The 63,936-nt window shown below is 38.3% G+C and overlaps 2 long non-coding RNA genes across 2 annotated transcripts; both read right to left on the reverse strand.

Annotated features, from left to right (window-relative positions):
* Positions 1 to 6,680: 6,680 nt before the first annotated feature.
* LOC139083693 (uncharacterized) lies at positions 6,681 to 11,350 on the reverse strand. Its single transcript, XR_011540606.1, has 3 exons — positions 11,190 to 11,350; positions 9,965 to 10,159; positions 6,681 to 6,988 (listed from the first exon to the last, which is right to left on the reverse strand). It is a non-coding gene; the product is annotated as an uncharacterized lncRNA (long non-coding RNA).
* A 451-nt stretch (positions 11,351 to 11,801) lies between these two features.
* LOC139083694 (uncharacterized) lies at positions 11,802 to 48,199 on the reverse strand. Its single transcript, XR_011540607.1, has 4 exons — positions 48,002 to 48,199; positions 18,295 to 18,407; positions 12,723 to 12,786; positions 11,802 to 11,890 (listed from the first exon to the last, which is right to left on the reverse strand). It is a non-coding gene; the product is annotated as an uncharacterized lncRNA (long non-coding RNA).
* Positions 48,200 to 63,936: the final 15,737 nt, after the last annotated feature.

The following is a 63,936-nucleotide window of genomic DNA, read 5'->3' on the forward strand; positions in this document are numbered from 1 at the left end:
TGTCACAGCAACTTTGGAGGAAGTCATAACGAATGGGAAGCTGAAATGGGGGTGACCTGAAGAGATAATTTAACAGTGACTACAGTGACTCCTGCTGGGAAGTTGATGTCAAATTTCAGGCAAATATGTGAACTCTTGTGAAGCTCCATATGTTTTCTTTTTCATAAACTTTTTTATTTTACAATAATTTTACAGAAAAATCTCAATAATAGGACAAAGAATTTCCATATACCCTGCATCCAGTTTCCTCTATTGATGGCATCTTATGTTACTATGATATATTTGTCATAATTAATATACCAATAGGAAACACTCGTCATAATTAATTAACCAATATTGACACATCGTTGTTAACTAAACTCAATACTTTATCAGATTTCATTAGTTTTCCCTTAATGGTCTTTTTCTGTTCCAGGATCTTATCCAACATATCACATTACATTTGTCATCATTGTTTCCTTAGGTTCCTCTAGACTATTACAGTGTCTCAGACTTTTTTTTATTTCGATGATCCTGACAATTTTGAAGAGTACATATTGGGTATTTTGTAGAATATATCTCAGTTTGGGTTTGTCTGATGTTTTTCTCATAGTTAGACTGGAATTATAGGTTTGGGGGAGGAAGATCACAGGCGAAGTGTCATTTTCAATGCAACATATCCAGAGAACATACTATTAACATCACTTATCACCTATTGACGGCAGCCTTGGTTGCTTGCAGTTTTTGGCAGTTATGAACAAAACTGTTAAAAATGTTATAAACATTTTCATGTGGATTTTTACGTGGACAGAAGTTTTCCAATCAGTTGAGTAAATACCTGGGAGCATAATTGCTAGGTCACATGGTAAGTCTGTGTTCAACCTTATAAGAACTGCTAAACTGTCTTCCAAAGTGGTTTTACCATTTTGCTTTCCTGAATAAGAGTACTCGTTGCACTGCGTCCTCAGCAGCAATTGATATTACCAATTTCTAGAAGATTTTAGCCATTCTAATAGAAGTGTAGTGGATTTTGTTGTTTGGATTTGTTCTTGACTCTGTCTTAAGATCAAAAAGAGAGTACATCTAAACAGAGATTTTAGACGTCACCAAATTATTACCTACAGTTTATTTTTAAATCAGACAAAAACCAAAACATCCACATAACACAGCACATTCACGACCAGCATTTCTCTAACAGACACTGCCCATATAAAGAATCCTACTCTCCCACTGCCAACTTCCCAACCTCTCTCTCTCCCGCAAATCTTCCAGCTCACTAGGACTTCTAATCTATTGACCCTATCCATTTTTCTTCTGTTCCTCACATCCTGCATGTTCTCATTTCTTTCCATAAGAAGCTTAGATTCCAGATCCATCATTATAATCATTCTCTTTTATCCTTCAGCCTCTTTGCCCCTCTCTTCCTTCTTTTTATTCCCCTGGTAAATTCCCACCTCAGTTAAATTCTGCTCTCCTACTGTCTCCCACCTGCCCCCAAGCAGCTGAATTAGGCTGGAGAAATCACAAGCACTGCTGACTGGTCTCACTTTAAGTGGATCCTAGTGCTTAGCAGCAGTCCCATTACATCTCCTTCATCAATCTACTCTTCTTCTCCCTCTAGCCTTCTTCTCTCTCCTCAAATTTCCAATACCTCTTTTCCTATCCTCATCCTCAGCTGATGGCATTGCCTTTTATCTCATTGAGAAAAGAGGAGCCATTAAAAAGAACTTCCACATGTTTTCACCACCAACTGTACAAATTGGCCTATATCTCCACCAACACCCATGCTGGCTTCCATCCTCTGAGATCAGTGAACTCTCTGAGCTCCTATCTAGTGCCAAATCCTCCACCTGTGCATTAGATTCCATCCATCCATCCACACTTATTTAAGCAGTTAGCTCCTGAAGTTTTACCCTCTCTTATCCCTGTTATCAATTTTTATCTTTAATATCATTTTCCTTATCAACAATGCTAGAAAAGCTTCCATCTTGGAAAAAAAAAAAAACACAAACCTGTACCCACATTCCCTCCAACTACTGCCTGATCTCTGCTGCCACTTACAACAGAGCTCCTCCAAATGTTTGTCTATACTCACTCCTCTTTCACCTTCTCCGTTGGGCCTACCCGAGTCCACCTCATGCCCTCTTGTCATGTTCACCAACCACATCCACCTTGACCAACCCAGTGGTCACTTCTCGGCGCCCGTTTACCTGACCCATCCACAGCCTTTAGCCAGAGGTCTGCTCCTTCCTCCATGAAAGTCATGAAAGGCCTTCTTCACTTGGCTCCTGGGACCTTATTCTCTCTTGGTTTCCTCCAACTTCGATACTCTAGTTACCATTGAATAATTAAATTGATGCAGTAAATGATTATTCCACTGCTTTGAAAAGTTAAATAAACTGTTTCTTGAAATACCTGACCTCCCACTAGTAAATTTGTACTCAGAGATTTCTTCAAGTCACAAAAACCAAAAATTGTATTTTATTATTTTACTCCTAAGAAAAAATTCAGGTAATCTGAAATGCAAATCAATTATATGTTCCCAAGTTAAAAAACACAAACAGGGTCTGGCCCCATGGCCGAGTGGTTAAGTTCTCGTGCTCCGCTGCAGGTGGCCCAGTGTTTCGCTGGTTCGAATCCTGGGCACAGACATGGCACTGCTCATCAAACCACGCTGAGGCCGCATCCCACATGCCACAGCTAGAAGGACCCACAACGAAGAATATACAACTATGTACCGGGGGAGAAAAAGGAAAAAAAATAAAATAAAATCTTTTAAAAAAACCACCACAAACGAAAAACAACTTTTTCTGCAGAAAAGCCAGGGTTTACAAAAAGTTACCTTTTGCTAGAAACTCAGCTTCATTGGATTCACAAGCCTTCTATTCAACTAGAAACTCCACAATGAATTTCTCAAAGACTTGCTTTGAGGACCAGAAAACATAATCTTACTTATGAGCTCATCATTTCAACATATATCCTTCCTTATAAGGTGGGAGAAGTTTTAGCTAGCGTTTTGTCCAACTTTTGTTAGAGACATTGTCAGAGAATTTGAGTAATACACGCAGACAACACGCAAGATTGAAATATTTTAATTCTATCACTATTCAAGTTAAACCACAATTTTCATACTATTCAAATAATTTTTAATTGTTGTAAATAACTATTGTAGATATCTTTTCACTATTGTTGTTTGGGTTGTTATTTTTTTAATTTTTTCAATACTCAAATAAAATGGTCAGCTCCTGGAAAAGAGGTGGAGATAGTCATAAAATAATTTTCTGTAGCAGATAAGAGAGGACATACATTAGCAAAGGTACATCAATGCAAAGAAATTTAATTACCACTGAAGTCATGAGAATTAATTTATGATGCTATAAAGATAATCAAATGTTAAGGGATAACTTTTACATATTTACTTGTGATAATTATATTATATATAATATGTATACATATATATAAATTGAAGTAAATTACAGTTATTAAGTGATTCACAGACTCTAATAATGTAAGTCTATGAAAGCTTTCAATTAAACAACTTATTTTATTCAAAAGTGGTCTTTGTATCCTACAGAACTTTATCAATTTCTTCTGGGGGTTTTTCCTCTTACACGAGATCGGCCACACACATACTACACAAAACCAAAATTTGTGAAACAAACTTCTCTAAGGAGGTGTTCTTGTTTTATTGACTACAAAATCCCTTTTAATTTATCAAGGACTTATAAAAGAGAAAGAGCATAGAGGGAGAAGAAGGGCAGCTCAGGTCCCCTGCCACTGCATTACTAACCGTAAGATCATCCGAAGACATTATTTCTCCCTTTCTAAAATCTGGATGATAATATTGGCCATACAGATCTATTCCCAGGAGTATAGTGAGAATCAAAGAGAATCATGTCGCTAAAAGTGCTTTATAAATTATAAGTCAAGAATTTCTGCAAGTAAAGTATTACTATTATGATTAAGATATCAAACAATTTACTCACCAAAATTCCTCATAGAGAAAAACCATTCAATTAGAGAAGGGTAAGTTTTGAATGGATTATTATTCAAATGACCTTGTATCAATTGTTTCTTAATTTAAAAAAAGAAAATGGAAATTCAGTCTCTTGAGCTCTGTGTCACTGCTCTGTATTGGTATTAGCGTTAGTTTTTAATACTACTTGTGCTGTATTGTGTGATAAGGTATTAGAAATGCAATGAAGAGTTCAGGGGCTCTGGAGTCTCTAGATCCCTTCTCCTATTACAGGACTTTGGTGTCTATTCTACCTACTATCAAATTCTTTAGGGGTGGGGACCATGTCTTGTACCTATAAGCATGTATTTATTATAGCAAAAACATACTTTCAAGCTCAGCAGGAGCACAATAAATAAAAGTTCAATTTCCAGATAGAACAGAGTAGAAGGTAAGAGCTGTGAAATATCAGGCGTTTCAAGGTCAAGACTCAGCTCTGTTAGTTATTAAAGTACATGACCTTGATAAGTAACTTCACCTCTCTGATGCTCAGTTTTCTCATCTGTTAAATGAAGGAAACGGAATAGAGTCCCTCCAGAACCTGCAACCTCTAATTTTCTATAAACTTTTATTCTCATTTATTTTAGCTACCCACTTATCCTTTCTTTATGTTACGTCTGCTGAGGAACACACCAGCCTTGCATGATATCATCTGTGACATTTAATCTAACAAACTTCCTAGCCCTGACTTGGGCACAGTTTTATCTAGAAATACAACTCTATGCTAATTGTTCCTCCCTGAGCTTCAGAAACATGCAAGCTGTTATTTTGGAAATGTGATCTGTGGTTTTTGCAAGGGAGAAACATTCAGGGAAAAAATCAACTATTAGCACTTGAGATTTAATAAGGGAAATTTTACTTTTAAGTCAATAGTGTTTAAATCTTACCCTATTGGAATTATAATGTATCTTGTCGCTTAGGATGGTATCTACATTCACAAAAACAACATTTGGCTTTGAAGTGAAACCAAGGATCTAAATAGTGCCATATGTCACAGTTGCAATTCCATGGCAGCCATTTTTAATCAGTTGCTTCCAGAACTCTCTCTTGTTATGGGGCAGAGAAAAGAATTTTAAATAAATGATGGCATTGCACAGACGTATACAGTGCAATGTGGTTTGTAGAATTGCCAATACATCAAAATACTTCTTATTTTTAAAATCCTTTGGAACATATTTTTCTTCATAAAAATGAACCATTAAGTCACAGCAAATACCGAATGTCTAAATTTCCATTACTGAATTTGTATTTGAAATAGAAGCACTCTTCTCTTTCAATAGAATCTGTAAAATAAGCATTAACATTAGAAAAATAAAGGTCAATTTTATCTTTTACTACTTTTTAAATTTAAATTCTGATCAACTAAGTTTCAAATCCATAAGGTCTTGGCCTAATCCTTTTGCTTAGAATCCTCTAAATACCTAGCAATTACTGGGCAAAAAATAGTTAAATAATCAAACTTACATTTCTCATGACACTCTTTGGAAAATAAAAGTTAACCTGGTGAAGTAGACCTCATCATCTTACTATGCCTCCCACGTTTCCCCCCATTTTCCATCCTTATTTTATATGGAAAAATAGATAGGAAGGAGCTTTTTTTAGACACGATTTCCACACTTTGATGTATTAAAGAGGAATACAGCATAACAACTTTGTAGACAACCTCCTCACACATCTCTTTCTACTGTCCATATACACAAACACACAATCACAGACAGACACATCCATTGTTCGTTCTCTCTGTTTCCCAATATTCTTTTGATTTCAATCCCCATTCTCTAAAATTAAAAAACAATCTCTTTCAAGCGTAAGAGATTTAATTAGTGCCTCCTGAGATAATTCACCGAAAAAAAAAGAAAACTGAAAAAGGACACAAAGCAGTGCTGGTTATCATGGAAATACAGGCATTGGCAGCTTCTGTCCCTTCTCTTAATTTCCACCACAGAAGAACCAGTCCTATCGTCCACATGTCAGATTAGGAGTGCATCTTCCTATTTAGCTTCACATTCTATTTTTCTACCTTTTCATCTTCCTTATAAAAATAATTCCCTTCTCAATCTTTCTTGCTTATGAGTGACAGGTAAGGAAAGAAAGATGGATGTGAAGTCAACCAATATGGGGACAGAAGAAATGTTCTTAGCCGTAACCTCACAAGCATTATTGTCTCTGGGATATAGCGCCCATTTCCTTGAAAACCCATTTTTGATTTTTAAAATGTGGCTCCTTTAAACACATTTATCAGTGTATATAGTAAGTATTTATCTTCTTAACATAGGATTCATTTCTATTATTCCAAGGAAAACCTTTTCTATAGTTTGCTGATCTATGCAATTAGACTGAAGGAGAAAGTGGTGATAATAAGAGATAAATAAATAAACAAAATCACTGATATTGTGCCTTCACCGGCTAACTCTTGTCCTGTTTTCTCAGTTTAAGCTATATCTCTTCCTCTCCATCATTCTTCACATGAGGGTCCACGTCTCCTCAGCGCAGAATCTCAACAGCTCTCCTTCCTCCAGCCTAACAGCTATGCCACCAGAGCCAAGTTCTTACAAATTTCCATTGGAAGTTTGATTCCTTAAGACTGCAATCTCCATTCCTTCCGAAGTGAGAATAAATTAATGAGAAAAGTTTTATTTTAGCATGCTAATAACATAAACGCTCTCTCCTGTCAGGTAACCATAGTGTATTTTGTCAGCATCTTCCTGGAGATAATGGTCTCACTTGCGTTGTTTGACCCAGAGGAGTGGCTAGATATAAGGAAAATTTCAGGTTCCTCGACAGTAAAGTTGGGGAAAGCAGAATCTTCCCCGTGGTATTGTTTTAAGTCTCCAATCTTTCATTTTAAGTAAAGTCATATTGAAACCCAGAACATTTCAACTGTTGCACATGTTGGTCTACTTACCAATAGAGTCAGCATCATCTCAGAAAAAGGAACCGGATGCTTCTCCCTGTTCATCCAGAGCATTTATGAGGCCAAAAGTTTTCAGACAGCTGTATAAAAAAGAGTAAAAATTGTATTTTCCAAGTTAGAAGGACCTAACTCCATCCATCTCATAGAAACAGTATCTAGAAAAATGTTGAGTTCTTTCTTAAACATCTTTATCAACTGTCCATTTAGTTTATCCTTGAATACATCCACTGACAGGAAACTTAAAACAACCTTAAGTAACCTATTTCTGCTGTGAATAGCTCGATCTGGGCGTGGAGGGGGGAGTGATAGCTATAGCGCAGACCTCTAACATGCCTTCCACTGGAATAAAAGTAAAGGTTTTTATAATTAGTAAGGTGATAAAATAATTATTATACCATGCTAATTGAAGGTGCACCCTGAGTCTCTTTGGCTTGTCTACAACAAGGAGAAAGTTATAACAGAATTACCAAAATCATTGGATCTGGGAATATGGCAGCTGATTTTAAAGTATGACCAATGGGACCCCAGGAAAATGCTTGAATAGTAATTTGGAGAGTCTGCTCTGCTGGGAGCTGTATTAACATCTCAGGAGCAAAGACGCTAGAATGCATGTGCGCTGTTTTTGCGATTCCACAATGGAGGGCAAGACTCAAGGTTTTGATCCTACGACTCAGCAAGAGAAAAGTGCATAATGACAAAAGAACTACACAATGCAAGTGATAAAACAATCTTAATTGTGGAGAAGTTGAGTTACAGTGAGAATTTCTTGAGGGGAATATTTTGGCTTCACATAAAATACACTTATTTCATTAAATTGTTTTATTGAAGTAAAAAGTTAGGATTGAGTCTCTCTCTTCTTACTTGTCAATAGACAATAAACTAAGTTAAAATTCAAATGGACCTATTATTCAAGTTACTGCTTGGAGAGTATGGATCGAGTAGTATCTAGTTCAAGTGGTTCCAGGGGACTTTTTAATATTTCAAAAATGTCTAGCCAAAACTTCTCTCTAATAATATTGAATATTTTTAGCTGATTTTATATTCAATTAATGCTGATTAGAAGTTCTGATTTGCTCTTATGAATCTTTGATGTAAAACAGAAATATGAACTAATTATTACTGCTTAAAAATCTGCTTCTTTGCTAGAAAAAATCTTTGATTACTTGATAATCTATGGAGAAAAAGTGACTAATTAAATATAACCTAAATAGATAAAAGCTTGAGGACCCTGACGTAGCCTTAGGATAAAACCTAGGAGTGAATTCATGAATCAGAAATCACTAGATGTCTTAAAAATAATAATAGGAAGATATTTAGGACAGGATAGCTTGGAACTGGATCAAAAATACTCAAACATAGTATCACCTATTAAACTCTCTTACTCCCTTTTTCTTCCCTTCCTTCTCTCTCTTCCCTTCCTCTCTCTCTCTCTCATATACACACACGCACACACCGACTCAGACATACACATGGATAAACGCACACATAGACTGGTAATTTCACTACAGATGGAGCCACTTTCCCGGCACTGGCCTCCTACTCACCAACAGCTCCCCTTAGACACTCCCCAAGCAGGAAGTTCCACCATAACAGGTAAGTCAAACCCTAGCTCAGTCTCCTGTTACCTCAGCACTGTTGTTGTGGCTGGAAACTGTGTTGGCAGACTATATCCTCAATAGATGAAAAGAGGAATTACACCCAGAAGCGCAGGAGCTTCAACAAACGTCTTCCACCAGGAAGGTGGTACTCAACGTCCCCAGCACTGAACAGGCCAGAGTTAACCACTTCAACGACGTAACTGGTAACAAGTAATACATTTCGGGAGACACAGAAAGTTTAAATCCAAACTTCTGTTTAAATTCAACAAAACATCCATGGAATTCACTGACAGGAAGGGTGAGTTAAATGTCTGATTAAGTGTTAAAAAAAGAAAAAACTTCAACTCTAATATGTAAAACACATAAAAACAGCATTCATTAGTATATACTTATTTCAGAAGTTCAACTTTATAACCACATTTATTTACTAAAAAGTCAAACAACAGGGGCCGGCCCAGTGGCGCACAGCGGTTAAGCGCGCATGTTCCGCTTCAGCGGCCAGGGGTTCACCAGCCCGGATTCCGGGTGCAGTCATGGCATTGCTTGTCAAGCCATGCTGTGGTGGGCATCCCACATATAAAATAGAGGAATATGGGCACGGATGTTAGCTCAGGGCCAGTCTTACTCAGCAAAAAGAGGAGGATTGGCAGCAGTTAGCTCAGGGCTAATCTTCCTCAAAAAAAAAAAAAGTCAAAACAAAAATTCAAGTTAACATGATGTTAAGCTCCAATGTTAAAATTTGATATAATAACATTTTTGTGTGAGCATTTTTATTATACTCTTTTTAAAAGTTCAATTTTATTAAGAAAAAATGCAAATATTTATGGAAATTTATGATGCATCTCTACAGAATACTGTTTGAAAATCATTGATTTAATTATTTAAGATATTATAATAACCTGACCACAAGAATGGAGAATTTTTAATACCATTTCCCCCAGTCACAATAACTGATAATTTAAAAATAAATCACATAGCTTTCCTTCCAGTTTGGGATTAGTCCTATGTGTATAGTCAAAACATATACCCATAAAGATTTCTTGAAGACTGGGCAAGAGTAGTTAACGCTCATCAAAACATACTAAAAGAATGGGAGAAGTGAACTCAGCTAAAATAACTGCTCTATAGTAGAGGTGTCGCATTGCTTCCCCGCATTCTACACCACTGTCCCTCATGGTTGAGATCAAAGCTCCAGCTGCCTAAGAGATTAGGTGTAGCCAGGTGGAAAAGATGAGTTAGATCAATGATGTTATATTTCTTGGGAAATTGAACTATAAAACATGGAAAGAGCCTACCACTTATCATAGAAGCATGAAGAACGTATAAAAATCTAAGTCTCTTGCTTGGGCCAGAGTCCATTACAAGCCTTTTGGAAGCCAGTTGTTAATAAAACAAAAATGGTCCTATGGAATACTGAGCACTGGTAATGGCGCTACACTGGGTTGAAATTTCACAAACCTGTGCAAATGAATCCTGAATTTCTCCATGAAATCCGGTGCTATTACAGTCATTGTTCCTGGATTTCCTTGAGATTTCCTCTGTCAGTTCATATGAATCCTTGTAATGAATCCCATACTTGAGGTAGCTTGAATAGGTTTATGTTTCTTGCAAGAAAAAGCGCCTGATTCATGGAGTATCATCTCTATTATGCTCCTTTATAAAGAAATATCAAAGTGGAGAGTCATTTGCTTTTAAGAATTTAAATGTTTGCATAAAATAAATGTCTACTCTGCTTCTAAAAATAAAAATTCATCCCATCTCACATCTTAAATATTTGCCAATCTATATATGGCCCAATTCTACTATTTTGAGAAGAGCAAACAACTCTAAATAAAGGGTTTCACAAATAACCAAGCCAGAATTATCCAGTCCAAGAGTCTAGAGGTCATATAAAAACAGTGAAAAAAATATCATATAAATCTCTGAGTTCATGGATTTATATTATTTTTCTATAAAATATCTAAAAGACATACTGTATAAAAGTCAAACCAAGATGCTTCAGGAAAATATACACACAGATCTTGCTCCCTTTGGAAAAAAGAAAACATCTGACTTCTCGAAATATTTTGTTAAAATAAAATATTCCAGTAAAAATACATTCGGCTCTCTGGACATTGAATCCTACATTATTTAGCATTAAAACCAAGTGCTAGTCAATTCATACATGATTATATGGTAGAGCTAGAGAATCTCCATGAAACGCGCCTGATCTCTCAGAAAATATATTTCATGTCTGGGTTATAGAATTTTAGTGTACACTGTTCATAATGATTTCTAGTAAGCCTAATTGGGTTTGCTATACTTCAAAATATTAATATCTCACCACAATGTAGATGTATTCTATTACTAACTATGCAATTACTTTGTGGCATTTTAGCTCAATGGCAAGTGTCATATAGTTACGAAAAAATGTAAAATATGGAACACATCAACTTATTTAAAAATTTTTTTTGAGTTCTTACTAAGTACAGGACACGTGTGTGTGTGTGTGTGTGTGTGTGTATTATATGTATATATATATAAACCTGTGGTGACATCAAGAACAATCCAGAAATATAGAAAATAGTTGCTTTGAAGAATCCCATGAAGGCCCAATTTCAGTCCTTGTGTAGCTGTGATAAGTTCACCAAAGCTAGGAAAGTTCGACATAATAAACAGACAGCCTTGAAAGTATTTTCTCTACCTCTGGGAATCCTAATACTTGGTCCTGAAGGTTTGCACCGATTTGTTGACAAATCATCCTCATGCCGCCCATCCTGCCCCCTCTCTTGCATATGTGGCTTTCCCCTCCGGTCTCCCCAGTTACAGTCGTGTTATCGCCTCCTCTTGTGGCTAAAGTATGGGTAAGACAGCTTTCTGGGGGAGAAGGAAAACTGGATTTGAATCAGAAATTCCATTTTTTTAAGAAAAAGCTAATGAAACAACTGATGTTCTCAGAATAGGCTTCCTTGTGGTTACATTGACATCAGTGAAAAAGGAATTTTATTCCTTTTAATGTGGCATATATTTGGGGGGCTCAATATCTTACTTCTGCAAGTTATCTTGAAACCAATTTCAGAATCTCTGAATGGCAGAAACATGTATTTTGTGTTTTGTTCAGATTTACTTAACATGAGGTATATTTTATAGAAGGTGAAATAAACATATAAATACATTGTTTTCAAACATAAGAACGAAAATGATGGAAGAAAAATAAGAGAATATGTGAAGCCTGGACTGGTTGTAAGTATTAAATGGCACCAATGCAAACTGCTGTAAATAACTGTATTGTACCCATATAAAATTCTAGTACTTACCCCTCTAAGACCGGAGCAATCGTGAAAGCTGGCCCCCAAGGAATGCTCCATCAATTTCATGAACCTGAGGACCTGATGTAAATCTAGACTTTTAGAGTGAAAAACCATTAATTTAACCAAATTAACCTCTTTGCATAAATAACTAGTCTTACTCAACCACCTTAGGTTCATGGTGATCAACACCAAGAAGACCCAAAAGATAAAAACAGGGAAAGATTTAGGGTACCAAGCAGTGTTTAGAGATAAAAATCTAACCATCAAATGAAGAAGCAACTGGGGTCAGTTGTCTCGCCTGACCGAAAGATAAAGGGGCATTAAAGCTAGGGTCAAAACAGTGCCAAGTAATCAGATTGTCTAAGGTTTTGTTGTTGTTCTTTTTACATCCTGAACAGCCTTCAAGGCTCCAGCATCAACCCCACCCCTTCACAAAGCTGCCCCTATTTCATTTCACAGTGATCTTGCCTTTCTTTGAATTTTTACAGCACTTCATAGCCTATGCCACACAATCAGGACATAAATGTGTAACATTCTAGATTATACTCAATTTCCTTCAAATCTGTTAGTTGTGATCTTCGCAGTTCTCTGTGGGCAGGGTCGTACTTCATCCTTTTTTTGTATTCCATACTATTCAGATGGCAAGACACAGCCTCTGCTTTTTGTTAATTGAAAGTATTTTCCTAACTAAATTCTTGAAATTTGTAAATTACTTCTAATCACAGTCAGAGGGGGGAAAAAACTGATTTGCCCAATTTTTTTTTAATCCCCCAAATAATTCCCTTAGTAGGAGAACCTAGGCTTCCAGGATCTATGTGGTAGAAAATTAAGACTAGAACAATTATTAAATGTTATTTACTCATGCATCAATTCCACTGACAGGAGAATGGTAGAAGTGGGTGCATAAGTCAGGCAACAAGAAGTACCTCATCCTTAATGCAGAACAGGAAATCGCAGCAACTCTTCTCCAAACGCCCCAGGGTCTTTTTCCTATAAAAAGAAACATTTCAATAGACATTACCTAAAATGGGAATTTTTAAAGTATTATATATTTTTTTCTTTTTTGTGGAGTTAGAGAGAAGCAGACCATTTTTTAATATTCTTTCTCTCTACTTGAAAGCCTTTCTCAGTGGTAGGTCATTGCAAAGTTGTGTCTCAATTAAATTCATCCTATAAAGTTTACATATCACAGTGTGTAGTATATAGTTTGTATGCCTAGCTAACAGCAAAGTTTCAAATCATTTCTACATGAAAAATCATTCCTCTACCTTCCCCTCAAGAGACAGGGCAAGTTCACAGCCATTTGACTGCAGAATGATTTTGCCTTCAGACTGAAGAGAGAATCTTATATCAGATCATACTGTAATATATGCCTGCCCGTTAAAAAAACTTGAAATTTGGTAGATTACTGAGCTGCTAAGGAAGAATAACTGAAGATAACGTAGGTTTATCCGCAGCTACCTTGTGTTATGAAAGCAAAATTTGTTCACAGGTTATTTAAAATAATGTAATGTGCTCCCTCTTTTAGAAATTATAAACAATGCATTTTCAAGAACAATTTTAGAAAAGCTATTTCTCCAACATTTATTTCTTGTCATTCTCTCACAGTTCTTGACAAAATCAATAACATGCAAATTTTTAAAAACCCCAACCAAATATTTCCAGACCTAGGTTGAAAAACAGTTTGATTTTTGATTCACATTTTTATGAATATGTATATATATATATGTTTTCTAACCCCAGTTCCTAACTACAGGTTCATAGTGAATATAGCAGTTATCATTTCATATTAATTCTCACCTGCCTATTTCCAATTGCATTATGGTTTCCAAAAAAGGGATAAAATGCCCCAAGTTGCATCCAACTCAGGTAAAGTTCATAAGCTGTCTCTTCATTAAACCCACTTATATCAGCTCCAATCTGGGGAAAAATTTTTGTGACTTCAAAATATATCACTTACAAAGTTTCACATAAAACTAACACTGAAATATTTCAGGTTATGCTATTTTTAATAACAAACATGTTTAAGACGGCAAAAATATCATTTTCAGCCTATGGAATCTGAAAGTGTTAAAATGCTCTTTGAGAAGAGCATATGGAATAAAATAGTGAACAGTCCTTCTTGTCCAGCTTTCATGAAAAGAAAACTATGGGCTACATCATGGTATAAGCTAGGAGTCTTTTGGGTAATCCAATATACCTAAAAATGCTTTTTTTCCCCAAAGTGCAGTGCTATAAATTTCCTGTCTCAATATAAGAATTTAAAGACACAGAACATTTAGCTAATATAAGAGCCTTGGCTAAGCCCTCAGGCTGGAACAAAAGGCCAAGTGTTATTTCCCTGACATGCTCTCCTTTTTATCATATAAAATTGAGGCTACTTTGCTTTCTGACATCTAATGAAGGTCTCTCTCAGTCTTCAACTTGCTTTATTCCAGAGCCCCTCTTGCTCTCTCAGAAATATAATCTTTAACCCCAAAACTTCAATTGATGTCAAAGTTTGTAAGCTAAAAGTCATGCAGAAATAAAGCATGGAGTCAGAAGACATATCACTTGTAATAAAAACGTTAGTTTCCCAAATCACGGAGGTCGTAATCTACACTCTCTTAAAACTATAAGATCTTCCGTGGAAAAAGACCAAGTCATACTCCCTTCCTCTCTGAGACTGAAGCTGCTTATAAGTTTTGCCTCTGTTAGTTTCTGGTCCAGACAAAACTTGAAGCTATATTTCATTTTCAATATTTATTTAGCAATTCTTTGAAGGTACCTAATCCATCACTTGAACGACAAATGCAATTCTCACCAAATTTGGAAGTTTAGGACAATTTCATTTGCAGCTTTCCAAAATAAGACAAATATTGCTCTGTATTTTTTCTTGTAAAAAAGTCATTGTGGTATGGGGAATCCGCTACAATAAAACTGTTGAATTTGTTAACACAGCAGCAAATTCTTTAATAGCTAAATTTTTTCTTTATCACTAGGGCTCAGATAAGAGGAAATATTTTACTTGTGTTTTGAGTATTTTGCTGGTTTAATTTCACTTCCTCCTTTCATAGAAGGTGGAGACACCTCCGAGTGAACTTTCTATCCCCTTTCAAATTGCCTATCCCTTCTTTTTTCCCCATTTATCTGTAAAGCTCATAAAAATAGGTTGTAGAAAAGTTGTGGATGGAGTAAGCACAGAGGTGAATGACAAAGGAAATAAACTTGTCCAGTTTTACGACGATTAAGTACGTAAAATAAAGGGAAAACAATAATAATTAAGAAATATGTGGTATTCTTGAGATATGCGTAGGGTGAGGGCAATTCTACAGTGGTTAAATGAAGTGTATTATTTATAACATCCTGAAAACTACTTGAGTGCATTTCACCTTCATAGAAGTAGATTTTGCACCTCCAGATAATATTGTTTGAGATATAGGCTTTAATGTAATTGATTGTTTAATTTTAAAATTTATATATGGAATTCCAAAGAGATTAAATTCTAGCATTCCAGTGATTGACATATGCATATCTCTCCGATGTGAAAAGTTATCACCCAACCAATAGCTAGTATAGTTCTTGCTCGGAACAAATGTCAAACGACTCCAAAGAAATGCCTCCTTTCTTGTATCATTCTGGAAAGCACTGGAGAAAATATAAGAAAAACTTTCTTCAGTATTATTCTAAAAAGGTCCTTTTTTTCCCCCAAGGAAACACATGATCTAAGTAAGTATGTGAACAATTATATAAGCAAGTATATGAAGAGTTCCCAGTCTCATTTAATTCAAATATTTTATCACAGGCATAAATCTGTGTAAACATGAAATGGAGGGAATGAAGAGAATAAAAAGTCAAATGACCATATAAACTGTTTTACACATTTCATGAAAAAGCTGTTAAAAGCCAATGCTAAACATCCAAACCAAATTTTCCACACTAAACTCTTCTTATGAATTATACTATAATGCAGGTAGGGTAGGGTTTTTCAATCATGGCTGTATATTAGAGACTTCTGAAAGCTTTAAGAAAAAAAAAAGCAATGCCAAGGCACCATCCTTGATCAATTAAATCAGACTCTCTAGGAATGGGACCTGGACATCAGCATTTTCAAAAATTCTGTGTGATTCTAATATGCAGCCATGGTGGCTTTTCTACTAGTGTTGGAGATGCCAGTAATTTTCTTTTGATAATTGATTACATTTCCTTAGTAAAACCTTGCATGTATATGAAAAGGAATATTTGCATAGATTTTTAGCAGCACAATTATAAATTTTTCCTTTGGTTATTCTTCTGTTTGAATTTAACTTATATTTTTAACCAAACCTGTAAATCCAGAATTAACTGAAATAGGCATCAAAATCAAACAGATCTCAACTCCATCCAGCTCTTCCATGTAAAATATACGTAACTCTGAGGATGTCACTTCATTATAAAATGAGACTAACAATGTTTAACTTCACAGGGTTGTTGTAATGTTTAAATGAAAACAATATTAAATATGTATATGAAAGCGTCTCTCACAACAGCTAGTACGGAAGAGCTTGGTGAAAGCTCATTTCCTTCCTGCCCTTTGTAAGCTGTGCCTGGCAGTGACAGCCCCAGATTTCCTTCACCCTGGTTAGACAGATTGAATCTCAGTTTTAGCCATTATTTACCTAGAACTCCAGGACTAATCATTTTGTCCCTCAGGGGTAAAATAATGAGGAAAAAAAGAAGATTGAATTGTTAGATTAAATTGAATGATAGAAGCTCTAATAATAAATTCAGTCAACACTCTTTATGCCTTGTCTATGTGAATCTTGCTAATGCTTCCACTTAAAACTATTTTTATGCCTTCTGGGAATTAATTTTCATGGTTCGAATTTCATTCAGTTCAGAATTTGGAAGTCATGCTCATTTTATCCCTGAGATAAGAAAAGTGTTCAGAAATATAATTTTCGAGCCTGAAGAGGAATCTATGTCTAAATTTCCTCCTCTTTCTCTTTCTCCTCCTCCTCCTTCTCTTCCTTCTTCTTCATCTTCTTCTTGCCTAAATTCCTTTTTCAGTTAAACACAATTAGCAGTTTCTTAGGTAACCTAGGTGTGAGCGGTACATTCTGAAATCTGAAGAAGTGATTCCTTGCCTTTTGAATCAAAATTTGAAATGACTTATTAAAATAGGATAAGTCAATTTCAAATAGTTGTAAGCCACTTAACTTCTCCTCGTTTTACATCAGTGACACATGATTCTATTTTTTTAGGTATCGTTATTTAAAGGTAACTTCTTTACTAGTAAAAGAGTAACATATTGGCAGATGTATTCGGTTAGCCACGTTTTAAAAATATGCATTCAGAACGCTGTCTATCTAGTTTACTATATGTTTATTCATTTCATTTTCAGTCAAATCAAGACCTAAAAGTTTTTCAATGGTAGGTAAGAGTCTGAATAAATGACCTTTATGTTCTTCAGTTCTACAATTATCTTTCATGTTCACCAAACAAATTTTACTAAGTTTCTAGAATTCATAGCTCTAGGAAAATGCCTGTATTCCAAAGCATAAAAATGGAATATATTTATATATGACCAAAATAATCAGTTCTATCTTGATCCTCATACCTTAAAACCGGTATTTCTGACAGTTCACTTTACAAATCAAACAGGCTGACTCTACGAGAGTCATACATATTTTGCCCATATTTATGACAAATTGTTAAAGTATTCTAATAAACTTGAATTGGAATGAAAACCTATTTTAGACGGACAAGCATGCAGTAAATGGAAACAGTGTGTTCTATACCTGAACCCGTAAACCTAGTTCTGCTAATGCAGGCTAGGAGAGTCTCCCAATAGACACACACAGGAAAAGACAGAAATGGTGTAACACAGCCCACCCTCATCTAGAGGAGCTGCGTGAATCAGGTGGTCCCTGAGAGCGTGCTTCAAGACCTGGGGTTGTTAACTCCAGGAGAGAAGACTGTCTGCCAAGCCTTGAGTGCATCGCACTTAGTGTAATGGCGTGCACAGATCCCAACTTATGCCTCTAATGGTGGGGACCTGACCCATTCATATTTAACCAGGCTTAAAATGGCTCTATTCAGAGGTGATAAAGTAAGATAAAGGCAGTGCTTGTGAATATACTAACTAAAAACTGTAGAGTTTATTAACAACTACTTTCTACAAAATTGCCCCCAAATTGTTTTCTCTAACATTTGCATGAAATCAAGATTTTAGCTTTAGTTGTCTTAGACAAGGTTTTATGTCTCTACTAAGACCATTCTGCTCTGCTTTTGTGCTATTGCAATAGGTTTTAAAAAAATGTTTGTAAAATCATTGAGAACACTTAGTAAAAATAAATCAGCAAGATAAAACCTTAGAAGAGTAAGATTATTTATTATTCCTTGAGAAAATTAAGAAATAATATAATAGCATGTAACATCTATTTTAAACAGATTTTTTCCTATTTCTTAAAGGATATTTTAATAATAATCTGTGGATATTAAAACAAAATATTTCAAGAATATTTACAAACTACTCACTAGAAAGTAGGTCTTGCTGTGATCAGCCAAACAGAGAACATGTATCATAATGACGTCTCAGATGATCTTGGAATTAGCACATGTTTCCTCAGCCAAAAGTCCATCTGTGATATCTAAAGATGAAATAAGATAAATATGCATTCTTAGTATAATTTAAATATCCTTATTATATTTTATTTGTCTTGTTTTCATATTAGTCACCCTCACTAGTCTATGAGCTTCTTGAAGACATTGAATGTCTTTTCAATTAGTGACAACAGTGTTACAATTACATGACAAAAAAATTGTAATTACATTTTGAATTTACGAGCCATAGTTGGCTATTAGTATCAAGACCAAGTTGGATTTGTCTCAGAAATACAAAGTTAATTTAACATTAGGAAATCAATCAATATAATTCACATATTAAAAAAGAAGTATATAATCATCTTAACAGATGTTTTTAAAAGTGTTTGATAAAATTCAACTTCATTCATGACAAAAATCTCTCAGTGAAATATTGATAAAATGAAACTTCCTTAGCCTTGTTAAGATTATCTACAAAAATACCTATAGTCAAATTCATACATAATTATAAAATAATAAAAACATTTAATCGAGACAGGGAGCAAAAAGGGTGACTGTTTTTACCAATTCTGTTCAATTCTGTACTGGAGTTCTTATCCAGTGCAATAAGGCAAGAAAAAATCAATCAAAGGTGAAAGGATTAGAATGGAAGAACCAACGCTATGCATCATTCATATATGATGTGAATGTCTACATCGAAAATTCTAAAGAATCAACAGATAAATTGTAAGAATCAATATGACAGTATAGCAAGTTTTCTGGATTAAAAAAATCAATATACAAAACTCGAGCAATTACATTCTATAAATCAGCAATAAACACAAGGTGAAATGATTAAAAAGAAGCACTTAAAGTAGTACTAATAATGTAGAGAAAATAGAAGATTAACCAAATAAGTCAAAAATTTCCTAAAGATGCAAAATTTTATGAAAAGTAATTTTAAAAGACAAACAAAAGGAAGAAAAATACTCTACTTATCCCATTGGAAATTCTGTATTATAAAGATGTCAATTCTTTCCATGTTGACCTATGGATTTAATGCCCAACAACAGCCAAAGCATTCTTGAAAAGGCGAAGGTGGGAATATCTATTTCCCACACTATTTTAAGGCTCATTATAAATCAGTAGAAATTAAGATAGTGTCAAATTGGTGGAGAGAGAGAAACGTAAACTAATGAAACAGAAAAAGCAGATAGGAGCAACACAGTAGATTTGCATATCTATCATAAGAAAAAGTAAGCATTGCAGAGCAACAGGGGACAGAAGAGACTTTTCATTGGTTCTGGAACAATTTTTTCTCCACATACAAAAAAAATGAAGTTAGACTGTTACATCACACTGCTCAAAGTCAACTCCAAGTAGATCAAAGAAGTAAAAGGGCAAAGCTACAAAATATTTTTGAAACAGTATATCTTTATGATCTCAGGTTCAAAAATATTTCTTAAGCTACAAATTGATAAAAAGGATTGATGAATTTGACAGTAGTTTAGTTAGGAACTTGTGTTCAACAAAAGATACCAAAAAGAGAGTGAAAAGATAAACCATAAATTTGTATGGGGCTGGCCCGGTGGCCGAGTGGTTAAGTTCGCGCGCTCTGCTGCAGGCGGCCCAGTGTTCCATTGATTGGAATCCTGGGCGCGGACATGGCGCTGCTCATCAAGCCATGCTGAGGCAGCGTCCCACATGCCACAACTAGAAGGACCCACAACGAAGAAGATACAACTATGTACTGGGGGGCTTGGGGGAGAAAAAGGAAAAAAATAAAATCTTAAAAAGAAAAGGAAAAAAGAAGTTTGTAGATATATTTGTAACACATATAACTGAAAAATCAGTATAATAAAGCTATAGCCAAATAGAAAAATGGGAAAAACCATTGAACAGCTCAATAAAATGTGAAAAGTGAATAAAGAGGAAAAATGTTTAATCTTACTTATAACCAGATTTATGCAAATTGAATACATAATGAACTGACATTTCACACTCACCAGATTGGCAAAAATTAAGATGAGTGACAACTGGTTGTACTTTCTTCTGTAGCTGCAGCTAACTTAGTAAAATGCTACATTGTATTTGCTTTCCCTCCCCACCGCTGCCTCATTTGCCTTTTTCCTTTATCCTTCCTGCCTGGAGATTTCTTCTCCTCCCCCACCCCCCCAAAAGCACCTTTTGCCTGGGCTCTGTTTTCTAGGGAATCTAAGATAGGACATCCTCTGCCACTTTTGAAGATAATGAAGTAAGACTGAATTCCCTTTCCTTTTTTGGTTGTTACTGACAAAATTTTGGATTTTATACTTTTTCCCCATTTTATTAATTATTGGGGATGGAAAATTCTGGGTGTAGCTTCATTTTGCCATCATCACCTGGAAGTCTCTGATTGTGCTTGACTTTATGTTTGCGTGTTGGTCGCCCTCACTAGACTGTGAGCTTCTTAGGGACAGCTGTCTTTTAGGTTTGTATGCCCAGGCCCTTGGACAGACAAAGCTGACGGTGGGTGTCTAGTATCTTATATTGTGCATACCAGAGAGCAAAAGAGCCTTCATCAAGAATATAAAAGATTCTCATACAGGGCACAAGTAGGAAATTATTTCCCATTTCTAGGAAAAAATTGAACAAGAGGAAATAGGTTTTAAAGTATAGAAAGTTTAGGTTAAATACAAGGAAAAATTGCCAGACTAAATAATGACTTTCTTCTTGAGGGTTTCTCAATGCTGAAAAGACTTATATAAGAAAGTTTGAACATTGTCAGAGCTAAGTAGTGGGAATACTAGGTGTGACTAACATTCTCTACCTGCTGTAAGCGTCTGTGCCTCTGCACACCCACAGAAGGGAGTAAGGATCACCTACTGATGGCAGAAACTCTGGCTTTCTGGAAAGGAGAGATCAGAACAGGAAGGGCCTCTTCCCTCTGAGTTAACTTGGTGTTGAAACGAAGAAGACAGAGTCAAAGTTGAGTTTTTGTAGAGAAGGAACTGGAGATTAACCCTTGTTTTCTAAAAGCTATTCACAGGAAGCATTAATCCATCCTCTTCCGTTTTTCCATTTCTGTTTTTTTAACAGCTTTATTGAGGTATAACTGAGATACACAAAACTGCATGTATTTCATGTACGCAATTTCATGACTTCGGATATATGCATACACCCATGAAATCATCACCACAATCAAACATATCCATCACCTGCAGACGTTTCCTCATGTCCTTTTTTTTCCCCTTTGGTGGTAAGAGGACATGAGATGTACCCCCTCAAAGGAATGTTTAAGTGCACAGTACAGTATTGTTAATTATAGGCACTACGTTGTACAGCACGTCTCCAGAACTTATTCACCTTGTACAACTGAAACTTCAGCCATTTCTTTCAGGGGTGAAGGAGATGTAAATAAGCAAGAACAGTACCTTGCACGCTGTAGGCACCCCTCAAAATATATATTTTTGGTCACACTATACCAACTGACCAAACAATACTCCTCTCTGAAGTATATTTGAATTACATAGCTGAAGCAAGATCAATAGAGAAAAATTTGCTGCATAAAGTCTAAAATTTAAAAAGGAGAATAACTCAGAATGGTTCTTAAAAGATATACTCTCTAAGGATAGACACTTCAAAGCACTTGAAAAAAGAAGGGTTTTTTTAATGTAGCAACTTTTATCATTTTATTTAAGTTTGAAGAAAATTTTGCCTTGAATTGAAAAATTATTTTTCCCCATGTCTTGGGCTATACGGCATGCTAACTCAACAACAGTTACTGTAATGCAAAGGGAAGTATGAAAAGGACTTGCTTTTTTGTCCTGCTTTATAATCTTATGCATTATTTGAGTAAAGTGGCACTGAATTTAAGAGGTTTTCAAACTGACAAGAGATTATAAAAATGAGCATTTCTGAAAGGTTGTGTGTACCTGTCTGCCTGCTTGCATTGAATTCTGTCAAACTCCAATCAGAGATGAAAGCTTGGTTTCTACGGCCAGCTTCAAACCTAGACTCTGCCTATTATGAGACAGTCCTGCCTAGCTTGGACCTCTAGAGAGAAATTTCCTGATGTGTGCATTTTCATATAAGCAGCAAAGCATGGTGATAAAAGAGCCCAGAGCTGGAATCAGATAGACCCAGCCTCCAATCCTGGCACTGCCATTTACAACCCTGTGACTTTGAGTAAGGTACTTCACTATTCTGAGCCTCAGTTTCTTTATCTGGAAGATGGGAATAGTAATTTTTTTTATAAGCTTTCTGAGAGCAAAACCTTTTCCTTATCCCATTGTTCTAAGATTGTTACCAAACCTTAGAACACTGTGTGACACAATAGAGGTGTTTAACAGACTTTTAAATTAACAGTAATTCTTACTTCATTGGTACGTTGTGAGAATTAAATAAATTAATAAGTATAAATAATAGTCTGTCACATTATTCTTACTTAATATTTTAATTATTGTATGATGAATAGTAAACATTCTTACTAATATTGGTATTAAATATTACTACTAATGGTTATTAGTTCATATAAAATAAAAATATTCCCTATTTTACATATTCTTCTTGTACAATTTAGACCCTTAAGTCTAGTCTCAATCTACTAGGACTCTATGTTTATTTGTTTAGCCTAAAATTATGGAGTCTAATCTCAAGGCATTTATTGCAATGTGGGGTGAAGCTGCTGTGCATATTTAGCTGAAGAACTAATAAACTCAGCCCTGGAATGACAGACATCTGTAACAGCAAGTAACAAATAGCATGGAGGAATCATTGATCAAGTCATTAACTTGTGTTTCATTCTAGCAACATTTTTCTCCCCAGCATTTCAAGATGTTGCTTTTATTTCAACAGATGTTTATGAAGTCTTTCTGAAAGGCAGTAGTTCTCAGCAGACAAATTTATCCCCAAGTCTCGCCTGCAGAAATGTATTTCCTTTCTTTTTAAGGAAACTACATGCAGGGGTAAGAGAAAGAGGTGTTTGCATATTAGGAGGTCCTAATTTTTAAAGTACTAGGAAAGGCACAGAGATTGCGTAGATTGGGTGCTCTCTTTTGTTCCGTGCTCTAATGGTACCCTAGAGACGAGAGAAAGGACATTTGAAGGGACCTGAGTATGTGGAGCACCTCAGAGAGCTACCTAGATCTGCAGAATCCAAGGTTCCCAAGCTCTGCCAAGATCGCCCACATGCGTGCAGAGAAACACAGAAGGACCAGACTTCAGGCCAACATTGGGCTCGGACCATTGGGCTTGCATCTCAGCAGAAACCAAAGACTAAAATGTCTTCCTCAAATAGTCTTTCTTTGTCTAAGACCATTAGGATCTTTCCATGACACTGACAGCAGAGAGAAGAGTGCCCTAGTAGCGACTGAGGAAGATTTTTCCACCTGCGAAGGTTGAGAGGGGAGGTGAGAAACATATCTGATTTATTTGAAAGGAAATAAAGTAATATAATACTTCTTGCATAGCCATGATTTACATTAGGATGGAGTCTTATGAAATCCAGAGTGTTTGATGAGTAAGAAAGTTATCAGGCTTAGCAGGAAAAGATCGAGGAGGAATTTTGCGAAAATGATCAAGTTCAAGAAACGTAATAATTTGGTTGAGAAAAGGTTTGTGCACAATTTGGTACCAAAGTCAGGAAAAAGTCACCTGAATCTGAATATTAGCAAAAGAAGCCTAGATACTAATAAAGATTAGGGTCATGAAGTGGTAGGCAGAGTAATGGTCCCCCAAATTGTCCAAATCCTAATCCTGTGAATACATTACCCTACTTGTCAAAAGAGACTTTTCAGATGTGATTGAGGTTAAGGGGCTTGAGATAGGAAGAGTAGCTTGGATTATGCAGGTGGGTCCAATCTAATGACATGATCCTTAAAAGGGAAGAACCTTTCCTAGCTGTGTTCAGAAGGATGCGGAGATGGAAGAAGAGTCAGAGACAGACGCAGCATTGCTGGCTTTGAAGATGAAGGAAGGGGGCTATGAGCCAAGGAACGTGGGTAAGCATCTGGAAGCTGGAAAGGAGAAGGGAATGCTGCTCTGCCAAGACCTTGAGTTTTAACCCAGTGAGCCCTGCATCAGATTTCTAACCTACAAAACTATAAGGTAATAAACTTGTGTGGTTTTTCAGCCACTAAATTTGTGGTAATTTGTTTTGGCAGTAATAGAAAACTAATCCACATAGCAAGAGTTCTAAGTGTTCCTAATAGGGTAGTACCAATTATAGGAGACTTGAGAGGGAACATATAGTTGCCATCTCTCTGAGCTGGGAAGCATTCATCTGAAGTGAAAAGAAATATCTTTGCATTCAGTACAACTTCTTTTAAAATAACTTGCTAAATGTGAAAAATGTACTATTCCCTCTGGTACTTAATCCTATTGCCTTACATTTTACTGTTTCTTGGTATATGTCTAGTCTCCCAGTACTGTACTTTTTGAAGCTGAGATTCAGCTACTCTTCATGATAATTCCCCACTCCCTGACTCTGTCACCATGTTAAACACCTGGAATAAGTGAATTAGATGTGGATGTGATCACACGTGACTACATCATATTCTTTGTGATCTTAATCACACTAATAGCATCCTACTAAAACACAAGGTCTTAAATTTGAAGATCTTTCTTATCATATATTCTTAATAGTTCTCCAACATAGTATGAGTGTAAAAATCTGCAATGTGGGAAAGGGGAGACAGTTAAAAGACCAGGGTAAAAAGAGTGTGTCACATGCTGAAAGCCATGTAGCATTGGGCACTCACACAGCACTGAGGCAAGAGTTGCGACACCTGGTCAAACACTGCTCTTTCAACAGCCCCACTCTGAGCCTTGCAGTGGAAGTGTTAAAGGGGCTGTTTGTCTACAGGTGATAATGCCTCCAACAGTGGTCCTGCTGGGAAAGCGTGAGCCGTGAAGATGTTCCTAATTTTTGAACAAGAGCGCTGGCATTCCCACCTTCTCTCATCTCCATATCTCCTTCATGCATTGATTCAGAGACTCTCAAAGTCAAATCATCTCTCTCAAAACTTATCCAGTATGCATCACAAAGGCTTGACTTAAAACAAGTGTACGCAAAGGCAGCTCCTTCTACAGCAGCTTTAATGGGTTCCTTTGTAAGGAGCCCCTCTGTGAGCTGCCCTACCCTTACTTCTCTGTAGTTTCTTGGCTTTTCCCTTTGGAATCATTAATTTTAGCTTTTATGACTTTTAAAATGCATTTTGGGAGTTACAGAAAAATGGCGGGGTGAGCTGACCCGGGATTCTCTCCCCTCCAAAATACAACAAAAGATTGGAAGAACTGAATTTCAGAGAACAAAAATAATGCCAGCTCGTTAGAGACCTACAATACCAAGAAGGCAGAGATCATAAACTTTGCTTACACCTTTGGAGACGCTGGAACGGTAGGAGAGAACATTGCTCCCTCCCCTAGAGTCTGCGATCCCTGCGGCGCGGGTCGGGAAGGAGCGGAGGAGGGGCCACGCGACTGGGGGATCATTCAGGACTCCTGCCGCTGATTCAGTGGAGACCCGCTGATGGGGGGAAAGCTTCCGTCCGCGGGGACCCTATCAATCAAGGGCCTTGGGAGACCAGAGAACAGAACTGATCTGAACCCAGACCGGCGGTGGGAGTAACAGCCCCTCCCCCCCAGCGAAGCCAGTGGGCCCAGCCATCTTGCCCCAAGGCGGAGAGCTAACACGCCGCTCTCGACCCCCCATCTAGTGGTGACAGGCTGTAACTGCAACTGAAATCTACCACCATGAGAAAAAACCGCTCCTCTACCATCCAGCAATTTATAAAAGCCCCACACCAGAAGGAAAACAATAAAAACACAGAATTAAGTCCTGAGGACTTGGAATTAGGTAAACAAAGTGATAATGAGTTCAGAGCAGCTATAATCAAAAAACTCAATGAGGTAGAGAGAAAGATAGAGAAACAAGCCGAGTTCTGGAGTTACTTCACAAAAGAGATTGAAATCATAAAGAAGAATCAAACAGAATTACTTGAGATGAAAAACACAATGGACCAGATAAAACAGAATACGGATTCCCTGAATGCCCATGTAGACAACATAGAGGAGAAAATTAGCATAATCGAGGACAGACAGGCTGAATGGTGCCAGAAAGAGGAAGAAAGAGAACTAAGAATTTAAAAAAATGAGGAAAATCTCCTAGAGATAATGGATTCAATGAGGAGTAAGAACATAAGGATCATAGGAATTCCCGAGAATATGGAAAAGGAAAATGGAGCAGAAAGTGTGTTTAATGAAATTATTGAAGAGAACTTCCCAAATCTAGGGATCAACAGAGAAATGTGTGTAGAGGAGGGTTTTAGATCTCCTAGATTTGTCAATGTAAAAAGACCTACTGCAAGGCACATAGTAGTAAAGTTGGCAAATAGGAATGATAAGGAGAGAATACTCAGGGAAGTAAGAAAAAAAAGAGAATAACCTATAAAGGAGCCCCTATCAGACTGTCAGCAGATTTTTCTACAGAAACCCTACAAGCTAGGAGAGAATGGAGTGATATATTCAAAGCTTTAAAGGATAAAAACCTTCAGCCAAGAATACTCTATACAGCAAGAATTTCCTTCAGATATGAGGGAGAAATTAAATCTTTTCCAGACAAACAAAAGTTAAGGGAATTTGTAACTAAAAGCCCTCCATTACAAGAAATCCTCAAGAAGGCTCTCATACTTTAAAAAAGAAAAAAGGGAGAAAGGGGACACAAGCCACAGACTAGGGAGACCGATGGATAGAACCAGAACAGGATAGCAAATATTCAATTATAGCATTAGGGTAAAGGTAAGGAAACTACCAAAACAAGGATGATCTTAGCACTCTAACTACAAATTAATAAGACGAGTTGGAATAAAAAATGAAAATAATTATTTAGGAGGGGAAGAGCAAAGGGTCTAAATCAGTATTGGTCAAGTAAGTAAGAGACCACCGGAGAATAGACTATATTATACACGAGATTCTAAATACAAACTTCAAGGTAGACACTAAAATAAAGTACAGAACAGAGTCACAAATCATAAATAAGGAAAAATCTAAGAAACCCAGCATAAGAAATTGCAGTATTAAATGGGTAGGATAAAGCACACAGGAAAAGAAACGCAGGAAAACAAGATAATGAGCAACAGATTGACAGCATTAAGTCCACATGCATCAATAATCACTCTCAATGTGAATGGATTGAACTCTCAAATAAAAAGACACAGAGTGGCAAAATGGATTAAAGAAAACGATCCAACAATTTGTTGCCTCCAGGAAACACACCTCAACCCCAAGGACAAACACAGACTCAGGGTGAAGGGGTGGAGGACAATACTTCAAGCAAATAGCAAGGAAAAAAAGGCAGGTGTTGCAATTCTCATATCAGACCAAGTAGGTTTCAAAATAAGACAGGTAAAGAGAGACACAGAGGGACAATATATAATGATCAAAGGGACACTTCATCAAGAAGAAATAACGCTTATAAATATCTGTGCACCCAACACAGGAGCACCAAGATTCATAAAGCAACTATTAACAGACCAAAAGGAAGATGTTAAAACAACACAATAATAGTAGGGGACCTCAACACCCCACTCACATCAATGGACAGATCATCCAGACAGAAAATCAACAGGGAAATAGTGGAGCTGAATGAAAAACTAAAACAATTGGACTTAATAGACATATATAGATCACTGCATCCTGAAAGAGCTGAATACACATTCTTCTCAAGCGCACATGGAACATTCTCTAGGATAGACCATATGTTGGGAAACAAGGCAAGCCTCTACCAATTTAAAAAAATTGAAATAATAACAAGCATCTTCTCAGATCATAGTGCTATAAGGCTAGAAATTAATTACAAGAAAAAAGCTGAGAAAGGCACAAAGATGTGGAGACTAAACAACACACTACTGAACAAGCAATGGATCATTGAAGAAATTAAAGAAGAAATAAAAAAATACCTGGAAACAAATGAAAATGATAGCATGCCATACCAACTCATACGGGATACAGCAAAAGCTGTATTAAGAGGAAAATTCATCGCAATACAGGCACATCTTAATAAACAAGAAAAATCCCAAATAAGCAACCTTAAAGCACACCTAACTGAACTAGAGAAAAAAGAACAAATGAAGCCCAAAATCAGCAGAAGGAGAGAAATAATAAAAATCAGAGCAGAAATAAATACTATTGAAACGAAAAAGGCAGTAGAAAGGATTAATGAGACAAAGAGTTGTTTTTTTGAGAAGATAAATAAAATTGACAAACCACTAGCCAGACTTACAAAGAAAAAAAGGGAGAAAGCTCAAATAAACAAAATCAGAAATGAGTGAGGAGAAATAACAACAGCCTCTGCAGAAATACAACAGATTATAAGAGAATACTACAAAAACTATATGCCAACAGAATGGATAACCTAGAGGAAATGGATAAATTCTTGGACTCCTACAATCTCCCAAAGCTCACTCAAGAAGAGACAGACAATTTGCACAGACCAATCACAAGGAAAGAGATTGAAACAGCAATCAAAAACATCCCAAAGAATAAAACCCCAGGACCAGATGGCTTTCCTGGGGAATTCTACCAAACTTTCAGAGAGGATTTAATACCTATCCTTTTCAAGCTATTCCAAAAAATTAGGGAAGATGGAACACTTCCTAACACATTCTATGAGGCCAACCTCACGCTGATCCCAAAACCTGACAAGGACACCACAAAAAAAGAGAACTACAGGCCAATATCACTGATGAACATAGATGCAAAAATTCTAAACAAAATTTTGGCAACCAGAATTCAGCAATTCATCAAAAGAATCATACATCAGGATCAGGTGGGATTCATACCAGGGACACAGGGATGGTTCAACATCCACAAATCAATCAACGTGATACACCACATCAACAAACTGAGGAATAAAAACCACATGATCATCTCAATAGATGCAGAGAAGGCATTTGACAAGATCCAACAGCCATTTATGATAAAAACTCTGAACAAAATGGACATAGAAGGAAACTACCTCAACATAATAAAGGCCATATATGACAAACCCATAGCCAACATCATACTCAATGGGCAAAAACTGAACGCCATCCCCCTGAAAACAGGAACGAGACAAGGATGCCCTCTATCACCACTCTTATTTAACATAGTACTGGAGGTCCTGGCCAGAGCAACAGGCAAGAAAAAGGAATAAAAGGAATCCAAATAGGGAGGGAAGAAGTGAAACTCTCGCTGTTGCAGACGACATGATCTTATATATAGAAAACCCCAAAGAATCCGTTGGAAAACTGTTAGAAGTAATCAACAACTACAGCAAAGTTGCAGGGTATAAAATCAATTTGCATAAATCAGTAGCATTTCTATACTCCAGTAATGAACCAACAGAAAAAGAACTCAAGAATACAATACCATTCACAATCGCAACAAAAAGAATAAAATACCTTGGGGTAAATTTAACTAAGGAAGTGAAGGACCTATATAATGAAAATTATAAGGCCTTTCTGAGAGAATTGGATGACGACATAAGGAGATGGAAAGACATTCCATGTACATGGATTGGAAGAATAAACATAGTTAAAATGTCCATTCTACCTAAAGCAATCTACAGATTCAACGCCATCCCAATCAGAATCCCAATGACATTCTTTACAGAATTAGAACAAAGAATCCTAAAATTCATATGGGGCAACAAAAGACCCCGAATTTCTAAAGCAATCCTGAGAAAAAAGAACAAAATGGGAGGCATCACAATCCCTGACTTCAAAACATACTACAAAGCTACAGTAATCAAAACAGCATGGTACTGGTACAAAAACAGGTGCACAGATCAATGGAACAGAATCGAAAGCCCAGAAATAAAACCACACATCTATGGACAGCTTATCTTTGACAAAGGAGCTGAGGGCATACAATGGAGAAAAGAAAGCCTTTTCAACAAATGGTGCTGGGAAAACTGGAAAGCCACATGTAAAAGAATGAAAATTGACCATTCTTTTTCACCATTCACCAAAATAAACTCAAAATGGATTAAAGACCTAAAGGTGAGACCTGAAACCATAAGGCTTCTGGAAGAAAACCTAGGCAGTACACTCTTTGACATCAGTATTAAAAGGATCTTTTCGGACACCATGCCTTCTCAGAGAAGGGAAACAATAGAAAGAATAAACAAATGGGACTTCATCAGATTAAAGAGCTTCTTCAAGGCAAATGAAAGCAGGATTGAAACAAAAAAACAACCCACTAACTGGGAAAAAATATTTGCAAGTCATATATCTGACAAAGGCTTAATATCCATAATATATAAAGAACCCTCACAACTCAACAACAAAACATCAAACAACCCAATCAAAAAATGGGCTGGAGACATGAACAGACATTTCTCCAAAGAAGATATACTGATGGCCAATAGGCACATGAAAAGATGCTCATCATCGCTGATCATCAGGGAAATGCAAATCAAAACTACGCTAAGATATCACCTTACACCCGTTAGAATGACAAAAATATCTAAAACTAATAGCAACAAATGTTGGAGAGGTTGTGGAGAAAAAGGAACCCTCATACACTGCTGGTGGGAATGCAAACTGGTGCAGCCACTATGGAAAACAGTATGGAGATTCCTCAAAAAATTAAAAATAGAATTACCATACTATCCAGCCATCCCACTACTGGGTATTTATCCAAAGAGCTTGAAGTCAGCAATCCCAAAAGTCCTATGCACCCCAATGTTTATTGCAGCATTATTTACAATAGCCAAGACGTGGAAGCAACCTAAGTGTCCAGCAACAGACGAATGGATAAAGAAGATGTGGTACATATATACAATGGACTACTACTCTGCTGCAAAACAGAACAAAATCATTCCATTTGCAATAACATGGATGGACCTTGAGAGAATTACGTTAAGTGAAATAAGCCAGCGAGAGAAAGATAATCTGTGTATGACTCCACTCATATGAGGAATTTAAAATTATGGACTAAGAACAGTTTAGTGGCTACCAGGGGAAAGGTGGGGTGGGGGGTGGGCACAAAGGGTGAAGTGGTGCACCTACAACATGACTGACAAACATTAATGTACAATTGAAATTTCACAAGATTGTAACCTATCAATAACTCAATAAAAAAAATGCATTTTGTCCAACATGATGGCAAAGATGGGAGGAGTCTCATACACAAGGAAATCTAGTTCTAATCTGGATCCTACTGCCTTGAAAAGTTTGCCTCTCTTTTAGATCTTCAAAATTGAGATGTTAATATCACTTAAAGCTGTCATGATATATTGAAGATACATAAGATCATAAATACTAAAAGGCTTTATCTCCCTGGAAAGGGGGTAGGGAAGAAAATCACGTCCATTTAAAGCATTTTTGTTTCTACCATAAACTTTTTTCCCAACCTGTTACTATTTCGAAAATAATGTATTTCTAAAGAGAGATAGAGACTCTTGACATTTAATTTCCAAATCTGCACACTTGAGAATAAGTCTAATGAAACTTTTAATGTTTTTTTAATATATAAAGCACAGCTGAATCACCTTACCTTGGCCAACAGTTATGGCTTAAATGTAACTACCTACTTAGCTCATGTTCAAGCCATTTGTAGTACATGTAAAACAATGACACTGGAATCTAGACATTGTGTAATAATTTTCTGACGCCCTGTAAATGAAGGCAACAGTGTCATCGTACTCCTTCACTCCTGAGAGAACATTTTAAGCACTAACTATATCATAATAGAGCCAGCCTGCTCAGCCACTAAGAAAAAAAAAAATGTAACAAATGTAGATAATTATCCACTGGAATGCAGTGGGTAATTGTAGGACTCCTGTACTTTAACCAGCATGTAACTCCTAATTATCTCAAAAGCCGAACTATATACAATCAGAAACAGTTACCAATCAAAGAGATTACACAAAATGGTAAAACCTTAGATTGTTGAATTGTAAAAGAGATAAAAAGAAATTGAATAATGGTTAAAAATAGCACCGGGAATAAGAATATTCATCTGAGGCTGCATCAGGTCTTCAGGCTTTAGGCTCAGTGCAAATTTTGTGTTCATATCCCCATTTTACAGTCAAGGAAGATTCACAGGACTAGAAAGGGGTTAGGCTAGGATTTGGAGCTAGTGTGACACTATAGCCTGTGCTCATTCCTTGTGTCCTTGCTTGTCCTCCAGCGAGCTGCCTTGCTGGGCCAGTGCTTCCATACCACCGGGCACGATGGGTCACAGGCATCTTGTTGCCGGAATTACTGTGTGTGATTCCATTGACTCCCTGACCTTTTCCTTCTCTCTATTCTTCCTCATCCTTGGCTTCAAGAGTGCGAACCACAAATGAATTCTCAATACGTCCTAGGAATCCCACCATGCTTCTGTCACAAATTCGCTTAGCCATGCTCTGATATGACTGTGCTATATCTTCTCCTCTCTCTTCAAACTTTCTACTCACTCCCCAAATTCAATCCCATTTCCCCTATCACTTCCACCAATGCACAAATCTTTAAAATGGAAGCTTTTCTAATGGGGAGATTTTTAGCCTCCCACCACCCAACTATAAGTCCATGTGTATCTGTATGCAGGTTCTTCCTCCTCCTCCAGCAACAGTAAGGTGTTCCTGATCTTTTAAAGCTCCATCCCTTCACAGTTAATAACATCCTAGCCTCTCTTCTCAGTGACTTCAGTCCTTGGGTTACCTCTTCCTTCTTTTGCACTACCATCTTGTCTAGTCTACTGGCTCGTTCCTAACAGCAAACAAAGTATCTAGTATCTCTCATAAAAAACAAAGACAGTAAAACAGCATCCTTCTGTACTCACATTATTCTCAGCTACAGCCCCATTTTTGGACTCCTTTTCAGAGCCAAACCTGCCAAAGATCTGTTTCCACCTCTGGCTCTGCTTCCTCATCTCCCTTTCACTTTTTTTTTTTGAGGAAGATTAGCCCTGAGCTAACATCTGCTGCCAATCCTTTTCTTTTTGCTGAGGAAGACTGGCCCTGAGCTAACATCCACGCCCATCTTCCTCCACTTTGTATGTGGGACGCCTATGACAGCATGGCGTGCCAAGCGGTGCCATGTCGGCACCTGGGATCCGAATCTGCGAACCCAGGGCCACCAAAGCAGAACGTGCGAATTTAACCGCTGTGCCATCAGGCTGGCCCCTCCCTTTCACCTTTAACTGAGATTAGTTTGATATCCATTCTCACTACGCCACTGAAACTAGTATTTTCGGTATTGCCAATCTCCATGTTGTTGAACCCTGGGCACATTCGGCATTCATCTTACTTGGCTTTTTGGCAGCATCTGATGGAATTGACCACGTCATCCTTCTTAAAACAGTCTCTTCAGTTGGGACACAAGACATTACTCATTCCTGCCTTTCCTCGCCCCTGTTCAATTACTTCCATTTGGTTTTGGTAGCTGAATCTTATCTTCTGTCCAAAGCCTAAATGTTGGGGTGTGGGTCCACTCAGGGCTCAGGGTTGGAGGGCCCATTTGTCAAGTTCATTTTTTATGCTCTGTCATTCATAACACATTGACTCATCCATCCTGTGGGTTTAAACATCAATTTTATGCATATGATTCCCAATTTTTCATCTCCAGCCCAGATCGCTTCTCTCCAGATTTATACATCTTGCTGCCTACTTGATATTCTCATCTAGAGATTTCACACAACAAAGAGAGAAGGGAGTGACTTTTGCATGCCATTTCTTCTGTCTAGCAAGTAACATGTGGAGGGAGGTCAGTATCTTGAGAATTCAAGGAAGATGCATGAGACTTTAGGGTTTAGCAGGTCTCCAAAGTAGATTTGATTTCAGTTTTGTTTTTCCCTTTTGTTCTGGTTTCACTGGGAACTGAATCACTGCACATGTGCATGGCTGTCATTTCAAAGGAAATGTAAACGAAGCACTATAATCACTCAAAGTCTGCAGTCAAGGATACACCTCTCTTAGTCTGACTGCAAAACTCTATTTCTCAATTAAATCTTCACAACTTTTCCATCTCATAGCATTTTCAATTGTACAAGATTAATTACGGGAATAGCAAAAACTGTGAAAATTATAAGTTGAACAGATCTTATAGCCAAAGAGAAGAACTTGGTCATCTAAGAGTCAACTGCCACACCATACCAGCAAATACAGCTCCCTGCTTCCTTATGAGATAGCCAAGGAAAGGAACCTCTGCATCCTTCCCAGGCAAGTGAGGACGGAGCTCCCAGACATTCCAAGGCCTTCCCACCATGGGAGTGCAGTAGCTACGTATACATGTTCTGATTTTTCTGGATAATTTCTAGATTGGTGAGCTATGAAAGGAAACGAATATTTTCCTAAGACAAACTGATGTCATTAAAAAGACTTTTCTCCAGGGGCCATAAAAATGTTTCAAAATCATTTGGCACTTTCAGTGTACTTAGTAGGCACATAGGGCTGGTAGTTCAGATTATTCTCTTCACATCCTGGCTGCTGGCCTGTTTGAAATTGGCTGCTTCATTCGTATCCCTACATAAAATAGGAACTCAATGTGTAATAACAAGCGTAGTTTGCTTACTTTCCATCAGGGAAACAGAGCACATAAAAATAATTCGTTCATTCAACAGACATATTTTGAGTATCCAAATGTGTGAGATGATGAGCTAGGAGCTCTGTGAGGCATAGCACTAAACAAGATGGTGCCTCCAGTTTCACGGAATATATACTGACAAATTAGCAGCCGTTTTGTTACTGAACCAAAGTGCGTTCGCTTCCTGGTGAGTTAAAATCAGACTCTCCACCAGAAGTAGTTGTACACAAACTAGAGCTTGTTTGCAGCAAATAGGAGGCCACGTGGAATCATTTCCAAAGTCGTGGCTGTCCCCCAGCACAGGAAAGCAGGGGCTTTTTATTTATGATGGCAAATGAATATTCAAAAGAGAGAGGTGGGAGTTTGCTTGCGCAGGCTCAGTTGGCATCTCTTGGCTCTTGTGGGTGCTGCTCTTGTGGTGGGACCGGTCTGGTTCAGAGTGGTTGGTGAGCGCATCTCTTAACATAACAAAAAGAAATACAGTTTGGAGGAAGTTAAATGCTTCCGAAACCTCCCTTGAGTTCCTCAGGGTAATTAGTCGGTGACAGTTTCACAAATATATAAATATCACAGAACGGAAATAGATACCACCCATTCCTGCTCTGTGAATGGCAATTCCAATCTTCCATTGGTTGTGGAAACAAATCATTCTTCTTTTTTTTTTACATGAAATATGTAAGAAAGTATGAATGGAATCCAGAAAGACCCAAGAGCCAAAATTACAAGTCACAAAGACTTCGGTTACGTGATCTGGTAAAGCCTAGCCAACTGTTTATAGCATTTGACGGCGTTGGTAAATAAATAACTTAGCTCATAGTATTTTAAATGTGGTTGAAGCAACTCAACAAAACAGAGAAGGAATGAACATTGCTTAGAGAACTTGGATCTAACATTAATTTTTTTCTTAGAATTCACAACTAATCTGTCGACCAGTCCTGTCAAGTATACCTTCAAAATATATGCATAATCTGACCGTGTCTCGTTCACTGCATTCCCACTGTCCTATGCTACCATTGTCTCTTGCCTGGATTGTCACAATACTTTTTAACTGGTCTCTTTTCCACATGGACCCAGAGGTAGATTTATCTGGAAGCTAAGGAAACATAATTTCATGGTCCCTTTTTTGCATGACCTCTTCATACTTTTATACCTAAAATTCTATTTGTAATTTTTTATTATTATTCTTAAAGACAGCTGCCCAAATTTTATAAAGCTTCCTAAAACCTGGATCCATCTCTGCTTTCATACTGCCTTTTGCCTTCCTATAGTCTTCCTAGAAAATGATCCTTTTAAAAGGATCCATTGTTCTCCCATCTTACTCAGGGTAAAAGCCAAAGACCTTACAATTGGTCCATGATGCCATTTGTGATACTGCCTCAACATCCCTCTGACTTTTTCCTCTTTGATTGTCTCCCGATTACTGTGATCCGGCCACACTGGCTGGAAAACACTAGACATGTTCTCCTTCAGGGCTGTTGCACTTGCTGTTCCCTTGGCTGATTGCTCTTCCCTTTCATCCCCAGAGCTCAGCCTCTCCCCTTTGTTATCAGTTATCACCTTCCCTGACCACTCTATTTAAACTCCAGGTTTTTTTAAGTTCCCAAGTTTCCTACCCCATTGCTATGGTCTGAATGTTCATGTCCCCCGCAAATCCATATGTTGAAATCCACACCCCTAAAGGCGTTGGTCCTAGGAGGTAGGGCCTTGGGGAGGTGATTAGGTCATGGGGGGGAGGCCTCCTGAATGGGAGTAGTGCTCTTATGAAAGAGATCCCACAGAGCTCTAAAGCCTCTTCCAACCACGTGAGGATACAACGAGAAGTCCGCAACCCAGAGGAGAGCCTTCACCCAGCTATGCAGGCATCTTGATCTTGGACTTCCAGCCTTCAGAACTGTGAGAAACAAATTCTGTTCTTTATAAGCTACCCAGTCTGTGGTATTTTACTATAGCAGCCCAAATGGACTAAGACCCCCTCTTTGCCGATTAAGTTTTCTCTTTAATAGTTACTATGACCCAATATACTATACATTTTACTTATTTACCTTGTTCATTGTCTATATCTCCCAAAAAAATGTCAGCTCCATGAAGGCAAGAATTTTTCTAAGTGTATCTCCAATGCCTCCTGACTTGGAGTAAGTGCTCGAGAAATAGGTGTTTGTTGAAATAAGAGAAAAGAAGAATGACTTCTAGTGAGAGTACTCATCAAGGCTTCATGAAGAAGTTGATACAGAGGCCGCGTGATGATTGGCTTATAGAATTTGAAAATGTAGAAATGAGGGAAACAGGAAGGAGAGCATGAGCAAAGACACAGAAACAACCAACTATGCTGCATGTAGAGAAAAATCTCCTCTGCTGAGTAGCAGGAGTTGTCTAGTCTTCAGTCTTCTGGCCACATGATTCTGTTCACAAGCATCTCTCTGGTGGAGTGGCACCTATTAGGCATGCAACTTGCTAATGTCCCAATAGCACTACATCAGTACCACCTTAGGGTCTCTCTCCTCTGCTCTCTTGCCCGTGCTCTTCCCACTGCCTGAAATACTTCCACCCACACCCACACCCTCCTTCCCTTAGCTAACTCCCATTCGTTGGCCAGTGCTCATCTTAGCCATCACCTCTATTGGTAAGCTTTCCTGGACTTCCTCACACTTGAGTTCACTTGATCTGAGTTCAATGCCCTTCATCTGTGTATCCATTGCATCCGGTGCTTGCTCTGCCATGGCCACACAATAACTTGTTTGTCAGCCTATCTCCTCAACTGTTGCCTCCCCACTGCCGCACACAGAGTAGGCATGAATAATAATGAAAGCGTAAATATGCATCATCCAGAGTAAGAAGAAGCAATGACTCAGAGGCAGACAAGATGCCACCAGTCTTGGAGGAAGTAGTTCTTCTCTCCAGTGGTGCATTAGAGGAGTTGAAGCAGAGACGATAAGGAAACAGGGAAAGAAGTTTTTTTTCACTTTCTTTGGCTTATTATAGAGCTGAAAAATGACAAGTAGACGAACACTTCACTTTTTCACCAGGGAAAGTTCTTTTTTAAATAATAAATTAGGATTTATAATCCAGATCCCATCATAGTCAAGAATGTTCTTAAATCCTGTACACATCTGGATCCACCATCCTGCTGTTTTGGGGTTGGTATGGTCTGGAAACACCGAACTTCCTGGAGACCAGGCCAACCATGGAAAGGAAGTCAAACTAAATAATGCAAATCCCCTAATATGATAAAGAAATCTCCATAGATGGGCCTTATTTTGCATTTTGAGTCATACAAAGAAAAATTAAGAATCAGGGAAATTAAATAACTTAACCAAGTACATAGCAAAAGTATATAACAAGTTTCTAGTAGAATGGGAATAAAGTCCCACATTCCTGTCCACTGATCTTCCAATCATGAAATTGTTCACGAAATCATAGTGTTTTATTGTTCTTTTATAATTTTAGCTATTCTTCACACATAAATCTATATCAATACAAATATAGGGATTAGCAAATATAAAAATTACATTTATAATGGAAACAAAACTGTAATATATTTGTAGAGTCAGCAAGAGCCATAAAAATAATATAATGAAAACTATAGAAAGTTCATGAAGAATAGAAAAGAAGACATAAATTGAGAGCTATAGAATGTTTGTGTATAGGAAGACTCAATGTTATGTAGATCTCAAGTTGCTCCAAACTCACATATAAATTCAAAGCAATTCCAACCCAACTTCCAATGGAATGTTTTGCAACTTGATTCTGTATTTCACCTGGAAGCCCAGGTAAATGGTACAAATTTGAGAAAATGAATTTTGAATTTTATGAATTTTAGAAAAATAAACAGCCTAAATAAACATACTCTAAGTTCATACTAAGTAAGATAACACCAGATACAGGAACGAAAAACATAGCAACCCAACAAAACTGAGAAATACGAAACAGATAGATGTCTATGTGGAAATTAACCATATGATAAAAATGGTATTCAAAGTAGTACAGAAATACTAAATTTTTCAATAGCTGATATTTGGTTTATTATCTACCCATTTGGAAAAAAATAAGTTATAGTCCTTCTATGGACTGAATTGTGACTGTCCAAACATTCATATATTGAAGCCCTAACCCCCAGTGTGATGGGATTTGGAGATGGGGCCTTTGGGAGGTAATTAGGTCCCTCGTGGTGGAATTAGCGCCCTTATAAGCAGAAACCAGAGAGCTTGCCCTCACTTTCTCTCTTCTATGTGAGGACACAGAGAGAAGGTGACCATTTGCAACCCAGGAAGAGAGTCCTCATCAGAAACCAAATTAGCCAGCACCTTGATCTTTGACTTCCCAGCCTCCAGAACTGTGAGAAATAAGTTTTTGTTGTTAAGCCACACAGTCTATGGTATTTTGTTACCGCAACCTGGGAAGACTAATACAGTAATTGATACCAAGAAGTGGGGTGCTGCTGTAACAAACACCTAAAAAATGTGGGCGTGGCTTTGGAACTGTGTAATGGGTAGAGGCTGGAAGAGTCTTCAGGTGCTTGCTAGAAAAAGCCAAGACTGTCATGGAGAGACTAGTAAATGTGATTCTGGTGAGAGCTCAAAAAGAAAAGAGGAGAGCTGGAGAGAAAGTCTCTATCTTCTTAGAGCATATGTGAGTAATTATGAACAGCATATTGGTAGAAATATGGATGGTAAAGGCCATTCTGATGAGATCTCAGACAGAAATGAGGCACATGTTGTTGGACAATGGAGAAAAGGCAATCTTTCTTATAAAGTGGCAAAGAGCTTGAGTGAACTGCATTCTAGTGGTTTGTGGAAGGTAGAACTTGTAAGTGATAAAATTGGACATTCAGCTGAGGAGATTTCTAAGCAAAGCTATTGAAGGAATGGCTTGGTTCCTCCTGACTACTTATGGTAAAATTCTAAAAGAGAGAGATGAATTAAAGGAGAAATTGCTAAGCAAAAAGGAATCAGAACTTGGATATCTGGAAAATTCTCAGCCTGTCTCTGTTGCAAAAAGTGAGAAAGCTTTTTTTGAAGAGAAGACCAGGGATGTGGCTGAGCAACCATTTGATAAAGAGATTATGGGTGTGACTCATGAATTTAATCAGCCATTTCAGCAGAGGCCTGGAATAGAGATGGGATTATATTAGCAAAGACGCTGACAGTTTGAACTAAAGTAGATGAAGAAAGCAGGATGAAATGAAGAAAGGCTGGCAGACTTCTTGGATTCTACAAGACAGGACCACAGAGCTATTCAGCTGCTAACTGTGCTATCCTTCAAGAAAAGGGCAGAAGGACCCAAAGGCACTTCAGAGATCATCACTGCTGCCACTCTCACCACAGGCCCAAAGTACACAGCCCTGGGGTGCAAGGCTGCCTCCTCCTTGGTTTCAAAGAGCAGGACAGCTGCCTAGCAGAGCCCTGTGGTGAAGCCTCCTGCAGAGAGCAGAAGTGTGGGTGAGGCCCTGGCAGAAGACACTCGGTGGTGGGGTGCACCACAGAGAGCTGTGTAGGCAGTGCCACACTGAGCCAAAAGGACAGGGCCACCCACGGAGCAGTGGGGGTGAGACTGCCATTGCAGTAAGCCTAGATGGCAGAGCATCTAACCAGAGAATATTATTCTCCTGCCTTAAGATCCAAAGGGATTTGTCTTGTTGGGTTTTGGAATCATTTGGGACCCATCACTTCTTCCTTCTTATTTTCACTTTTGGAATGGGAATGTCCTTCCCATGCCTGTCCCACCATCATATTTTGGAAGCATATAACTTGCGTGGTTTCACAGGTTAACAGCTGGAGAGGAAATTTGCCTCTGGATGAGTCATACCTTGACTCTCACCTATGCCTGATTTAGATGATATTCAGAAGAGACTTTGGACTTTAGACTTTAAAGGTGATGCCAGAATGAGTTAAGATTTTTGAGGACTATTGAGATGGAATATATGTATTTTGCATTTGAGAAGGATGTGAATTTGAGTGGCCCAGGAATGGAATTCTTATCTGACATCATACATAAAACTAAAGCAGACAGATTCATGATTTAAATGCTTAAAAAAACTTAAAAATTCTCTAATAATATATAGAAATCTATTTTTAGAAATGTAAGAAAGGCCTTTTGAAACACGACACCAAAGGCAGAAACTACAAAGAAAAAAGAATACATTGGCTACATAAAGGTTTAAAACTGTCTAGCAAAAGACACAATAAACAGGTGTAGGGACCTGAAATTGGCCACCCCAAGATATGTCTCTTTGGCATCAGGATTATTTGAGGCTGATTGCTTTTGATAAACTGGGACAGGGAAGGAGGCTCTGAGGAATGGAACTTGCCCTTCCTTAGGACACATTTACATTTGTAAGGTAAATCTCTATCTGTAAAAGGTGCCTCCCTCTCTGTACCAGGAAGGAGAAAGGAGATGACCTTCTCCCTAAAAACTCTTAATCAATACCAAAGGCAAGGATTTAAATCTGCATTTTATTGTGCTTGTCTGGTAACCTCCTGTAACTAACTTCCCTACCCCTCCCAACGTTGGCATTTCTTTAAGGATTAAGCATCTTTCCTCAGGCTAGGAACTGATTGCTGCGCTCACCTGTGACGCCCAGCTCCAGACAATCGACTTGCCTCCTGCTACGCCCACCGAGATAGCAGACCACTACCAGCTGTGTCCATCAAGCACTGTGCCGACAGGGCAATCTTGTGACTATTGTGGGAGGGACATTTCAATCATATGTGAAACACCCTGTTTGGGGGTATATAACCACTCTGTGCACCCCACTTCTTCGGTGCCCTTTCTTCCTTCGGGAAGAAAGGCCCCGGGCCATGGTTCCTCATAAAGCTTTGTTTAATTTTCTCTTCCTATTCTGTCTCATGTGAATTTAATTCATTCTCCAGCCAGACGAACCCACATTTGGGAAGAGGAAATGTCTTCCTCCCCTACACAGGTTAGAAGAAAAAGAGCCTAGAAACATATTTGGAATCACACTCAGAAGAGAATTAATGTTTTACAAATCAATAATAAAAAAGAGAAACTCACCAATAGGAAAATGACAAACAATGTAAACTGATTTTTCGCAAAGAAATAGAAGTAGCGAAGAAAGACTATAAAAAAGATGTGTTACACACCAGGTTCGTTTTTGCCCACCACCCTGAAAGCCAAGCACTGAGATGATGAGATTGCAGCAGAGAGGGGGTTTTAATCACAAGGCAGCCATGTAAGGGAGCCAGAGCAGGAGTCGTCCCTGAACATAGGGACTCAGGGATGTTTACAGAGTAGGAGGGCAAGATGGTCCGAAATGTGGAGGTTGGTGATTGGAGGTGAGGAGAGGTGAGGTCATTGATGATCTGTGCAAGCGTAGTCAGACTCCACGCCTCTTCATAGGACGCATGCTCACAAAATGGCGGCTTTAGCATGATCTGAGGTGGCGATTTCAGCCTCTTGACGTCAAAATGTTGCTTATCAGATATCTACATGGGCCCCATTGATGAGTTGGTGGTCTCAACTGGCCTGAAGTGAACAAGGGGATCTAATTCCTGAAAAACAGCTCACCCACCCATCACCATGGTGAGCCAGGCTCCAGGGGGATGTTATCTCTAGGAGCCTAGTGGGAGTCAGACAGCATATTGCTTAAGCAGCACAGTTAACAATGGGTGCATTAAACAACTAAAGCTATAATCAGTAATTGCAAAAAGGAAAAAACCTTAGTGCCTAGCTACTTAATCATCAGTGGCTAACTGTTCGTTTAGGATGCTTAATTGCACTCATAATGAAACAACTGAAATTTCTACAAGAAAATACTTTTCACGGGCCAGCCTGGTAGCACAGCAGTTAAGTGAGCATGTTCCACTTAGGCGACCTGGGGTTCGCCAGTTTGGATCCCGGGTGCAGACTGGGCACTGCTTGGCAAGCCATGCTGTGGCAGGCATCCCACATATAAAGTAAAGGAATATCATACTGTCTTAAACATTCAACTGGTTTTCTTTTCAGCACATTTCTGCTATTATAGCCCCATCGACACAGCTGAAATTTCAGAGAGCAATATGGAGGCTTATAGACACATTGACGGACTATAAAAAAAGTATTAAATCCAAAACAGTTAGTTACATGTTCACAGGGTGGGTCTGCAAGACTAGATAACGTAATGCTTTAGTTGCAAGCAGTTTAAACCCCCCTTACTTTGTTGAGCATGTAACCTTAAGTCACCCCTAGTAGCAACCAAAGAAACAATGATGAAGATCTTGGGACTCAAGAACTCCTTTGAGAATCTAATTAAAACCATGGAGGGGCCAGCTCGCTTAGGCAGCCCAGAGTTTCATTGGTTCGGATGGTGGGCTTAGACCTAGCACCACTCATCAAGCCATCTTGAGGGACCTACAGCTAAAATATACATCTTCTGGGGGGTTAAGAAAAAAAAGCCATGGAATTTCTTTATAAAGCATATACCTGTAAAGGCAATTCTTTCAGTTTTGTGAGTAGGTGATTATTCTCCCCCAGCCCCCTCCCCTTAATCCATTCCACCAGGAAGTAATATAATAGAGGTCTAAAGGCTCCCAAATCAGGAAAACTTGAGTTCACATCTCAGTTCGGCCTCTTAATATCTGCGGACATTAAGAAAATTATGTAACTTTTTCTAGCCTTAGTTTCATCATTTTTAAAATGGATTAAATAGTCATATCCACTTTATTCATTTACAACTATTTATTAAGTACCCACTATGCACTGTTTTAGACCCAAGTTCTCTGCCTCAGGGAGCCTAAATTCCAGTAGAAGAAAACTAACAATAAAGATGTAAATAAACAACATAGCATGATTTTGAAAAGTAAAATGTATTGTGGTGGGGGCCAGAGGAATACTAGGCAAATCCTTTCTGGCGGTCAGACTTGAATAAGTCAGCCGTGTAGCATGCACAGGGCAGAGGGAGCAGAGGGTGCAGAGGCTTGACATGCTGAGGAAAAGATGGCAAGCGCGACTAAACTATGGCAAACAAAAGGGAAAGTGGAATGCAAGAGAAGCAGCAGACATCCAATCACATATGTCCATAACGAGGAACTGGAAACTTTTTAGTTGTCTTGTTTTTCAACTTTACATTATTTTGTCAAGCGTATACAAAAGTAGAGAGGATACTATAATAAACTTTCACGTAACCGGAAGCAACAATTATCATTTTGTCATAAATATTTATCTATCTTTTTTTCTTCTTTTCTTTCTTTTTTGGGGGGATGAGGTGCTATAGCATTTTTAAAGAAAATGCCAGAAATCATGTCATTTCACCCCTAAATGTGTCTCTAAAAATAAGGGCAATCTCTTACATGACCAAAATACCATTACCACACCTAACAAAATTAACCACAATCCCTTATTACCCTCAAATGCTCATCCAGATTTCATTAATTGTTCTCAAAAATGTCATTTTTAAAGTTGATTTGTTTGAAAGGAGATGTTTTATATTCAAATTTCAATTGAAGCCATTAAAGTGAGTAATATACTCAAATTTATGCTTTTTATAAATCACTCTGACAACTCCAGAAGAAAGCAAAGATGGTCATCATGAAACCAATTAGGAGGCTAGTGCATTGTCCAGGTGGAGATGAGAGTGGCTTGAACAAGGAAGTCATGCGGTGACTCTGAAAGAGTCAGACTGGAATACGTTTTGGAGACATTGTTAACAGAACCTTCTAATGGACTTGATATGGTAGGATGAAGAAAACAAAGGAATTGAGGGTGGCATTTAGCTTTGGAGTTGAAGGACAGGAACAATTAATTCTATTAATTGAGATGGGAAAGACTAAAGAAGGAGCCAGAGCAGCTTTGTGGCGAGAGAGCACCAGGCATAAGAAAGGTGGATGTACACACTGGGAGATTTTCCCTTAATAGATGTATTTAAAGTCATGGAACCAGAAGATATGACAAAGGAGAGTTCAGTTAGAGACCAAAGGAGAGCCTAGCTCTAACCTCTGGGAGACTCCACATTTAAAGACATCAGCAAAGGGGACGGAAAGCAAGCAATTAGTTACGTAGCAGGACAGCTAGGACAATGTGGTGGCAGAGACACCAAGGAAAGAGAAGAGGATGTTTCTAGAAGCAGCCACCCATGTCAGATACCTTCTAGAGGCTGACTTAGATGAGAACAGAGACTTGATGACTATATCTTGTGACTTTGAGAAGAAGTTACAGAAAGTGGTGGGGACAATAGCCTGACTACAATGTGGTGGAAAAATGGGATGTGGGGAAGTAAAGACAGCCCATACAGACACTTCCAAAAAGTCCCACAGAGTAGAGGAGCGGAGAGATGGGGGAATTGCTGGAGGAGGACGTGGGTTCCTCGGAGGATATTCTTGTTTTGTTCTGTTCAGGTAGGTGCTATTAATGCAGGTTTGTTGATGGGAAGGACCTGGCAGAGAGGGATAAATTGATGGTGCAGCTGGCCGTGCAGACAACTGACGGACGTGCTTGCGCATCTGAGTGCGCAGGTGGATTTAGAGCACAGGAAGAATTGTTGCACTTAGATATGAGCAGGAACAACCTTAACAAGGAGAAAAACAAAACAGATGGGCATGTATGCAGGTAAATGGATAGATTCGATACTTGGAAAACAATGCGTTTCTTTTTTAATTGCTTCTATTTTTTTGGCTTCTGTTTGTCTGTAACATAATAAGTCACATCAACAGCTGAAAGTCGAGTAGAAGTGGTGTTGGAGGTTTTAGAAGAGAGGGTGTGAAATAATAGTCTCTGTGAGTGGGATTGTAAATACACTAGTCTAGGACATTTAGTAGGATTGCCAGACAGAGTAGTGTGCTTGGAAATTAAATAAGGGACACTTGTCAGCACAACCACGTGATTGTTGCCAGAGGCTTTCGGCTGCTCAGGTGCAGGAACCGATTTCATCAATCAATTTGTAGAGAGTTTCTGTCTGCTGTGTACAGAAAGTTAGTGTCAAAAGCTGTTCAGGTCTGCAGGTTTAAAGTTTTCTTTTTCTTCCCTACACCTCTTTACAGTAGATATGGTGACTCATCTCTCTCCTTGATCTTATTATAATGTCTAACGCAGAATATGAATTCCATAAATGTTTATTTATGACATGAGTGAATAAGGAGCCAATGATATCATCCATGTTTTACAGATGGAGGCACTGAGTCAAAAAGGAGATTTCGTGATTTTTCCGCTTTGGTAGCACAAAAAGAAGAAAATGAGAACTGATTAGAATCATGATTCTCAAATATGACTGAAGATTAAAATCATGGAGAGCTTTTGAAAACACATGCCCCATCCAGGGCCCACCCTAGATTAATTCAGCCAGCATAATCCAATCAGAATTCCTGAGGGTGGAACCTAGACACCTGTATTTTAAAAGGCCTCTGGGTGGTTGATGCAGAGCGAGGTTTGAGAATTCCTACACTACACTGTGAGCTCTTGGGGAGAAGGGACCATGTCTATTCATCGTAACTCCACCTCCAGACACAGAGCTTGTCTTGCCTTCAGGGCACACCGAACGCCTAAGCGGCTGAACCTCCCAGCCCTTAGCCAAGGGAGTCTTCTGCAGCTACATTTAATCTTAGTCTCTCTGCTATCTTTTAAATCCATTTTCTTTCATTCTCACTTTTTAATAAGTGGTGAATGTTTTATTTCCACCTTGTGAACAGCACAGCAAACACCTCCCCTAAAAGACAGTGGAGAAACTGGAGAAGGAGGCAGCCAGGATATGAGGGCTGAGAACAAGATGTGCTTGAAGGACTATGGACCAGGGCCAGCGAAAGCATGGAGCTCAGACTGGTGGCAAGACTCAAATAAAAATGAAAAAAGCAAAAGCACGGTGAACGGTAGGAAGCAATACGGAAACATCTAAGGAAATAAAGAAATATATTTTTTTATTGTTCCACAGTAACTGAAATTATATGTGTACCAGCTTCCCTGTACTGTGTGTTCTGACATGTCAAGAAACAGTCCTCATACTACCCTGAGAGCATCACAGCAGCCACTCTACCATATGGTCATCCAGAATTCTCTAGGCATCTAGGGCCTGAAAGATGAAGCTATATATGAAATATGAAGTCTCTATAAGTAACATATAATTATTATAGATAACACTATATGCATTTAATAACATTAAATAAAAAGCCTTAAATCCATTAGCCACACGCAGCACATGCTGACATAAGACATAACAATACGCTTCAAAGTAAATATTTGAATTTACTTCGAGGCATATTCCAGCTCCTTAGTGGTCTGTTTTTTCAGTTGTTAGTTTAGCGGTAGAGACTAAACCATTGTTAGTTGAAGAGTAGACTACGTACTGCCGCTACTGTCTCTCCATACATGGCAGTACCTACCTGGGTAACATTTTATTACATTATTTAATCTTCCTAGCAATACCATGTGATAAACAGAACAAATGTTCTCATTCCTATTTCATTGTGGAGGACTCTGTGGTCCAAGATCATAAGGGATTAGTACTAGGTTGAAAAGCAGCAGGGGCAAAACAGCAGCTCAAGCTTAGATCTTCTGATTCCAAGACTAATAACTTCCACACCTCTTAAACCCCATTGAAGTCATCCTATATTTTTAAATCTTTCTTTAGGAATGCCTGATGAGAATTGCTGAGAAGATAAGGGATAAAATTCTCTCCATCATTATAATGGACAGCTCCAAGCTCTTAGAACATCTTAATGTAAGAATAAGTTTCACTAAGTCTATTTTGATCCTAACCAAATTTTAGATTTGTTTCCCTAGAGTAGAATGGCTTTCCTAGAAACGATGCTCTTGACAGAAAGGAGAGGGATGCAAGTTCATCCTCATGGCTTACCATGCCATACAAGCACAACATTTCTTCCCCAGGCAGATGAAATAAACCCACTGTGGATTACAAATTGCCTCTTTCACTCATTTTATAGTATAAAGCCAGAAAAATTTTCCTTGCTCTTATTACTTCCTTCTACAAACAATTACAATTCTGCAGCCTGGGGAGTAAAGAAAAGTAAGTCTCACGTAAGGAAATTTCATCCGTTCCCCTAATTGCATTTGCTTATTATTTGGCTTCAGGCTTTCGACCATCTACAAATAAAGCAGCTTTGCACAGGGGTGACAAGGACCAGAAAAGTGTGTGGTGGCAAACAGCAGCCTTCTGTCTGAACACAGGAGTTTCCACCTGCTTCACTGCTTACCAGGTGCTTGCCTTTGTGCTGTCCACTGGATTCGAAAGAAATCAGCTGTGAGGGAGAGCAGAAAGCTCATTTCAGCACTGCGGATTTAACATTCACAGACTTGAAAAATCAGTAAGGTATCAAAATGCATCTTAGTATCTCTGTATTCACCTTTTGGCAGAGTGCTGTCAGGAATTTCATTTGAACAAAATAGGGTCAAAGCTGTCAATCACTGTTTTCTAAGTAAAGCAGAAAAATATTTACAAAATAATGATGAACATTCTACTGTTAATAACAATTATTATAGTTCTAATTTATTGAGCAATTACTGTATCCCAGGCACTTCACCAAGAGCTTTGCATACATTATCTCAACTAACCTCCTAGCAATCCTAGGAGATAGATATGATCATCTTCATTTTGCATAGGAGGAAATGGAGGTTAAGTTCACTCAAGAAGCAGCTTACAGAGCCAGAGTTCAAACTCCACCTGTCAGATTTCACAGATCTTGGGTCATTATATTATACTGTCTAATAAAAATAACAAAGCATATACATGCAATTTATATTACCATATGGTTTATTGATCGTTATTTTTAGGAGGCAATATTTTGTTTGGCAAAGTTTATGTCCTTTGCCAATTTGTATTATTAATAGTTCTAATGGCTGATTTTTAAAACACATAATAAAAGATCAATTGCAAGAAGCTTGAGGTAAATTGAGGCATTTTACATTTTTTTTTTAATCTCTAAATGTTTAAAGGAAGTATTTAAATCTCAAACCACATGTAGTGGCTTTGTCATGTGTCAACCTGGCTAGCTGCACTACATTTCCCAAAATTCTTTTTTTTTTTTAATTTGTGGGGGTCTTTTTTTAAAGATTGGCACCTGAGCTAACAATTGTTGCCAATCTTCTTTCCGCCCCCCACCCCTCCTTTTTCTCCCCAAGTCCCCCCATGTACATAGTTGTGGGTCCTTCTAGTTGTGGCATGTGGGATGCCGCCTCAGCATGGCCTGATGAGCGGTGCCATGTCCTCGTCCAGTATCCGAACCAGCGAAACCCTGGGCCGCCGCAGCAGAACGCGCAAACTTAACCGCTCGGCCACAGGGCCGGCCCCTCCCAGAATTCTTTTTCCTGTATGTTTCCAGTTAGAATGGACCATAACACAGATTCTTATGGGATATTTGGAGAGCCAACTAGTTCACACATATGCGTAAGGTTCAATGCCTGTAACAAATATATATCTCCCAGTGGGTCTGCTTCTCTGAGTGATGCTGATACAGTAAAGTTGGGTAAACACAATGGGTTAATTCCTTAAGTTTTTAAATTCTATACGACAGCTATAGTGGTTCCACTTCATTTCAATAAAGATGACTTATAGTTGGACCAAAATTTAGGTGAATAAATACAAATGGTCAATAGCAGGGAGACGAGACAAGCCGTGTTCAATTAATTATATTAATTTTCTCTTACGCTAATAAGTAGCAGCAAAGATTTTGGTTATGATTTTTTGATAAAATATAAACTATTTTTCCCTAAAGTAGAAAAACTTATTAATTTCTTAACTTGCTGAAGTTTTAAATTAACAAATTATCTATAAATATATAAACATCTGAAATGTTTTACTTTATTAAAATATATTCTACTTCAAATATCAAAGGAATTACAGACAACTAGCAACTGAAGAAAGGTGTTTATCTTCTAGAATAGTCAGATTGCCTATCACTTACTATATTACAAGTATATTAAGTGCCAACAGTACTAATCTTTGCTTTTCAGGACTTTACAAGTCATTTTGAATACAATTATTTTAACATTCCTATTTTTCCCTTTAGGCATAATCAGAAAACAGAAAGGTTCAAGAGACAATAAAGCAGGGAGGGAGGGGGAGAATTAAGAGATTCTGAATCCACTTTTTGATGTACAATTACAAAAAAAGGATTCTGAATATTATTCTATATAGTTCTTAATCTGTACTCCCACTGGTTGCTCTCAAAAGAGAAAATTCCTAGCAGGGATGAGGGGCCCAGTGGAGGAGCAGTCTCTACCTTCTAATTATACACAAGGCCATCGCCCCTGAGTAAGTCTGCAGATATCCTCATCTGGACGTCGCAAAATCCCTCTAATAATACTTGATACCTATTTTTAAAGGACTTTATTTCTAAAACTGAGCTGCTTTGTGCTAAATTAATTCAGAAGGGCATGAAAGAATGAAGGATGCGATAAGAAACTGCCATTGCTATAGCAACTGAAAGGAGAATTATAATTAATTATTTTTTACCCATATGTATATTTTATAGGAACTTTTGAAAGGAAGAAAGTAGAACTGAGGAAGCTAAGCAACAGACTGGAAACTCTCTATGATTTGAAAGCTTTCTTCCTAACGGTTACTAATCTGTTAAATACTCCACTACCATCTCTGGGTCAGTTCCTCCTTCTGACCAAGGATGGGAAATGTCCTGGCCTAATTTGTGGGATTTCTCTGGGGAATTACTAATGGACTCCAATGGAAAGCTCTTTGCAAACAGATCTCTCACAAAGTGTTTCACAGTGAAAATGGGTCTCGTTCTCGTATAATCTAAACTCATCAAGTTCTTGAACTTGATGGTCAAGTCATCCTCTGAGCTATTTCAAGACATTCTCTTAGAAAAAAACAATCTTACAGATGCTGAGTCCTAAATAAACTGAGACCCACAGCTTGAAACTCTACCTGCTTCCCTCTCTCCTCCCCTCTCCCCCTAACAGATACCATCACCCTTACTTAGTCCTGAATCAAAATTTAATAAAAGATCTTACTTCATCCACTAATGACAGAAAAGAGTAAAGAGGAAAGACTTTATAAATATACATCAAAGCTAGAAAAAACTAAGTCTTAAATTAACTTATTATGACTCTCTGTGAACGTTCTGAACAAAATTGTGTTGTCTTTTCCAGCCTCATCCTGCATCTGCATAGCCTATCCAGACCTGGTATTTCTTATTTGAATTTCAATCATTTGTTCACATCCCCAGGTCAGGCTCTCATTGACAATTCATTCATGAGCAACTTATAATACTGGCAGCCCCAATGTATATCTTCAACTTTTAAGCAGACACTAAAAACCAATGACGACTCATTCCTACAAAGTACCATTTAGGCCTGTGGGTGAGAAGACAGAAACCTGCTTTCCATAGCTTTTATACAACATACAAATTCAAGTAAGTATCATTCTCTGGTATGCAAATGTGTACTGATAAACTCAAAAAGAAATAGTCATTGTAACTTACGTACTCTGAGCAAACCAATTTTCCCCATTGCACTATCTAAGTAAAACTTAGCCATTTGGGTGAAGGCAGCAGTGCCAATGTGCAACAGTAATCATATCTAGGACCAAGATATTAGGATTATAAAAACTCTGAGCTTTTATAGCATGATGCTACTTGCTCCCACTGTAGGTACATGGTATCTCTCTGTTTTCCCAACACTTGAGGTTAAATCTCTGCTCTGCATCTTGCTCTGATGAGCAAGGATCCAATCCACAATAATGGAGCTTTTGGAGAGTAAGACAGCATCGATATCTACAAGACAACTAATGGACCATTACAGACACTCACTTAGAGATTCTTCTGTCCCTACTCCCAAAATGTGCGTGTATGTGCATATTAATAAGATGGACTAATTTGGATTGTGTAGTTTTCTATTGGGCATTCTTTCATTATGTTGAATAATTGTTTAAGAAACAACTAATTTGAAAAGGTCATTTTCACTTACTAATGGAGAACATATAAGGTGGCTCACTGTAGTCTCAGGACCTCACCTTCGCCCCACTCCATAGATTGGTAAATTTTAATTCACCTTTTAATTATTCCCTTCAGATCAGGTGTGGTTATAGAGGTAAAAAATAACCAAAGATATACATGACTAGTCACCATACCTTAACTAACAATTCAATTTTACTAACTGATTTGCCTTCCTAAACCACATCAAGTCTTTAGCTTCTTTCATGCTCAAGCAAATGACCTAATTTGCGAGACAAAGCCAAGGGTGATCTTGTTACAGGCTCTTAACATCAGCCCTGATATCAGTTCCCCCACATTGAACCCAGCGTATATGGGGTTAAAACTAAAACCCACCACCCCCTTTCCTGCTTCTCTAGCTCCACTCATATGTAAATACCTGTTTCTTTAAACTTGGACTCCTTGAGCTTTACAACTAAATGGGAGTTACAAATTGTTAAAAGCCCAGGTGGCCTGGAGTTGGAGGCACACTAAAGTTTAGCTAATCACGTATCCTTGAGTTTGCCAGGAAAGCCACTGTCTCAAGAATATCAGAGAGCGGAGGCTTCCCAGACCTCAACTCCTCACTCCCGGCGCTCGAACCCGCCTCAAACAGGAAGACGAGACAAGAGACAAGGGCGAAGGATGCCCACCTGCCATCCTCCTATCTCACCCTCCCCGCCACCTTGCTGCAAGCAGCCTCTCAAGGCCAAACACAGGCTGGTGGGGAAACGCCAGCCTGCACAGCTACATGCACCCCCTCCCCTACCCAAAACCCCAAATGAAAATCACTACCCATTCCTCATCGGGGAGCTGCAATTTTTGAGGCATGAGCCCTTGCTTTGCTCCCAGTGCCTGGCATAGTAAAAACCTTTCCTCTTCCACTCAAGACTCTGTTCTCGTTATTTGGATTGGCATCGGGTTCAGAGACCGAACTTTCGGTTACAATCTTTTAAGGGAGTACCTCTAGTCTATATTTACACCGTATGCCAATGTCGAAGGAGAAAAGAACTGTGTCTCTTTAGTTCCACAATTGTAAAATGTCCACAGCCAAACTAGAAATTTTCTAACTCATCTCACCCTTACACAGTGAGGTCTAAGACAAGCCAGCATCCAACTTGAGAGACCATTAGTCTCATCCTCTTTATCATTTTGAGGATCTACAAGTGTTCCCTTTGAATTACTTTCCCTTGAGTTTTCTCTTACTGTTGAGTAAAAATATCAAACAGGGGGAAATAGATGTCTATTTTCTCGAGAGGAGCAGGTTGTCTGGGATACTTGCCAAAGAAGCTATAAATAGAAAGCCCATGTGGGTGAACTGTGCTGACATAAAGTCATCTAGAGACTCAAAAGAAACTATTTGGTGAATCTATGGTAAGCTCTGTACCCAGAGATTCTCTGCCTGTGGTCCTGGGAAGCTTCATTACTTTCAGCTGTTTCCTTTGCGTATCCTGTGCCACAGGTATTATAACACCTCACAAATTTCCTGTCTCAATATTCCAAAATACAGTGTTTCCTTTTCCCAAAGGGCCCTTTTACCCAATATCAACATATCCAAATATCTTGCATCTTTCAAAAGCCAGTTCATATGTGGCTTCCTCTACAGAAGCTTCTCTATCCTCCTAGCCTTCTGTTCCTACTCTTCTTGTTTTCCTCTGCTTTATAGAGGTATAATTGACAGACAAGGTTGTGTATATTGAAGGTGTACAATATGATGGTTGAACAGACGTAGACACTGTGAAATGATTTCCATAATCAAGCTAATTAACCCATCTATCACCTCACATAGTTACCTTTTGTGTGCGAGTACAGTGGGAACACTTAAGATCTACGCCCATAAGAAATTTCCATAGTATTATTAACTGTAATCACCATGCTTTACATTAGATCCCCAGAACTCATTCATCTTACAATGAAAAATTGATACCCTTTGACCATCATCTCCCACATTCTCCTCCTACTTGTAAACCCTCAACCCTACTGCCAACTTACGTAGTAATTTCTTCTTCCTCTGTACTCCTATAATACTCTATAATTTTCTATGGCACTTTCCATGTTTTACACTGACTTCAATTTATTTATGTAAATATTTCATCTCTTCTAGACTCTTCTCTCTTTAAGGCAGAGGCCATGTTTAGTATGAGATAAAGACACATTTAGAATAGACTTCACAGAATAGATTTTTAAGAATCATTTCTACAGAAGTATGTATTTTAACATAGATTTTCAGAAGCCAGCCTTCTCAATGGAAAGAATCTATCTCCCATGATAAGATTTTAGGCAAAATAAGGGAGATGAAGGATGAAAAAGACCAGTCTCATTTTCAACATGTATCACAGGCTATGGAGCCCTTTCCAAGTTTTGCAAAGGCCTTCTGCTCCTGATCAGTAATTCTGTGGCCAGCTACACACTAATAGGTTTACCTTCTGTGTTAACTTACTCACTCTCCACCCAGCACAAGACATTCTCTTATCTCTAATATTGAAGCATCTCTGGGGAGTAATGATACAAATATCTATGTTCTGGAAAATTATAACTCTATTTTCCTTCCATAATTTTACAATAGCTTTGTTAAACTTAGTATTTTGACTATCAGGTTCTCAAGTTCCTAGGCAATCTACAATTTTGAAAACCTAAGGAAGTAATATCCTTAACAACTTTTGGCTCATAGATGCATTTGATTATCTGATAAAAAGCCATGGCCCCTGTCTCTTGGAAAATGCAAAATAGATATAGGGTAAAGAGTTTCACAAAGGGTCTAAAACTTATCCATGGACCCAAGGTTACAAATCCTCAGTCAAAGTCATTGTATAAGTTGACTGAGCCTGAGTCAGGACTGACTTCCACAGAACTTGGTGAATGTTTGTCTCTAGAACATTATATCACCAGACTCAGGCATAGAAAAACAAGGTTCTCAATGTCTTAACATTTCTTTGGCTTATATTTTTCTGGGCAGAGATTGAAAATAAGACAAGTCCAAAAATCATCATTCTTGGACAACCATCACTGTTAACACAGTGATGATATAACACAGTGAAATATAAAAATTACAGGAGCTTTTCAAAGAATCCATTTTAAAACATGAGACATTTTAGCGAAACCTAGTTGGAAGGCACAGCTAACATTTATTGAGTGTCTACTAGGTACTAGTCTCTTGCCATTCATTATGCAACTGAATTCTTATAAAGTATCTTTCCAGTTTTGCTAGTGACAAAATTGAAGCTCACGGAGGAGAGGTAATGTGCCCCTGCCACACATTTGAGAAGTAACAACAGAGACAGGAAAATAAACAGGATTTGCAGTTCACATTCTCCTAAATCATGAAGTTAGCAATTTTTTGTTCTGAACTACAGCACTAGTTTATTTTTATCATTCATCAACATGACAAAATTTTGACAATAATAACCATTTGCAATTGTTTCCATAAATCATGCCTGTTGCTCATAAAAGTAAAATAAGAAAAATCCCGTCTTTCCAGATAAGTTGACTTAAGCGGACTATGGCAGAGCATAGAAAAATGTCAGAAAATGATGCTTTTCTAGATGTAACACCTTAGAGAAAATTAGAAGATGAGATGTAATTATGGGTGGAAGTATTTAACGGAGACAGTTTGGTTAATATCTGTTAGTTTTATAAAAAGAAATTGCTAAGAATAGCTGTTTCCTCAATTCCTGGGGTTTACCTGTTCAGATCCTGGGCACAGACATGGCACCACTCGTCAAGCCGTGCTGTGGTGGCATCTCACATCGGGGAACTAGAATGACTTGCAACAAGGATATACAACTATGTACTGGGGCTTTGGGGAGAAAAAAAAGAAGATTGGCAACAGATGTTAGCTCAGAGCCGATCTTTCTCACACAAAAAAAAAGAAAAAAGAACTAAAAATTAACATAGAATTTGAAAAGGTAAGAGAAAAAACACAGATTATAGAATTATATTTTAAAATCACTTTGACCTACCTATGTTCTAATGGCATCTCAAAATACGAAGATGAGCACGCCTCTTCTACCAGATGTATCCTTAGCATCAGCATGGATGAATGTACCCTCTCCTGGCATGCAACACCTGATTTTACAAAATGACGTGGCTGCTTCTCCATAGGCAAAATATTAAATCCTTATTATAGTTAGCTGATTTTAGTTAAAAATCACATTTAGAAATCTCCCTGGAATTTTGAAATAACAAAGAGAACGGTAATATATCTTATTCCCACAACTAGGTACCTAAAGTTTTATGGCATGGATCATTTGCCCTTCGAGTAAAAGACTGTGGAAGCAAGAAAGACTGTAGAAGTCGGATGATTGTACTTTAAAGATGACAAGGGCAGAAAGCGAGATCTCATCTAATCCTTCCATAGCCTTGCAAGATATGATACTTTCCATTTTACAGGTGGAATAATCAAGGTTCAGAGAATGTTAGAGACTTGCTGAAGTTATGTGAAAAACAGAGAAAATAAGGGAGACACATATAAGTTGCCTCACATAGTGTCTGGTACAAGTAGGTGGATAATAAATATCATGTGACAGAGGGAATAGAGAGAAGATGGTAGGGAAGGAAGCAGAAAGAAAAGAAGCAGCAAAGCCAGTACGAAAGCTTTATCTCCTGATGATGTAATTACTGCTAATAAGAGAGAAGAAGATCTTTGGGGGCTGGCCCAGTGGCGCAGAGTTTAAGTTCGCACGTTCCGCTTCTTGGCGGCCCAGGGTTCACCAGTTCAGATCCCCGGTGTGGACATGGCACCACTAGGCAAAAGCCATGCTGTGGCAGGCGTCCCACATATAAAGTAGAGGAAGATGGGCACGGATGTTAGCCCAGGGCCAGTCTTCCTCAGCAAAAAGAAGAGGATCAGCAGCAGTTAGCTCAGGCGAATCTTCCTCAAAAAAAAGAGAAGATTCTCATTTCCAGATTCTGATGGAAAGCCTATTTATTACTGCATGTGAACACATTTTCAAATATCAGAACTTTGGGAAATAAACAAGAAATAGAGCGCAATAATAAATATCCAGATTTTTGCTACAACTGTACTCTTTATTCAGTTCAATACAAATAATTTAATAGGTATTGATTAAATATATGGTATGGATTCCTGCCCTCTGGGTGGTCGCTGGTGAGTAAAGAATTACATACATGATACAAATATCAAATTCTATGGTTAGAGGATAATCATGTGCCAAAATGTCTAGAACAGATAGAAAGTAGCATGGGGTTGGGAGTAAAAAAAGAAAAGACTAGAATAAGCTGACGTAAGCTGAAAGATGTCATAGAAGAACTGGGAAGTATAACTTTTTGTAGGTGGAAGGGAAGTGAACAGAAATGTGCAGAGGAACAGGCAGGCACGAGTAAGATACACGCCAGAAGACAGGCTTGACTGGAGTAGAGAATTTATACTGGAAATAATAGAAGGTAAATTTGCATTGGAGATGTGAGCATTTAGGTCAACATGTTTAGAATTGATCTAGTAAGGAAAGAGGCCATTACAAATCCTATATTGGAGCACATGCAACACGCATGGGGCCAGCTCTCCAATTCACTGCTTTCGGCCGGCTTTTGTTGCAAAAGACCACTGCCAACAAGTCACCCTAGATGATGGCAGATCAGCTTTGATGTTAGCTGATTTGTAACGATGTTCGTTTTATTTTTTCTGAGCTTAATTTTCTTTTAAGCTTCTTTTAACTTTCTGAATTTCAATATTCTTATTTTCTTTTATAGAAGCATTTTCTGACATTTTATTTCTAAGTACCTATTTTAGGTTTGCTTTGAAGAAAGCTCTTAGAAATGTGATCATTGTTACTAATCGCGTGTCCCCGAACACGACACGGGTTCCATGACCTTCGTTTCTTCCTCCAGCTCTGAGTCTTTCCCTTTTGATCTGCTCAACAGTCAGCACTCTTACGGGCCAAGACATTTAATTAAAGTCAAAATTTAATAGACACTAGCTTGGCTAACAAAAAATAATTACATTATGAATTTTAACCTTAATAGAACTTGATTAAAACAGAATATTAAAATATTCAGAGGAATGAAAAAGTTGAAAGCTTGCCGTTACTACCTACTTTATCTTAACCCTATGGTGCTTTCCTCGCTTTATCTTACACTGAATTAAATTTTTAATATGAGAATAATTTTTTGTTTATTGATTGCCTATGTACTAGGTCCTGTTATATCTTTTCAAAAACCTTTCATGCAACCATCTGAACAACTTTGTAGATAAGAATTCTTACCTCAGTTGAACAGATGAGAAACTGAAGCTCAGCAAACTTATGTAACTTTCCCAAGCTCTCTCAATCAACAAGTTGAGTCAGCTTCTCTGATTCCAAAACCATTATTCTTTCCACTGCACCAGGATGCTACCATTACATGAGATTATAGTGTGATTCAAATGCATTACCAATTTGCTTCAAGTAACTTCTTGTCTTTTTTTTTTTTTTGAGGAAGATTGGCCCTGAGCTAACATCCGTGCCCATATTCCTCTGCTTTATATGTGGGATGCCTGCCACAGCATGGCTTGACAAGCGGTGCCATGTCTGCAGACGGAATCTGAACCAGCGAACCCTGGGTCACCGAAGTGGAACATGCGAACTTCACCACTGTGCCACCAGGCTGTCCCCTTCAAGTAACTTTTTAACATTAAGCTTTAAACTAGAAAAGCATCCCTATATTATTAATCTGTCCCTTGTAGAGAAGTAGAAGTAAAAATTACCTTCCAAATACTCCTCCAATATGTTTAGAAAAATTCTCATGCCCAAACTTCTGTGGGCCTGCTCCATAAATACGTGGTTAATAAGGACTGAGGACTTATGAAGGTTTATCTGCTCAGCAGTTATCTACCATTCTCCACTGAGTGAGGTCTATTTTGCTCTCATAATTTTGGAAGTATTAATTAGAAAGGAAAAACTTCCTTGTTAACCAAAAAGCTCATTAGTACTAAGCAAGGACATGGGTACTAAGCAAAGATGTAGCTAATTCTCTTGTCTCTTAAACAAATCATCAGATTCTTTATTCTACCCAATGTCATTCAATTAGAAAGATGCACTTAACACAGAGGTTAAAGAAGTCAGTTCAGAGAAGCAGGAAGAATTAATTTACTTTTCGTAAATAAACAAATTGATTTTCAAGTTGACATTTCTCGACATAGCTGCTCATTGAGGTGGAAAAGTTTTCTTTTCTTTTGATTGGATTTGATAACAATTTGAGAGGCTTGATTACGTTTTTCCACTTGTGTTTGGACTTCAAAAAGTCTAAATTTCACAGCCGGAAGTAGATTTCGTCCCATCTCCATTGATCAACATTCCCACAGTAGTCAAACAGACCAGTCTTTACTGGGAAATGAAGTATTCCAACAGGCAAAATTCTTGCATTTCTTAGCTTTCTTAAAGCTTGGCACGTGGAGCAGCAATTAATTTAGCTGGGCTCCTTGAAGTAGTGAAAGGGCATTGCTCTGTGCATTCTGACTCCAGTTCCGCCCCCAAGGGCTGGTTGCTTGCCTTTAAGAAAGCCAGACAATCTCGCCAGAGATCCATTTTCTTTTTCAATCTACAAAGGGGCTGGACAGGATTCTCACTGAATTCTCTCCTCCTCTATGATTGACTACAGTGACCTCATACCAATTGTGTGTAGCCCTTGGAAACACAATGCCTTTGAATTCCAAGCTCAGAAGCTGAGTAAGTGGTTTTCGCTTTTTCAGCCCAATAAGCTTCAGGGCTGATTGTGTGTGTGGATTCACCCTGAAGCTTCCTTTGAAATTCAAGGACTTCTAATGAGACACAGACCTCATGACTCAAGATGTGATATTTGCCTAAATTTTTTTCTTAGTAACAAATGTAGGAGGGAGCTATAAAAAGCTGAGTGGGTGAACCGTTCTTAAATTAGCTGCAGGAGTGGTATTGGTTAGTGACAGGAAACCTAAATTACATAGCAGCTTGAAGCAGCCATGCCTTTTTCAAAGCTGGACAGTGCAGATACACAAAGCTGATTGCTTTCTCACCATACGATGTAAACGATAGCTTCACAAGCTCCAAGTGCAGGAGTCAAACTAAACGAGGACCAGAATCTGGGTAGAAGGCAGAAAATTTTTTGTCATTTCCTTTGAGCCGTAAAAATGTCTTTGAGGAAAAAAAATGTCACAGGTGAGTAAAACATCAAGAATTTCAGACTAAAATGTAATATAACCAAAGAACACAACTCCTACTAATATCAGAATTCCGTTGTTAAGTATTTCCTAGCTCTGCTAAGCTTAGGAAATCAACTGATCAATGATAGAAGAAATTGGGATTAAACAAAATCAATTTGCCGTAGACGTCTGGGTTCAGCTTCAGCTGAGAGAACTAAGACCTCAGCCAGCTCCAACGGCAAGGGAAACACCTATGTGAGGCACCAGCTTATGTACACAGCATTAACACACTTTTTAGCGGTCAAGTTTCAAGACAAAGGTATAAAAATACCACTGCTACTATCTCACATTCAATGCTTTCCAGAGGGTTTTTTATTTACTTTCTTACGAGGTGTGCATAGGAAGTCTGTGACTAGGCGGGCCTGGTGCCACCATCCCTCTCGGCACAGGGGAAGTCTAAAGCCCCCACAAGTTAAGCTACACAGCCAAGTCCATACTAATCAGTGAGAGGCAAAGGTGGAACTCCAACCCACGCCCTCTGAGTCAATTCCCAAAAGTGATTTGGCGAGAATCTGTCCGTTAAGATCCACTTGCACGGGTGTCTTGTTTGGTGTCTTTGTATGGACTGAATAATTCGCCATATAGTTTTCCAGGGTTCAATGCTGCTGCTAAATTTTAAAAAAAGATTGAATACTGATGAAAAGTACAAAGTCTGTCTGGACAGCTCCCCTCCCCTTCGGGTGACATTCCTTTCCTTTCCATCCATTCACAAAAGACACTATTATATATAGTGTGTAATGCTGCAATGTTAAATCCAGCAATAATTCTGGTTCAGGAAAAGAATAATAACAATATATCTTCCAACAGTTGAACAAGGAAACATCATAAAAATCAACTCCCGGGCCAGCCTGATGGTGTAGTGGTTAAGTTCGTGTGCTCCACTTCAGCGGCCCAGGGTTTGCAGGTTCGGATCCTGGGCACGGACCCACACTACTCATCAAGCCATGCTGTGGTAGCATCCAACATACAAAAAATAGAGCAAGATGGGCACAGATGATAGCTCAGGGCCAATCTTCCTCAAGCAAAAAGAGGAGGATTGACAACAGGTGTTAGTTCAGGGCCAACCTTCTTCACTGAAAAAAAAATCAACTCCCTAGTAACTGGCTTCTAAAAATTGAACAAGAGCTCCTCTTCCTGCTTTACTCCTTGAATTTTTCATAAGTCTGATTTTCTCCTTACCATTTGCTTGGTCATTCCTGCAGTGTCTGTGTGTGATTGATGATGTGATCATTTTAAAGGGTTTAGCTTAACAGGGTAAACTCCCCAGTCTTGATAACAAAATTAAATTATTGACCAGTATCCCAGGTTTGTGCGCTGCCTGTTCAATGAAGCAGGAGGCGAAGAGATAAAGCAGCTGATGTTGGCCCCACTGCGTCACAGGCAGCACATTTCCTAGGAAACTCCCAGGCAAGAAAAGAAGCAGCTTATTAGAGATGGGCAAAGGCTTGTTGTTTAAATGACAGTTTCTAATCCTTTCCTCTTCTCTCACTCCTAATTTCAAAAGCACTGGCAAGCCTTGATTATAAAATGTCACTGGCACTTAGCTGCTAATCTATTTGATAATGTCTATTTGTGGCACCTGCTGTAGAGAATGTCAGGGGAAGTGCACTACCAACTTTTTAAAACGTCTTACTTAAAATCTACCTTGAAAGGCAAATAAAAAGAGCAAGATAATGAAATAGGTCCAGTCTCAGAGCGATCTTTAGCCAGGATTCAAGTGTAGAACTGATATTGAATAGCATACAAGTTCTATCACACAGATGATAGATATATTACTTTTGCCATCATCTAATTTATCTGGATAGCCTGGCAACTCCTGGGATCTGACTGGCAGGATGACCCCGCTGCCACATGCCAAGATCAATCAAGATCTCTGAGTCCATTTGAACAATAATCTTGATAAAATTGGGCTCAACTTCAAACAGTTTAACAACCGTATAGTTAGAAGTTCTGCCCTTAGTAAGCATGCAAAACCCTATAAAGAGAACAAGAGGGAAAACAGGACACTGGGCCTATTTTTCCAATTTCAATTGGGTCAGTAAGAAAGAGTAGTAAAAGCTTTTGGATCGACACGTTGAATTGAATGTCCACATTTCTCTTCCCTCTGTACCTAAATTCTACTAAAATCACAAGAAAAAATTTCAGAAAGGAATCAATTCACTAACGGTGCTGAGAAATAGGGGTGACACATCTGCACGCTCGTGACTTAAAACATTTATGTACACAGAAAGCAGGTGGAATTTTATTCATGAATAACCAGAGCTAATGGAAGTATCAGCCAGAACAGAAACGGAAGAATGACGCAGTAGGAGTGAGAGATTTCCTTCTGGCTGAGTTCTTAGCAACTCAATCTCAGGGTAGGCAGTTGTGGAAATGGAGGGGTGTAGTGGAACAGAAATCAAAGTATTTAATTAAGAACAGTTCTTGGCAATTTTGCTCAGTTTTAGCTGCCCCTACCCCATCTTCCTTTCATGAACAGCAACAGAGTTTCCACCAGACCAACATAGAATTTCTCTCTAAAGAAATGGAACTAGCAAACTCCTAAGACTTCCCAACCATTGTGTGCCATGAATGGGTTATGGGTAGGGTGACCATAAGACTTATTGTTCAAACCAGATCACTGGGACAACAGCTGTAAATTGGGACTGTTGAGGACAAACACCTGAATACAGTCACTCTAGCTGTGTGTGTCTTGAGATCCTGATCCTCTCAGTTCTCAGGGAAGGTGAGTGGGGCCTGAGGCAATCAGAGGTCCCAGCCCAGGTGAGTAGCCTGTCTGTTTACTACAATGTGCCACCAAATATTCTCATTTTCTATGTGTGTTATACCCAAAAATATATATATACTGGGAGTAGTGGGTTGAGGCAGAAGTCACACACCCATGGCCCTGAAGTGTGTTTCGCTTGGCTGTGACGAGTTTAAAAAAGATTGGCTCAATGTTTAGCAATCAGGAAGTTGTACATAAACGTGAATTTGGCATTCTTCCTGGAAAAAAAAGAATATCTGTACATACTCTATCCACATTCCATTGTGGAAACAATCCAATGAGGCTGATTAGAGGCAAAATTCTCTCACCAGGAAGTTTCACTTATTTCTCTTACCTGCATATTCCAGATAGTTCTTTCAATGTTTCTACTGTTGGTAGGCACCTCGAAGGAAATCCCTCTGCATTTTGGCCTGGTGGTGGGGAGGGGACAGCTGACCCCTGCTTCACAAACCACAGACCCTAAAGTGAAGCTGGTCTGCCTGCCTGTTGACCAGCCCTACCCACATTCCTGAAGCCCAGAGCTGATCCTCTCATGGAGGAAGAGTGGAGGGCACCTCTAATAATCCATCTGAACCTTCATTCATAAACAAGATTAGTCACACAAAGGTCACAAGATATTTGAGAAAACCCAACAAGAAAGAGAAGACCAAGGGGCTGGTCTGGTGGCATAGTGGTTAAGTTTGCATGCTCTGCTTCGGTGGCCCGGGGTTCGCTGGTTGGGATCCTGGGTGCAGATCTACACACCACTCACCAAGCCATGCTGTGGTAGGCGTCCCACATATAGAATAGAAGAAGATGGGCACAGATGTTAGCTCAGGGCCAGTCTTCCTCAGCAAAAAGAGGAGGATTGGCGGCAGAGTTAGCTCAGGGCTAATCTTCCTCAAAATAAATAAATTAATTAATTAATTAATTAATAAAAAGAGGGAAGACCTACAATTCCAAGGTGAACAAACAAGTCAACCAAATTCCCCTTATCACCTTTCCACACCATTCCATGTATTACTTCATATCATTCTCCTCACGGCACTAACCATTCTCAAAAATTACCCAGATTATTCATTGTTTGTTTATTATCATCTCCTCAGTAGAAAGTTATCTCCACAAGAAGTTGATTATTCCTATATACCATGCACCTAATATAGAGACTGGTACAGAAGAAACACTTTATAAATGTATTTTTAGTGATATGGAAGCACAATACAAGCAAAAATGGTTAAAAGTGCCTCCATCAGCAGAGTGAGACTAGAGGAAAGATAAAGGATGACC

This window comes from Equus przewalskii, chromosome 5 (assembly GCF_037783145.1).
Source record: "Equus przewalskii isolate Varuska chromosome 5, EquPr2, whole genome shotgun sequence".
Classification (NCBI taxonomy): Eukaryota; Metazoa; Chordata; class Mammalia; order Perissodactyla; family Equidae; genus Equus; species Equus przewalskii.